At 40.3% G+C, this 72,089-nt stretch overlaps 1 protein-coding gene across 1 annotated transcript; it reads right to left on the bottom strand.

Annotated features, from left to right (window-relative positions):
- Positions 1 to 14,629: 14,629 nt before the first annotated feature.
- On the bottom strand, positions 14,630 to 33,379 carry LOC104077062 (sodium/potassium-transporting ATPase subunit beta-1-interacting protein 2; the record flags this gene model as incomplete). The annotated part of the gene is made up of 2 exons (XM_009578197.1): positions 14,630 to 14,715; positions 33,319 to 33,379. Coding segments are annotated over 2 exons (147 nt in total), but the record flags the coding sequence as incomplete, so codon positions are not given.
- Positions 33,380 to 72,089: the final 38,710 nt, after the last annotated feature.

Genomic DNA, 72,089 nt, shown 5'->3' with positions numbered 1-72,089 from the left:
TGGGTGGGGGTCTCACTTGGACAGAGCTTTGTTAGGAACTACATTTCAGGCTGTGAATTAATGAACAAGAAGCATTTTTGCACAGGAGAAACTCCAGACTGAGTGATTCTTTTGGCAAAAGTATTGGATTTCCAGAAGCACTGGATATTATTAGCCCATCTTTTGAGGTTGTGCTTTATCTTTCTGTTTACGTGCAAAAATTTCCCTGCTGCTGGATTAGTTTGCTCAATGGAAAACTTAGCAAGTCTGAAGAGCTCTGTGCAATTGAGCGAGAAGCTAGAAGGACGTGAAATACTTAGGCTGAGAATTGTAGGTTACAACTAATAGTTAACATTTATTTATAAAGGGAGAAAAGGTCATGTAGCAGATTCTCACTATCACATTGGCCAAATAGCTATGCAAATATCTTTTGATTCCTCCTTAATACTCATGTTTTGCAGAAAGTCTCCCAGGGTGCTAATCCCCTGGAGTGATATTCATTCACATGAAATGAAATACACTGAAGAGTGGGAATGATAGAAAGATTTTACTGGCACAAATGTGGCAATGAGTGAGCTATGTAGGTCAGCACAAATGAGTATAGATAAAATTTTTTTTTATATTACCAGACCATGCATTTCGCAAATGCTGAGCATGAAAGGGGAAAAAATCAGAAATTTTCTAGAGGCATTTAAAAATTATTTGGGGTAATTGCTGTGGGTTTTTGTTTTTCAAGCAAAACAAAGCAAATATTCAGGCATCTTAATTGCAAAGAGTGAGATTCTGAACTCTCACTGAAACAAACAGCAAAATTTCTACTGACCTTAATGGAGCTGGAATTTCATCCAGGTAGCCAACTGCAGGAGACTCGAAGAAGGGAAAAATAATAACCAATACATTTTAGAAACTGATGTTTTTCCTGAAAGCTTTTTTTTAATACATAAAGCTCTTATTTTCACTACCAAGGTTAATTCTGAGATTCCCACAGCACAAGAAGCAAGATTTTTGCATCCTCTTGAGATGCTAGGAATATTTCCAATGGGAAACAAATGTAGCTTAAATGAGAGGTGAATAACAGAATCAGAGAATGACTGACACTGGAAGGCGTCTCTGGTGATCATTTAGTCCAACCCCCGTGCTCAAGCAGGGCCACCCACAGCAGGTTGCCCAGGACCATGTCCAGTCAGGGTTTGATTGTGTCCAAGGATGGAGACCCCACAACCTCTCTGGGCAACCTGTGTTAGTGCTCGATCACCCTGACAGTAAGAAAGTGTTTCCTGATGTTCAGAGGGAACCTCCTGTGTTTCAATGTGTGCCCACTGCCCCCGGTCCTGTCACTGGGTACCACTGAGAAGTGTCTGGCTCCATCTGTCTGTTATAAACCAGACCTGGGGATAAATATTTGTACCTAAGACTACACACAGCCCATTTTATTTTAGGGTGTGTAATTTTCAAACTTGATAGGGAGAAGGAAATAGTTTTTAATTGCTGATGCAAAAATAAAAAAAATAAATCAAAGCTAAGAACAAGAATCCTAGCAACTATTTGCATTATTGGAAACAATTCCAAGAGAACGAAACTGGTGGACAGAGAAAAATGGGAAGATAGAGGCAAATGGTGCTGGCCGTATGTTATATGGCTCTCTCAAATCATTGCCTGTGTGTTACCACCACCTACAATGTGACCATGTGCTGCCTTTCTTGATCCAAGATCATCTTTGCAGACACAAGGAACAGCAGTCATTCATGCAGTCCAGGCAGTGTTACTCCTTTAAGTCAGCCAGGGGTACCTGGTATAGGGCTCAGCCCCTCGTTTATGCTGACATGGTTTCCTCTGTCATCTTGTCCTTGGTTTTGATAGTCTCCCCACCATTACCTTTGCACCACAAACTTTTTTATTGTAATCAGACTTGTACCATGATTTCACTCTGCTAACATCTTCATTAGCCTTTAAATTTTGTACTTTCATTTTTCTGCCTCCATCCCCCTGATGCCCTCCAGTTTATTAGATAGGGTGGAGTTTTCTAAATCCACTGGGGTAGGCCGTCACACGGTGCAGACTGCCATGGCTCTTGTCACTGGGACTGTGATCTTTTACGTTTCTGAGAAGTTGTTCCTAGCCACCTGAAAGTGGGGTCAGGTTTTGGCCAGTGCTGAAGATGCCTGAAAATCACACTCACGCTGCATATATGAATGCAGTGACCACATGAGAAATACTTTTTGATTTAGAAGTTCAGTGCCTGATAGTTTAAAAGCAATCACAAAACAGGAATTAAAATGATACATCAGGTTATAAATAAAAAATTTCCTCCAAATGAGACTCGGCACTTTCAAAGCATGGTTTCCTTTCTCTTTCAGTTCTTCATCCTTCACAGACCTCTGTCCTGCCCAGTATCTGCCATTTTGTAATCTGTGATTTGATCTAATTTGGCCATTCCCATATGTTTACTTTGAAGCACATACTATGACAATATCAACATAAAAAAGTTATTTAATCCTATGGAAAACATAGTGAAACTGCTGACATTTAAAAAATATTCATGCATTGTTTTCCTGGATTTGAACTACAAAATGTAAGGCCAAACCTTATGTTCAAAATGTTTTTCATAGTAAGTTTCTGTCTAAAGTTTAAGCAGGTACCCACATGTTATGTTAGACAAGACTGTACATCCCTGTCATGCTGAGCAGACAGGGAAAGCAAAGATTAAATGGAAAACACATCTTTATATTAATTCTAGATGGCTAGTATTTCTCAGGACCTAAGGGAAATAAACAAAAGTTCTTGGCTGCTGGAAGCTCTAAGTGTATTGCTTTAAATCAGTAAATGTGGACAATTTACATGCATAACATACCACATATCGGCATGAAAATATTTGTCAGAAATTGGTGAATGAAACAAGAAGAATAATGAAGAAAAATGATAGTACAGGTACCATCCAGAGAACAAAATAAACAATGTAAATGTTTGGTAAATAAATCCCTGCAGAACTCTTAGAAATGACTTGCTGATTAATTGAATCGATCCATCAACCTTTTGTGATGGCATCAATTTGCAGTCCCTTTGATGCTGTACTTCTTCCATAGTTACTGCTTTAGATGCCTTAAAAATGTAGGATATGACATAATACATCTATATGGAGCTATCATAAATTAATCAGATACTCTAGTGAGATATAATTGGTTCATTCTTTTCATCAACTCTCATATGTACATGCTTAAACTAACCATATTACCTTATAATTGTACTCCAAGTTCCCTTTTTTTCCCACCTTTCTCCTTTTCCTGAAGTTGTTTGGCATTCACTTTTTTGATTGATCAAAATTTAACAGCAGAGTGGGACTGTGAGATCATATTTTTCTTTTTCTTTTTCTTTTTTTAATTGAAATGGTCTCATTTAATTACTTTATTTAACATATAAGCTCTTTGCAAAAGGACTGTCTTATTTACTGTGTTCACAGATTGTACCATGCTTGTACATCCAGTATCAGAAATTGTAATTTTTGTGCACAGAATGTCCTTCTGAAAAATAAACACTCAGGGCTTTGAATCACTTGAGAGGAAGGGTAGGAAAAGCTAAGTAGAAAAGAGGAGAGACTGTTTGTGGTTTTGTATCCCCATCATGAAATATACTCTGATAACAGGTATGTATGCGTGGAGAGAAATGAGCCAACATTTAGCACAGATGCACATAGATGCATGAATATTGAGAATCCCATGTAAATTAATGCAATTGCACATACTTACATGTTCTCCTAGGAACAAAGAGTTCCTTTCCGAACACCTGCATGCACTGAAACCAACCATACAAATGTTTGCAAGGGAAAAAAAAAACATCTGAGACAAATTCAAAGAGACTGAAATGTGAATCTGATTTAGTCAATGTGTTCACAAACACGTTTTCTATGAATTTTCTTCTAGTTCACCTGTGCCTTTTGTAGCTCTGGATATTTATGACTCTTTGTACTCACTGAATTATAGCTTTAGCAAATGTAATTGCACATTTGAAAATGATATCTACTAGGGCTTGCTGTATCTCACGGGTTCTGTAACACTGCCAACTTTTACTGTTCTGTTAAGTGTCTCCCTGTGTCTGGGGCCTTTGGAGGACATACTTAACCTTTATGCTTCCTCTTCTTCCAGTTTTGCACATATCCACAGTGACACCGTCCTCTGTGTCTGTCATCACTGTCATTATGTGAACAGCTTGAAACAATGGATGTGACAAAGAGCAGGATGCAATTTGGGGAGGATATTTGGGGTTGTGTTCAGGCATAGGGGAAGAGTGAGAATGGGACAAGGACATGGTGACAGGGAGAAAGAAATGAAATACGTATGAAATGGCATTCTGTGTGGCAGAACAGAAGACTGTTGAAGAGCACAAGCTGAATATGAGCATGCTTCTTCATGTTTAGCTCCATATTTCCCAGCAAGGTAAAGCGAGAAAAGTGGTTAGGTAACAGATGGCAGCAAAGATCCTCTTCCGCTGGTGAATGCAGAAGTCTGGCTTTTGTACAGGAGATTTAATTTTGAATCAGAGATGACCACAAGAAATTTTTTTTTAATTCTCAGGTTCCTATCTATCCAAAATAATAATACCAAGGCATTTGGAAGTCCCAAGAGCTAAGTCTTCTACTCAACAGAGAGCAGGAAAGATGGTGTTTTGATAAGACCTACTGAAAAAACTCGAGTGATCTTTTGTATGTATGGAGAGAGATGTGCAACAAAAGCATGTATGATGCTGCTTAAAACTCCACATTTAGTACAATACCTTTCCTTCTATCCCACTCAACTATGCAAAGGTCACAACTCCAACTGGCTGCAATTTCCCCTCTTGATGAAGGTCTGAACAGAGGGACTTGTCAGGACATGAGACCAAACAGAGACAATTTTCCAGTCCATGACTGGGGTTGAAGCCTATTAGTGACTACTGACTCATTCGGTGTTGTGCACTTCTATACGTGAATGAATAACTGCAGTCTAAAGGGCAGTTTCTTTTATGTGTGGTAATTACATTTAATATTGCACGTAGCTTGAAGCAGACTAATTAGCATAACAGTTGTCTATGTCTTTCTCCAATGAGCAGTGGACACAGTGCTGTCTGCAGTATTTCTGTGCATTTTGTCTCAGCTATGTTGAAGAAACCCATCAGTAGAAAGAAAGTAAGCAATACATACACATAGGCTATTCATGGGGCTTTCCATCTTTGTGAGAAAAATCCTCATCCTCTGAGAAACTGCACTGAAAAAGAAAACAGAGGACTGGAAATAAAAATATTACAAGCTGGAAGGACTCACGGTGTATGGCGTTTTGCTTTGCCTACTAGCAGTGTGCTCAAATGGAGGGTGAGAGTGCAAGTGATCAAAACCTTCAGACACTGAGTTAATAGCCACTCCTATCCGGAGACATCCAGGGATCAATACATACTGCACTAGCCTTTGTCAAAATGCTGCACGGCAGCTGAGCATTGCAACTAGTACTTAAATTAAGCAAGTGGAGCACAAACCATTTCTCCTCAGCTGACTGAAAAGTATCGCTTGCACTACAATTATGGCATAAAAAATCCTAATGACAACAATTAGTGAACTCTCTTTCTAAGGAATAGTCTTAGGAGAGCATGACTGAGTATCTTGAAATGTATACCCTTTCTGCTACACCTTTATTAAATGACCTCAGGCAAGCTGTCAATGATTGTGAGCTCTATAAAGATGTTGCCTAAGACAGGATTTCATCATTTCAGTGTAGGGACAATGAACAGCATATAAAAGAAAATTAATGCAGTGGAAATATCCATGTTCCATAACTCCCTCTTAACAAGGATTACTTTTGCAATACTTAACACTGTTGGCAACTGTAAACCTATCATAGGCTTAAAATTCCTGATGAGTGGGCAACCCCCCCCCCGCCATTTTCTGAGTGAAGAGTCTACTGCAGTCAGCTTTGTAAATGAAACCTTTTAGTGTCAGTGATAATCAAAATACCTGCTACCTATGACAGAGTTAAAATGGTGTCATGACCTGGCAATTTCTATTCAGTGCTGTCACATCCATGCACTGCACAGATCGGGATTGTCATCATGTAAATGTAATAGGATTCTTTATCCTGCATTGTTGCTCATCTGGGAACAGTAATTCTAAGTTTTCTGTAAGTTGTGAATAGCAGCAGGGGGCTATGAATAGCTTGGAAACCTATATTTTTTCCATTTATTTTTTTTAAATGCAAATTACACTAGTAAGTCAAAAAAATCACTTTTGTTAAAAATACATTCAGAATTAACAAATGCCAAAAAGAAAAGAAAAAAAAGACACATTTGGATTGTATCTCTTGCCTTTTGAATATTTAAGTTTATAACAAAAGCCCAGCCTAGAAAAATAACATTTTTTACTGGATTTTGAGGAGGATACAGCTGTACAAATCAAAAATGTCATCCAGATATTCTCACATTACTGTGCTCTAAACTGCTTCCAGAAGAGATCCATCCACTAATCATTTAGTTTAGTAGTCAACAGCCTTAATTTCTTTTTAATGGTGGTGCTCTAACTGCAACTTAAGTAGGGTTATGAATACCAACTTCATATAGGTATGTATGTGTATATATATGTATACTGTGTGTATGTGAGTGTGTGTATATCTACTCTACATGTAATATATGAATACGCATTTATATTGTAATCCTTAATAATTAGATGTGCTTCCTATTTCCTAAGCACTTTACAAACATTAACAATTCAGACCTCACAAAAAGCCTGTGAGGCACATATTATTCCCGTTTTATAGATGGGAAGACTAAGACACAGAGAAATTAAGGCCAAAATTTTCTAAATTAAAATCAGGCCTAAAAGCTACGTGTAGACAGTTCATTAAACTTCTAAAATTGCTAACTACCAGTAGCTGCTGTTCCGTAGGAAATCACTGAAAGGTATGCAAAATTATCTTCTGAAAACTGGATTGCTGCTTAGGTGCCTAAACTGGTTTCTTTTCACATTAAAAAATGATTTTTATAGAAATATGATTTTGATTAACTGGTATACAGGGAAAGCTAAAATACCCTGTTATGACATTTTCATTTCATTTAAACCTCTACATTGTGTTTAATACTATACATCTGCTATATTTAATACTACAAAAAAATAGAAACTTTAAAAATTTTTCAAATTATGGGAAATTTCAGCCTGGCACTTGGAAGTTGCATGATTTTCCAGGGGGTGAAAAGCAGCTCTACCCAGAATGAACTCAGAATTTCAGGTACCCAAGTTTGAAAATTTAAATTTGAGATCCAAATCAGCAACGAATGCTTTATGGGATCAGGCCTAGGGGATGTGCCTAATTCAGGCAGGAAATCCCTAGCAGGATCTGGGGCTCGAGCCCTTGGCCCCCTGCATCAGATGCTTCCTGGGTTATGCAGCCCCTGCAAATATTATTCCTGTGTATTTTATATACATAGATATATACACACACACACACACACTTACACATATATATATGTATATATACAGAAATCTCACTGAATAAATGCACGTATAGTTCCTGAACATGTCCCGTATCTCGTTTTCACTGGTGAATGCCTGTTCCTCTGTCATTGTCCAGAGTTGTTGCTTGTGACACTGTACATCCATGCAGACACAGCAAAGGGCACTGGTTTGTACAGGGATGGATGAGTGGCGTGAGCGCACAGGCAGTGGGAGCCCGGGAGCCGTGCGGGAGCAAGGGTTTGGCCAGCAAGGAAAAGGGAGTTGCTCGGGGGCAGCTCGAGCCTTTCCAAGCGCCGACCTTCCCTCTTGCCCTCAAAAGCTACGTGGTCACCTCAGGTGTGGTAGGTGTGTGCGTTTGCCTGTGCAAAGTCTGAGCAAAGAAACAATGACAATCCAAGTTTCTGAAAAGCAAAATATTGGGGTTTTCCTAATGAAAGCCACCTAAGTGCTTGAAAATACAGATCAGATGTAGAACAAAACATATGTTCCTAGGAGTTCAGAGTATTTCATATACACATTGACCTACTAGCAAAATTCCCAAAGGCATCTTGTTGCCAACTACGTAACAGCACAGTTTTTTTTTTCAGCCACAATAATACAGGAAGATAAAATACACGTTCTAACACACAACAGATCCCCCAAATATACCACAAAAAGGTCTCCAATATTTCTTCAACTCAACTAGTCCCTCCCCACCCTCCCCAACTGAAATCAAAAAATAAAATATATGGATCCCTTATGGTGCAATTAGAAAAAAAAGCTCACTTACAGAGAATTTTCAGTTGAAATTAGATATAAAAGAGTAAACGTAGCTAGTACATATTCAGTTGGCCTTTGTTGATAGAAATCTGCAGATGTCTCTGTAGTTAGTAAAAGACATTTAGAGATAGCTATAAAAGCACCTACAGTGCGATAAATAAAAACAGCGGGATTAAGAAGCACTGTTTATGCCGCTTATTTTCAGTAGGTTTAATTATTAGTTTATGTTACCCCGTTCCCCACCCCAACCCCCAAAAGGTCTCATTTCTTTTTTTTTTTTTTTTTTAACCATTATAAACTGTTTGTTTCTTGACCACTGTGGAGCCTCAAAAGTAAAGCACTTCTCAGACAGCTGGCAGTTTTCTACTTGGTCGCTCTGGAACTGTGGAGCAACAAAGCCTTATTCCCTGACATGAAAACAAAACAAAACCAAACAAAAGAAAACCACTGACTTAGAAATCGTTCAGAATTAACAGCAGCATGTTGAGCCTAAAGGACTTTACTTCAGAAAGCTTGCACTGAGTTTCTCTGATGTGCAATGCAGTTGGGTTAAGGCAAGTATGAACTGTACAGCCTTCAGGGCAAACAACGTGCTGTCTATTGACTTCTGCTGCAAGGTCATCCTGGTATTTTTAGTGTTGTGTTGACTAAGGAGACTCGACGAGGCCAGGAGTGTGGAGGGGGCTCCGAAAGCACTGAATTGGCTGGGTTCATGTCTTGATCCAGACGGGCCGTGCTGGCGGTGCCTGGGGTAGGGAAGAGCTAGAAAATGGCACCGACACTTCTGCTCTGGCCCCTCTGGTGCCGGGAGGCAGGAGGTCCAAGATGGGGGTCCGGGGCATCTCCCTTAGTACCTGTTAGAAAGAGGGGCTGAAGGTGTCCGTTGTTTTTTTGTCTCACTGTTCAATCAGCTTTTTGTTGGTTTTTTTTTTTTTTTAGCACAAAACCTGGATTTTTTTTGCTCTTTGAAGAACCAGGGGGCCATCCTGAAACTTTCTTCGACAGGTCCTCCAGCCCACATTGAGTAGTCCCCATGTTTACTTTGACCTAGAATACAGACAGAAAAAGAAAGATAGGTATAATCCACCATATACCTGCTGCTCTGGTGGCCTTTTGCGAGCAAGTGTAATTCACCAACCAGTAACAGTTCAGCTGCACACGGGGTGAAGAGGATAGAAAGGCAAGGTGTTTGCTCAGGTGATCGGTTGGCTCTCTCTGGAACATTGTTAGAGAAGTCAGCACAGGTTTTCTAAATTGATTTAGGCAGGAGTGATATTTAATTATAGGCTTAACTATATATCCAGGTGTCAACTGGAAGATGACCTGACCTATAATAATCCATCAGAAATGTAGCTGTCTCTGTAAAAGCAAGAAGTGATGCAGTATGAGGACAGAAGGGCTGAATCGAAGGTGCCTGGGAAAGTCGCCCAAGGCTCACTCGCAAAGTGGAGTGCATGTGCAAGTGTCACAGCCCTGTACACTTGAAAAGTCCTGTCCCAAACCCGTGTTTTGTAAGTCCAGCTTTCAGTCTAAAACAGATAAGGTGTTGCTGGTTGCTAGACAAGGCTTAGCTGGTAGTTTATTTAAATGAAATTTTGCTGATAATGTCTGAATCCCACAAACATGAGGAGATAATAACACAGCAGATTTGTACTGCATGAACTTGCTGAGTGTCACGGTGGTTATACTCTAGGTGCTGTTTTTTGTGTCTTGCTTATGTTTCATTTATACTTCAAGTGAATGGTAAAGTAGGTATCTTCAGTCTCTAGACAAATACCTACAGTTTTAGGCTAGGAGACCATGGCCAGCATAATGCATATGTAAATACAACAGAAAGAAAAGATGGGATCAGGTAGTAAGGCACGTACATTAACCCCTCCTATACCCTTCTGTCCCTGAGTTATTGACTCAAATTCCCTCTAACATTTGGTGAAAGGTAGGATCCTATTAGCCAGAAACTACCATAAGTGCCTTCTAGTGAAAAGCAATGCCTACCAATAGTCCTGTGTAACAGAATACACACAAGTGGGCATATATATATACACACACATATATATAAAGGGATCTATATGCATGTAGGTGTGTGTGTTTCTATGCATATCTAGTATGTGCATTTTACATATATATATAAAATACACATATAATGCAAAGATTCTTAGACTTCAGAGAATACGAGGAAAGCAAGCTTCACTTCAGGGCTGAACTGCTTTTGAGCAATTTCTCCAGTGCATTAGGCATCAGCATCAGACACGCATGCTTTTTTTTGCTTGATTTCTTCTTTTCTTGAGCAAACAAGTTTTCTGTGAAAAATGTAAAGAAAAATCTCTCTCCCCTCCCTCCTTCTTCCTGTTTTTAGAGCAGTGATCATGCAGTGCAGTCTTGTTCCACAACCATAACTGTGTTTTTTCATGCGCATCAGAATCCGTGCCGTGTTTAGTCACCTTCCTCGATCATCTCCCAAGAGCAGAATTTTCTCTTGACAATTGATTTCCACCATCTTATTGTGGTGTTGTCCCATGGTCTGGAAACGATCACTGGCATCTCCAGCACAGAATGACAGTAAGCTGCTTTTTAGGACATCAGCTGTGGCCACACTGCAAGGAGGTACATGAGCACCGGTTCTGTCCTGTTCTGTTCAAAAAGCGTATTCGTTTTGAAGGGACTGTCTAGGCCTCTTGGCTTGTACAGCATAGAACACGGTGTTGGCACTTAAATAATAAAAAAGCCATTTATAACAGGTAGATAAATGTCATGATAATAATTCTCCCCCAAAACACCAGTACTTTGTTTAAAACATAATTTTGAATTGAATGTATTTTTCTCTTTGAAAAATAAGCTGATTTAAATTAAATGTGAAATTGGGAGAGATGATAAGGAGAGTTGTGATGGGAATTCAAAGGCTAAAATATAGAGAAAAGAAACAATGTGAGCCTGAATCTAATAATTCTAGACTATTTAGGGAAACAATAGTCAAAGATAGTCACCTCAACTCACTGTCTACAGATGATGCTTCCTTTTCATAAATCAAGACTTTTTTTCCTTAAGTATCCTGTTCATTTATGGTAGTTTTGCGTAACTGATGAAATTCCACACAAATGTACTGTGTGCATCTAAAATGAATTTGAATGTTCTTATAAGTAGAGCTTGTTTGATATCACAAATAAAAAGCAGTAATTCTTTAGTTAAAAAAGTCCTGACACAATAAAAATGTAAACATGAGGAGCCTGAATAAATCAGTATAATTATTTAATTGCACGTGTAAGTTTGTGTAGGTTCAGTATAACCTCCAAATTAACAAAATGAAGTGCTAACTTTAGCACGCAGGAGGAAACATTGCAAAACAGTGTGTCTTAACAGTTAGCAATTACTAAACCCAGCATTCCTTCAGGGTAATAATTAAACTGTGCATGTATAAAACAGTTAAAATTGATTTAAATCACTTGGATGTAAATCTGTCTGGCTTGAATTGAAATAAAAGTTTGTGTTGATGGAATTCTGTCATCGCAATCTACTAAATCAATTCACGTCAGCAAGCAGTATGTGGATGATGACTGAGAGCTACCACACAACTCTATAAGTCTTTAAGATTTGTACTATTTCTGTATATGAGTCGATCTGATAAATATGTGGGGTAATATATTCAGTAATAAATTATTACTGAAATACATGTTGAAATTTGCATTTTATTAGAATCTGTACTGCCATTAGAAGCTGATATTGTTTTGGTAAGCTCTTCAAAGATGAAGCCATATGTTCTCCTCCACTTTCACAGCATGCCTAGCACATCTATAGATACTACCATGCCATAGACAACAAAAAGAGGTGCTATGTGCCTTTGGAAATACTTAGTAACCAGATGATTTAAAGGCAACTATCTCCTACTTCTCTCATAAACCCAGAGCTCCACATGAGTTGCACCCAATGTGAGCCTGAATAGTAGAGGACGCAGAGGTGGCAACTAGCTATCTTTGTATTTTCTTGATCTTTTGCAGGAATTGTATTCTTAATATATCCTCCACTGATTATGGATTCAAAGGCATTTTGTAGCAGTTGTGGAAATAATTATATGAATACAGCTATATGGATATGTATGGGTATAGTTGGATCCTGGATGGATACGATTATATCTTGGACAGTGGTGAGAGTATGGCAATGGACTCCATAAAGCAGAAGGTCTACCCTACCCTACCCTACCCTACCCTACCCTACCCTATCCTCTGCCTTTCTATGTTAAATGATTCTTATCTTTTACTCATCCCCTAGAGATGCTGAGCGTTGTAAAGTGCAGGTGACATTAGGCAGAGAGTAATGTAAAGTCCTGTATTTTTTTTTCTCCTTGAATACTACAGAGGCTAACACTAATGTTCTTTGGTGAACAAGATCCCTAGGGAACCAAACCCTTCCTCCCAAGAAATAAAGCTTTAAAACATTGAGTATGGCCTGCTGTTATCATATCAGTGTGTTTTGATTTCCAGTACATAATATTGCTGTAAATAGTGCTACAAGCAGATCAAACCATGGCTTGATTAATTTGACATTTGAATTTGTCACTCCACTACCTAATGGTCTGCCTACATTCACAGAGCAACTGCAGTGTGAATACATATGCATGTGTTCCTGGTGTGCCTCAGCTGTAAATAACAGAAAGGTATTACTAAATGCTGTGAAAGCCTCTTAAGGACAGACTGCAGCAATTCTAGAGAACCTTGTCAGATACTATAGAGTCAGAGGGAAACACAAAGTGTCTTTGCTTGACTGTAGCTGAGACATGGCAATACTTTTGTGGGTTGATTGGACAAAATGTCAGCTTACATACTGGTTTCTGTCTCTCAGTTAAGACAGCGAAATCACCTATACAGCGTTCAGTGAGAACGCACCATTGATATAAGGCAGAACAGAGTTTACATGGATTAATCATAGCTACAAGTTTCAAGCTTCATCTCAGCTACAAGTTTAAAGGTATTGCTTTCTTTTTTTCCACGTGTCTAGCTTTCTCTCCAGTCAGTATGAAGATGCTCAGTAAATGCAATCTGCTGTTCTGGAAGAAACACTGAGAGCATAAAGAGAATGGGATAATATCTCAGCTAGAGGGCTCCATATGTTGATGACAAGGTATGGTATACTGAGAAAGAAATAGGATTAGAATTGTTCTAAGTACCTATGAGCCACACATAATACTAGGAAGGAAATAACATTTTCTAAATGCACAACACTGTGCCAAAAGTGCAGGTGAAAAATCTTTACTTGAGCACAGACAGATGGGAAGCTGAAGTTAAGATGGCATTGGAGATATGCACTATCCTAATTTGAGATTATTAAAAAGCTCCTAGCAAAGCTCCCAAAGGGCCCAATCCTAAGCACTACCGCAGAATTGATTGTACCACTGATAAAGGAGTAAATGCCGGTTCCATGCAAAAATCCACTAATCCATTAGCAGACTTGCTTCCACTAATCAGAAGAAATGAAATTACATTCAAGGGTGAATGGAAGTGTATGTTGGGATGGATGTTGTTTGCCTGTATTCGGTTCTTTTCCTCAAAAGAAATGTTCAGAAGAGAAACAAAGGAAAAAAGTAAATGTTGCCCCTTTGTGAGCTGTTCTGTGCTGTGCTAGGCCAATGATGGTAAAACAAAAAACATTTCAAAGGCTGCAGCAGTGAGGTAAGATTTATCTGGGCAGTCAGGACTGTTCTGAATTGCAGTTGGCATCAGTACAAGAAATATTTGGAGATGATTATTCCTAGACTGGTCTATGGTTGGGTGTTAGCTCTAGTGTGAATGTACTCCAGTTGTGTATATGTGCTGAGATTTGATTACCCATTTAATGCCCAAATATATCAGGTGCACTTCTAGGCAATGGATGGAGTTGTCACTCTCACTGGTTAGGTAGAATACTGTCTTCTGTTCAAACTGGTTTTAAAAGCCATATGTTGTTACATTTGGTTTGTTTTTTGGTTTGTTTTTTTTTTTTAATGTGGAGACTGGAAATGAGGCACGGAGGTGCCTCAGTGAACAGGTGTGCTGGTAAGACAAATGCTACATGCATCCACTAAATTAGCAAGTTGCTGAACTTCTGTTAAAATCTAATAAAAACCACTTTTTTGCAACCAAGTTTTGTGAGATTTGACTATTTTTTTACTAAACCGAATTCTCACTGCCTTTGAGTGGAAACTGCTTGAATGAAAATGGGGGAAAATCAGGTGAGAGCTGGGTGTTATTTAAACAACTGTGACACATTGTACCCTGCCATAAGAAATCATTATAATTCAACAGAAGAGTAATGTTGGTGCTTAAGCGTAGCATGAATTCAGTCTCTCAAAAAAGGCTTTCACCTATTCTGAATCTTTAAGTCACGTCATCTTTCAGTTTAATGATCCTTTAATATCAGCCTGCCACTCTGCAGAATATCTCAAAAGTTAAGTACTTACATATACATGGGCTGTAGCTGTAAATGAGATGTCTTCTGTGGACCTTGATAGCCGTAAGAGTCAAATCCACCTATGAAATCAACTGAAAGGGGGGGAAAATTGCTTTCATTAGCAACATCTTTTCAGAAGTGATAGGCACTACCATTCAAGAGCCACCCAGCACACAGATTACTTTTGATGGCCCCCCTAATAATCTGTTAAAATTAGACCAGCTAATTGTGGAGATGCAGAAAAAGGGTAAAAAAAATAGAGAAAGGCAAAGTCCCTTTTTAAATTTTAAAATCAAATTAATTTTAAAATCACAGGAAGACAATGAGGGATTTATAATAGTCATCCATCCATCAGAAATAGCCACACATCCCTATTTTTCAAGTAGACCACCTCACTGGAATATGAAACAACATGCTATTGAGATATTACAAATGCTGAAAACCATTTATTTATTGGCATGAAGGCATTGCTTCTGACTGTGATTACTGTCTGCCTTGCTGTCATACCGTGGTTCAGTGATGTAGAGGAGAGAGCACATTGATCCGACTCTCTCTGAGAGGCAGAAGTTTCTCTGACTCCCTGCTTTGACATTTGGGTTGAAATGCACAGAGGGTTGGAACAATTTATCTGAGATTCAGAGACGAGGCTTCACAGATCTGAGGAAACCAGCAGTTCTCTCAAGGCTCTGGGGGTGTGCAGGAAGGTTGTAGGGTGGGAGCTATTTATTAATTCACATGACTGCCAGTTCCCGATGGTCTTCTCATGTTTATTTTAAACAATTTCCAGGGCAATTCAATCTCATCTGAGCCTGAGACCCCTGTTTCTCTGCTATAACTCTTACTTTACACAGGTAAAAGCGCACCCTTTGCTTCCTTTGCACCAGGAGACCCAACTATTTGCTTTTGAGGGTTATTTGTGGGCAGTTCTCATCCCTGAAATACTGTCTCTTACATAGCAGATGTGAATTTGACTTTACTGTGATAGGAAAGGGCCAAAGAGTTCAGGTATGGAAATGCATTTTTCACAGGTCTGGGCACTGCTGCTGACAGACTGGCTCTGTGTACATTAAAAGCAAAAAAAAAAAAAAAAAAAAAAAAAAAAAAAAAAAAAAAAGAAAAGGTTGTTTGATAGAGGATAGCTTCTTGTGGATTTAAAATGCATTAACATTCACATAAAAATCACAAAATGTAAATTTATAACCCTTGGTTTGAGAACTTCACAGTGGTTGGAGTCCTTAAAACTTGCATTTATGAGGTTATTTTATACTAAAGTACCCCTCAATGTGTGCCACACTTATCAATGCAGTCACACGCATTCCAGACATGTTACAAAATCAAATCCTTGTACCCCTCTGTCCACCATTTACTTTGCAAGTAAAAAGCCACCGAAACACCAGACTGGACCAGTAGAGTATGTCTCCATTGCAACCACAGACATGTTGAACCTGTCATCCACCTTCTTCCCTGGCAAGAATGGCCCCTGCAGAAATAATTTAGCCGATTCTGTGCTTTATGGCAACGTTACGTATACTCCTATCCCAGAATGATGTTTTACTGAATTAATCCCTGACATCTCTAATGAAGGAGGTTCTATAATCTCTCTGTGTTGCCTTTCCCTGCACTTAACTTCCTAATGTCTAATTTAAATGTAATTTCCTGCAAATTAACTACTTTTCTACATTTTGGCCTTTTCTCCCTATGGATATGAAGACAAATGAGCCATTTTTTTTCTTTTATAACTACTTTTAAGCATTTTCAAAAAGTATTTTCATGCTATCCATCTTTTCCAGATTTAAGCATACTTAATTCTTTCAAATTTTTCTCATGGCCCATGTTTTCCAAGCCTCTAAATTTCCAAGCCTGAAGATCCTTCTTCAGGCTGCTTGTGTTTTTCTTACAGTGTGGTGCACAAATCAGGACTAACTGGAACAACTGCCATGTAGGTCTTCTGTACGTTACCTGGAATAACTTGGTGGGGTTTTTGTTGTTTTTTTTTCTCCCTTCTTTTTTCAACAGCATCATACAAACGCTTAATAACCAGATCTGTATTTTTATGTTTTGACACTAACTGTAGTCTAGCCAAGTAGACCATATTTTATCTGAAGACACTTGATTGATTCTTCCCCACAGGAGTTCTTTTGCACTTGTCTGTATTGAATTTCATCTTCTTGATTTCAAGCCACTTCTCAAGATCATTTTGACTTCCAATCCTATCTTCACAAATGCTCGTACCCCTCCCAGTCTGGTTTCATCTGAAATTTTTACAAATGTTCTCTCCTCTATCATCCTTGCTGTTAACAAAAATAATGAAGAGAATTATTTCCCTAGCCAAGGTCCCAGTGGGATCCCATCTGAAATGTCATCCCAGCTGGTTGATAACTAAATTTCAAATAGAGTTTTAAACAGTTCTGCACACAACCTATGATGACTGCATCTGGACTGTGCTTTCCTGGCCTGCTTACAAACCTTTCATAGGGTCAAAATCTTGTTAAAATCAAGGTAAATGCCATTTGTTGCTTCCTACTTACTCACTGTCTTTAACCATCAAAATAACTTTATTACAACATGATCATGTCTTTGGAAGCATACTAAGTTTACAGGCACAGAATGAAAAATTCAGTGTAGAAGTATTGTTGAGTGAAGTGCTAGGCTGGGAGGAAATAAAACCCCTCTTATTCAAGTACAAAGATTGCAGCCAAAAGAATGGACGTGTCTTTGCTGTAGCTATGGTTTGTTGTTCTTTTGCCCAGTTTTCCTTTTTTCCTCGCTCTTGACCTCTGACAACATTTTGTGGTTTAACCCCAGCCAGCAAATAAGCCCCACGCAGCCGCTCGCTCACCCCCCCCTCTGGTGGGATGGGGGAGAGACTCGGGAGGGCACAAGTAGGAAAACTCCCGGGTTGAGATAAGAACAGTTTAATAATTGAAATAAAAAAAAGTAGAACAGTAATAATAACAATAAGAACAGCAACAATAACAGAATATACAAAGCAGGCGATGCACAATGCAACTGCTCACCGACCGCGGACCGCGTGTCCGGCTTTGCATTTCTTGTGTGCTTCCCAAGACCCTCCAAGCAAGTGGTAAACCATTACTAGAAGGCTGCAAGCATAGATACTCTGTTTTGCGGTCATGGGGCAAAAGGTCTTAAGGGTGATTTTAGGGTTGTTTTCAGAAAGCTAGACCAACGTGTTAAGAAAAAGATTTCTTTGAGTAAAATAAGTTTGTGTGGGCATGAGAGAAAGATGTGTCACGAATATGTGCCTGCATTGTGTCTTTGCCCTGTTGCACAGAGTAAACACAGAGTGTTAACAAGCCAGATTGTCAAGCGACAAACAAGGCAAGCTTGCAGAGACATTTCTGCGTTCAACTGACAGTGGAAGTTCCCACGTGTGTAACCAAATGATGGTAGGGCAGAGGATATTACTGTGACCTTGCTGTTGACATACAATAGCCTCTTACACACAACAACAAACTTTGCAAGGTAGGTAAAGGTATGTAATAGAAAGCAAACTCCAATACAAAACAATTTCAGTAATTTCTTTGTGGCAAGTTTTCTTGATGGTGGCAGTTTCTCAGCACTGCAAAGCCTGTGGTGTCCCGACTGTGCTACAAGCTCCCTGGGGACTCTGAGCTAGTTTCTTAAAGCATGCAAAATGCTGCCCTTTCTGCAGGCATTTTATCCTGGCTGTGCCTGAAAGGTCACTAAAAGAGTCGTACGACTGATACATTCCTGGCAGCAGTAACATGAGATGAATAAAACAAGACTCATTAGCTGAATCGCTACAGAGGCTATCATCCTTAACCTCATCTATCAAACACATTTTTGACTATTCTATTTTACATTCATCTTACATGTCACTGTTATCAGAAGTGGCTCTTTTGTCATGTTTTGCTTTAGTAAAGGCACACATGAATATACAAACAAACACAGAATCCCATTCCTTTGAAATACTTCGTGCTGAGATGCTTATTTTTCTAGCTGGACTTGAATAGGATAATAACAGTACTATTTATTTGTAAAATGTGTTACAAGAAATTCAGCCAGAGTGTTTTCTTCCTTTGCTGGTGTTAAGGTGACATATGCTTGTCAGGCATATGACTGTGGTTACAACTGTAGGACAAACAGGACATATGGCTCAAAATAGGGACATATTTTCTAAGTACCCACAGGGATGTGAAGTTTCAGCCTTTGCTCACAGTCACAGTCCCCACTGTCTCCATTGTATATCAGCACAGGATGAGAGGCATAAATGGGTTTCTCATTTTTCATTTCTGGAAGGTTGTGGTGTATAGAGGGACCGCTAAACTGGGATGCACAAAGAAGACCCCATTAGCATGGATGTGCATATGGGAGAAGGCACTCTCTAGAAAACTAGCAGTGAGAAATGATGAAAATGATGAAATCAACAGATGGACAAAGAGAAAGGAAACAGTGTGGAATAAAAGCAATAACATTTTCCTGTAGAAAGCAAAAGGAAAGATATTGAACCAGAAGACTAGACACTATTCTCCTTATAGAAATTTTCCTCTGTAAAATGTAAGTACAGAAGCATAAAGATTCAGGTCCACAGCTAATATATATATTTATAGCTTCAGTGACTTCATTGAAGCAATGATAATTTACATTAGCTTAGGATCTGACCCAAAGGGTCATTTAGGGCATATGTGCATAGAAATGTGATTGACGCTATGGCTTTCCTTGCATTTTAGTAGGCATGCAAAAATCAATGCAGACTAGATATGAAAGGATATAGAGTTTAGGAATGGAGAGGGAGATGGGTGGCTTTATCTGCAAAGAAAAGGAAAAGGAAAGGTTGGGAAACGGCCATGTACTTGGCCAACCTGTGACCTGTAGTATGGATGACTTCTTGACTGCTTTCAAATCCTCTCCTTACTTTGTTCCTTTGCTACTACTGTTTGTTTTGCTGATTCTGTCTCCCCTGCCCTTGATGCATGAGGCCCTGCCTCTCACAGAGGTGAATGTACTGCCAGCACTCAACCCTGCCTTCACCATAGCATCCGCTTTATACCTGAGGCTCCTTCTTTAAAAGTGAAAAAGTCTTTGGTAGTAATCCTGTAATGAGGGTGACTTCTGTCACTGATTCTTCCTCTCCTCCTTCAATTTGTCCATCTCCCTGATGAAGCAGCTTGGCTCCTCCAGCTTTATTAGTTCCATCCCAGACACTCCCATCACCTCCTCATCTGCTTCCTTCCTCCCATCTCTGCTTGTTTCTCTTCACACCATCTTTCCCATTTCTTGTATGAGCAAACTGATAAAGTAGTCCTCCTTTCTTCAGTTTGCCGGCATTTTTCATTCCTCCTGTTACAGCTCATTTCCCTTTCTTTCTTGCTACAGACACAGGAATTTTCTCCTGTAAAACTTCTGCGTGTCTCAGTGACAGACTCTTCTCTTCATCTCTTTTTTTGCATTTCCCTCCCAATACAAGTAAATTCCTTTCATAAAAAAACCAACCCCACCCTTATCCCTGCTTGTCTCATTCCCTCTCTCTCTCTCTCCCCTGATGGTTTCAAACACTTTCTGGAGCTACTTTCCTCCATTTCTGTAGAAGGTTTTCTCCCATCTTGTGTTCTGTCCCTCGCACACAGCTGAAACTGCAGTTAGATCACCTCTTCCTATCCAAATTTGGGTACTGGTAACCCAGCGCACGCAGTCCTCTCTGTGGTCATCCAGCCACCTTTCGCACAGCCGCTGCTCTCTTCTTCCTGAAACCTTTGCCTCACTGGCCTCCGCTCTCTCCTCTGCAGGTGCTCACCTTCCTCCTCCCATCATTCACCTCCTTTCTTGATGGTTCTCCCTCCAGCCCACTGACGGAGTCCCATGAGCAGTAACCTCTGCCTTTTATTTTTCTCCACCTCTTGTAAACTGGGTAGTCGCACTTGCAAATGCAAATTCTGCTGTCATCGGGTCTCTGAAGTGTCACGGAGTACCTGGCTTGTGCTCACTCTGCTCCTTCTATACAAACTGAAATCCTGGCTTCTCTCTGTGATATTTACCCATGGATAATTAAACATCAATTCCAGTTCAGCATGGATAAAACCAGAACTCTTAGTTGCTCCACCCTAAACTTCTCTGCTACCTCTCATAGTGAACAATGGCACTTGTATCCTCCAGTCTGCCTGTCACTTTAGGATATAAGTTAGATGTCAACTTTGATTTGGGCTGTGCGCGATTTAATTTCCGAAGATTATTTTTACATATTGAATAGGAAGACTTTTCTATCTGTTGACACAGCTATAACATTTACCCAGGACTCTCAGTGTCAAACACCACAATTTTTCCTTTTTTTTTGAACTCACCAAATGTGGAGTTAAGGAGACAAAAGCTGCAGGACTCATCTCTTTGGCTAGGTTACTCCTCTCTGCATCCTGCTACTGATTTCATCTTCCATATTACATCAAGTAGAAGCTAAATCTTTTTACATTTAAAGCTTTTTGTGGAGACTCCACATTAATCTCTCCTCCTTCCATTTCTAAAAGCTAAATTCTGCCCCCATGCTGCCAGCTTGACCTCCATACTTGTAAAATTTTCTCTCCTTGTGAGAACTTCTTCAAAAACAGTTCTCTCATTGCCAAACAGCAATCTTTTTTCTCTGTTGGCAATAATTAGGTTGCCAATGCACTTATATTCCTGTTTACCACAGTGAGTAATACTTGCTTATAGTTTCTTTGTGCTCACTTTCTGCCTGTACCCACCAGTTGCCTGTTGTCTAATAGGTAGATTGCAAGCTCCAAGAATCAGGGCTGGAGTTCATGTTTGTACAGTGCTTGGCATCATGGTAGTCCCTAAATATATTCATGAATCAAAAGCACTAAAATAATATTAAAAATTTACAGTTACCCATGATATAGGCGGTACCATTTAAAAAGTGCTAATGACCAGGGAAGTGTATGTGCATGTGCACATGGATGCTTCTGGCACATGCATGTCATGACTGAACATATTTCCCATGTGGTATAGCATAGAGAGAGAACACGTGGTGCACATGTGTTACATCTGACGTGTGAGGTCTTAAACTGCTGTACACTGGCTCCAGAGGCCAAAGACTTGGCCCCCTGGACTCAGGCCTTGGAGGTGCAGTGATAAGCTTCACTGCCACAGCAAGGCACTCTACTGCACGAGTAGCTGGGCGAGAGGAGGGGTGGCAAACAAATTGCAGCTAATAACACCACTGGAGGCACTGTTGGTGCAGAAGTGAGTATGTGAGGCAGGAGAGAGCTGTGCACAAATACTGATAGCTAAAAACTAGCCAAACTCAGAAAAAATGGAGGGGACTAAAATTAGGCTTGGTTTTGATAACTTTGGAAATGACATATGGGAAAAAATATAAAAGAACATATGGTGACACCCTTTGCTCCTGCCGCCTCGCTGTTTGGTGAAGACACTTCCAAACACTTTAGTAGTGCTGCTGCCTTTTTATGCTGTGAGCGTGGCCTGGTGGCTGTTCCACAATATAGCACACAGGAGGAGGTTTGCTTGAATACAATCTCAATAAAGTTTGTTTACAATTGTAATCAAACATTATTGGTCTTTGCGCTGAGTGCCCGGTGGTTGAGATTCGCAAAACGGGATAGAGCCAAGCCCCGGCAAAGCAGGGAGAAGGAGGGCGTCTGCCAATACGTGAGGCTGTGCCTTTCCTGCCGGCACAGGAGGGTTCAGAAGCTGTGTAAGGACTTGGACGCTTGGTCCGGTTCTTGCAGTGCAATGAACTGCATTTCCTCCAAGCAGCCAATACTGCCTGTGAGTGCTCTTAGCTCACCAATTTGCAAGGTGAAACTAAAACCTCAGATTTTTAAACCGTAACCTCATGGCATTTCTGATCCCTACGATGTCTATAGGAGCAGCAAAGGGAAACCCCTACGCAAATTTCGGTGGAGTTTCTCAGCTCAGATTCTGCCACTATTTCCATGCTGTTTACTTTTATAATAGTCAAAATTATTCTGTAATTTTTTGCTTCACAGGAACTTTTCCTCCAGATTCTTCTCTTATCGTGTTTCTTGTTGGATAAGGGCTTGCAGCATCTTCTTCTGTCTGCGTTGCTGCTGATCCCCTGGCTAATTCTCTGATCAGCCCTTCTGAGATAAAATGCAGGACTGAGGAGGTATGCAGGTTTGTGAAATCTGATAAGCACCACCTAGTGTCACCACCTTTACAGAGGTACTGACAGGAATCTCAGCCTGATACTCCCTATATTTAAGACCAAGCAGGCATGCAGATATTGCATTCAAGGTGAGCCCACTTCGTGGTTGTACCCGGCAGAAAACACCAGGATGAATGATGCTGAGGGTCCAGAAATTAGAGAAGCTAAAATGCACCTCAGACTCCCAGGTGGAGAAGGGGTCTGGATGGTGGCAGAGCCTCAGGGCAGGCGGCGAGGAAGACTATGCTCTGGAGCAATGCCTCAGCAAGGCAGGCCTGGCCAGCAGCAGGAACCTTGTCAGGGAGGTGGGAACCAGGGTCATGGCTAAGCAGAAAGGAGCCAGGATGAAAGGAGCCAGGAGTAACCCAGCAAGGGCTGGGAGGCGTGAGCGAGGCTTCGGCAGCTGAAGGCAGAAACAGGGACCAGGGATAGGGCAGGCAAGAACAAGAGCCCAGAGGCCAGGAGGAAATGGCTGGAGCATAGCTGCAGCAATGAGAAATACTCAACTGAAATGGTCAGCGCTGCCTTTTATGTCCGATAAATGCAGCAAGCCACCTGTCAAGCTTATAGACCTGGAAATAGGGTTGCAGTCAGGTGGGCTGCCACTTGACCCCTGCAAGGCTTTGCAAGGCTTGTCCAAGCTTGCAGTGGGGCTCAGTAAATGCTCAGAAAAGAGTCTGTAAAAGACCTCCACTCAGCTATGAGAACATTAATAGTCTGAAGAATATATTGTTTTTCTAAACTGGACAGACCTGGACACTGCTGGATAATAGCCATTGCTTTCAAATTTTCATGCCTGAGTACTGAGCAAAAAAAGTATAGCCCTGAAATAGTTTCTGACTGACAAATCATTCTAAGAATTAAAGAAAATGTGGGGTAGACTGAATTATCATAGAATTTATCAAATGAATCATTAGGAAAAATTGTTCTTAGCCAGATCATTGCTAAGGGCAAGCAATAAAGAAAGGAAAAAAGAAAAAAAGAGGAAAAAGAAAATGCCTGGGGCAGTGGCCTCCAAGTGTGACCACCACACTAATAAATTAGAATAAGAGTCATTAGTAGGTGCAACAAAGTGGAGAATTAAGGCCCAAATCTATGAAAGTTAACAATCCAATGCTAATGAAGACCTATCTAGACATTCAAAAGGAAAAGCAATAAGGAAAACTTTAATGGAAGGCATGCTGATAAAAATAATTTAGTTCAAAGCTATGTCCCAGGCGTGTAGGAAACTGCGAGGAGCTCATGTTGACTGTCTCAGCGGGGAAGACACTAAAAGGCTGTGGGCAGGTGTCCTTTTCAGGGCCACTGGAAATATTTAATGAGTCTAGTCTACCCGTAGCAGCTCATCACCGCTCCTCTCCAAGATGTTGCTGTCCTTCAGTCCAGACTGAGTTTGGCTGGCCAGGACCTGCTCTGGTATACCCACTCATTTTGGCTGAACCCCCGAGGAGGCAGCCAGCCACCCTCAGAGTCTGAGAAACCAGGGTGGGGAAGGGGGCCGGCAGCCCCGCACGGCCGCCGGCGGGCTGCTCCTCCGCCTGCGCTCAGCGGGGTCCCAGCTGCCCTCCCTCCGGCAGGGCGAAGGAGGAGATGCTCCCCAGGGCACGGCGCAGGAGGGCCTGTCTCCAAAGCCTGCCCTCCACATTCAGCGCAAAGTGGCAATAAATGACTCACATCAAAATGAAGTCTTTCACCGGCATCAAAACAAAACACGACGGTCCGCCTGAAACCGTTTTCCATGCAATTTTCAGCTTGTGGAGAGTCTCAGATTTTGCTGATTTTTCCTGATTCTGAATACGAGTTTTGCTTATTTTTAAATGTCAAAACTTTTCCATGGCCAGGAAGACCACATCCTACTCAGCTGTGGCAACAACCTGAGCATCTCTTCAAATCATCTGTGGCTTTTGTTGTCAGAAGCATCACTAGTTACTACCTCATTTCTGCTACCGGTTTGACGCAACCATGCAGGACATTGTTTCATGATCTGGACTTCTTTGTGTTCCTCTCCTGAAACAATTAATTCATGACAAGACAAGTAATAGTTTCAAAATGTTTTGGTATGAAATGTATCTTTCTTCTTAAAAGAGATGTTAACTCTTCATTCCCTTTTCACGTGTGCGGATCTTTTCCAATACTTCTGCAACTTGTCTTTCTTGAAAAGATAAAACGTGGGTGGTGAAGAGTTAAAAAAAAAAAATGATGCAAGGTAAGTATATCCCCCTGGCTGTTACAATGCGTTGATTTTATTAAGCAGTATCCCATTGTGATGAGCTGCTGGAATGGAAATGTTACTTCTTTCAAGCTCTACATTATGTTATTTAGACATTTTTTAAACTTGAGGTTGACAATCCCCACAGGAGGCGGTGATGGATGCAAGGGGAGTGGCAGGGAAGACAGTGAGGGAGAAGAGAAATTATCATAGATGGAGCCAGCAACACCACCATTTTCCCCCGTGTGATTTTATTTATATATTTGCCTCATACCACAGCCCTGTCTCCTAGGGATTCCTTGAACATCAACTTCATTAGTTACGAAGGCAGCAATCCATAACCAATTTTCTTTTCATGTCAAGCTTGTTCATGTATAAACCCAGCCCTTTTGTTGGAAACATTTGCAATTAATCCCACAAACAAAGAAAATGCAAATCGTACAGTCTACCCTAAGCAACCCTTCTGACTCAAGGTGCTGACCACCATCTATTACACACTAAAATGAATTGAAATTCCCATTTTGAGTCTAACCTAATTTTCTAGTGATAATAGGCATGGATTCCCAGAAGCATTCTATGCATCTAGATAGTAACATCCTAATTTCCTTTCCTGGTAAATGTTTTAAATAAGATTTTAGCACCAAAGGAAATTAACCTTTAAATTAATTGTAATTGTAAAATGCCATCACTGATTCTGTCTTCAGACTAATTACTTGCTATTATTTAAACAAACCGCACCCCCTCTGAGCTTTAAGTTTGTTTCTCTCTCTGCAGTGCAGTGCCAAACGATCACAGACCAGGCTGTGTAACGTCTGCCGAGCCCTATGACCCTTGGACCGCTCAGGCCCATTTGCATCTCAAATGCAGCCGGTTTCGGTTGTCATATCTTGCCGTCATAGGCTTTCTCCCCTGCGCTTCAGCCTCACACTCTGCAGCTCAGACATTTTCAGTCTGTGCTTTCTAACCAGTGAGCACGCCTTGTGGGATGCGGAGTGCCTGTGCTCTGCACCGGTAAAAATGAGACGCTCAACACCAGCCTTCTGCTCTGTGAAATGTCCCCTCCAAGACAGGACAAGACTGGAAATAATGACACGGGAACGAGCTATTGATACGTGCAAAAGGTTGATGCTGCACAGGCATCTCAGGCAATTTCCTAAGTGTTCCTCGTGGCACCGCAGCTCTCCAAGACAGCTCTCTTTAGGATGACAAGCATGAGGCAGTACCATGGGATTTCAAAGGCTTCTCTCCCTCCACGCTTCCATCAGCATCCTGACAGCCGAAGGCATCCCATTGCCCTCCCTTCGGTTTACTTAGTTCGCGTAGCAGTCACCACACTAAATGAAACAAGTAAATGGAAAATGCTTCTAATTTAGCCACAGGCTGTAAATTGGAGAGTGCAGCTGAGCAAAAACAAGCTGTAGCTTCGGCTTTTGTAGCCTGTTCATTGAATTCTCATTCATGAATGACCTGTTCAACAGTTGGAGAACAATTGTGTTTTAAATACTGGCTTGTATTTGTTCCTATGCTTTTTTGCTCCTATGTTCCCTCTGCAGACTGCCTAGGCTGTCCTTAGCATTAACTAAACAAGTCAGACCAGTGATTCACCCTGTTGTGAGAGAGATGTCTACCACAGATAGGGCAAATTGCTCTTTGGAGTTACATCCCTGCCTCCACTGACTGTGGTGGAAATCTTGATAGTTAGTTTAAACTACAGGCCTGATTAATGTGGCTGTAGGTATGTGATATGAATACCATCCTTGACTTTTTGTGGCATCAGTGGGAGGCCCAAAAATGCAAATGTGTTTCTCCTCATGATACCGCTATTTCTTTATGACAGGTTCTTCTTCTACTATTTCGATGATGTAAAGGGTTTCAAGATGCAGAAACCCCCTCCCACCTACCGAAAACGATCACAAGTCCTGTAACATTCCCACATAAGCTGAGGGAGGTGGTTGATGACGGTCTATAAAACGTGTGGCAGCATGGAAAAGGTGAAGATGGAAAAGGTGAAGATGGAATGACCGTGGTTTTCCAGAGAAAGACGCAGGATACATTACACAAATGGTAGGTTCAAAACTAATAAAATGTAAAGCTGAGGTGCTGGTACTCCTTCTCTCAGGAGGCTGTGTTTGATAAAAATTTTCTTAGTTCAAACATAGGAGTACCCTTTCAGGAAGAAAAGATCATTGTGGGCAACAAAATAGAACGAGACCGCTTCTGGCTAAGGAAGTCCCTGAACTGCAAATTACGGTCAGGATTTTTTGAGAACCACAAACTTGCTGTGTTCTTATATGCCTATATGGCAAATAGATATGGAAGTAAGCATGAGATGTTCCTCATTGCTGGATATCGAATACTGGGCTGGATAGACCTGGTACCTCCTATCTTGTGTTGTGTTACACAAGTGTAGGAGGTAGCGCTGCGTTGGCAGGGCTGCAGCTCACACTGTGTCACCTTTCAGCTGGAGGGAAGAGACCCGCCAGGCTGCCCAGCACAACAGCCCCAGAGATCCATTCAGGCCCAGCCTTGACGCAGAAAGGTGGTTGCAGTCATCTTCAGCCGTCTCCCTCAGACTTAATTTCTCTTTCCTTCCTATCTTTCTCCTGTAGTCTCAGAATTTACATTCAGCAGAAAATGGGAAGGGAAATAAAGAAGCAGAATTAATAGCCGAACGTTTGCTACCAGTTTCTCTTTGTCTTTGTTTTAGAGATTTTTAAACAGGAATGGAAGCCGAGGTATTATTTCTCTGTAATGTATTGCTAAGCAGATTGTGAAAAGCATTTGGCACAGAAAAAAAGTGATACCTGAGCACATTCTGCACTTCAATAGTGCCTTTCATCCCAGAAGCTCAAAGTTATGAAGCAACACGCCTGTGAGTTTGTCCCTGTCATTATTTCCCATTTTAAATATGGGAAACTGAAGTATGGAGAGGTTAAATAACCTGCCCAGAGGTGGAAGGCAGCCTGTAACAGAGCTAAAAATAAGAGGCTTTTCTACCTATATGTTTGTCAAAATTTCACACCTCTCACAACTAAGGAATTTAATATTGTCTTTTAAAAGAAAATCTTTGTCATCACCTTCGTACTTCCCAGGTCAGGCCTAGGATCCCAGAGTGGATTGTTGTTTGGCACTGAGTTTGTTGGCACTTAATTGCTGTGCTGTATTGGTCACCAGTAGATATCCCCTATCTGGGGTATTGTCTTCCTGAACGTTTTCAGTAATTCAAATAGAATCTTGAATTCAAGCTTTTATGGGGGGTGTAAAATCATTTTAAAGGGTTATCTAGAGCTTTACGTCTGTGCCAGACATCCCCAAAAGCTGGGCTCAAGGGAATACACAGCAACAATCTATTTAACCCAGTTGCAATTTCTTTTGCTTTGCAGTTTACCTGGAAACAATGCCAAGAGAAAAGAAGATAGCGTATGTGCAAGCTGGATCCCTGCTAGCGTGAGATAGTGCAAAGGTGGTACCTCATGGTACTCAGGGAATGGTCAGACAGGCCATATTTATTCTCTGATTGCCTTGCCATTGTGTTACGGTAGGTAAATGCTGTTTCTGCTCCCTGTCCGCTCTGCAAGGGAGCCTTCCGGATTAGGATTTCACTGTGGGACTCAGACTGAATTGGTGATTTTCTCTAGGCTGGGGTTCCTTCCCAGCCAAAGCTGTCCCTCTAATAACAAACCAGTCCCCTTTCCCTCAACAGAACCTGCAAGGCAAGTGCAGAATTCCCACTTCAGTAACCCAGTTTCTTTTTTAATTGCTTACAGACAAAAAGCCCCAGGAGGATGCTGCTTTATTGCTTACATTCCAGGGTTTTCCACAAAATATCTGTATATTTAAAAACATTTTCAAAAATACATCGGATTTTCTTTTAGTAAGGCAATAACAGCTTATAGCAGGGAGCCAAACTGCTAGTGAGGAAATGCACATTAAACAAACATTTCAACGTTATTAAAAATAATGTGCAGCCTTTGAAAAATGCAAGCCTAATACGGTTTTGGAAAACAAATGAGGAGCTCCAATAAGTTTACAGCCTTTGAATGCCTCCAAGTAATGATCGTTGCTGACATTTTCATGCTTTATTTTTAATTGCTGCAGCTAATAATGCTAATGAGGTTAGAATGACAACGGCTTAGGCGTACCAGTGGCGATAGCGAAGAGGAGAGCGTTGAGCTGGCAGCAGCCCTGCTGGGCACCCATCCTGCCTCGTCTTTTCCAGATGGAGACCCGAGACGCTCCAAGCCTCAGAGTTCCTCCTCCCCATGCAGCCACAGGGAACATGATGCAGAAGGGACCTTTGGGAGTGACAAACCACCGACAAGAGAAGTAGCTGGGGAAAAGCCACCTTGTCTGACCCTTGGAGATGGGTGCTGCAATTTAGCTCCAGTGCATCCAGCGATACAGCACTGCTTGGGACCGTACCAGGAGGGAAAGCAGCTTCCTCTTTAATCCTTGATGCAGAATTAACCCAAAGCAGATTGTTCTCATGAAAGGTAGTGTGGACTTGTGCTTTGATTTAGGGAGCCTGCTGCTGGATTTATTTGGTGTGTGAGTAATTAAAACCTCTAGACTTGCTGATTCAGCCCTAGTTATGACCCTGATTTGATCGCTGTATTGTTCTGATCCTAATCCTTTAGCGAGGTTAGAGCAGGTTAATCTTAGTGAAATGTTTGCTTAATTCTACCCTTGCTCATTTGTTCTCTTAATAAAATCTGCATAAAGAATGGAGAAATAGTAATTCTTTCAGCTTGTTCCAATTACTCTGAGAGCAAAGCTAATTCAGCTGGGCAGCTTAAGAGCAACTTGATTGTGTTTCTACAGTTGAGGCTCTGTGCCAACAGAAGATGAGGCACCTTCTTTGCTCTGGAGCAGCGCTGATATGTTCCTCTGGCTAAAATCTGGAACATGCTCCTGCCTGGCTTGGATGTTGTATGACTTTTTCTCTAGTCTCATGCCTTGCTGCCTGCTCCTTCCAGGCTCAGTGTTTCTGCCTCTTTCGCTCCTCTTCTGGACTGCTGTTGCTCCCATGGCCCATTAATAAAGCAGAAGAAATGGAATTGAGTGTATGGGTGTTCACCATATCCACTGTGAAATGCAAAAGGCTTTTCCTGTTGGCTCTGTCTTATCAGAAAGGCTTTTTCTATTGTCTGTTTCATCAGACTTGGCGTTAAAGGCCCCTTTGGTGTGACCCAATAAGGTTATCCTGATGAACCTTTGTGATTGGCAGTGAGGCAACCCATTTTTACAGGCATGGGTGGTCCTGAAAACCAGATTTAGATCTAGATTTCTCCTGTGATGTCTGTGAATATGGAGGTGGATAAGAAGACAGCAGTGTCCCTCTGCTCTTCACGGACCACTTCAGAAGCTGGGAAAGCAAGGCAGTGGTGTGGGACAGTTACTTTGAGGTGACTGGCTTTACCAGAGGATCTTTCACAGCTGACACATCTTTAGCACACAGAGGGAACACCGGCTGCCAAACTGCATGCAAGCAGAAGCCCGGCCTCACCCCTTACCAGGTGCGGATGTTAGGCAGGGGTTGGTGGGCAGCAGAGTAAGGCTTTTTTCTGCTATGCTAGATGTCCAGCAAGTCTGGGGGAGGGAGTACACCGTGGGCAGGACAGGGGTCTTCATCCCTCTGTGCCACAGAGCTTGCTCCATAGCAGCGTGCAGGGGTAAGGAACTGAAAAAGTGGAAGAAGAGACTACAGGAAGAGAAAAACAGCTAGGGGATCTGAAGTGACCTCAGACCAAAGACTCACATATGCAGGAAGCTCTAGCAATGGCTCTGGGACATATTCCACTTTTCCTGAAAGATTTTCTCCTTCGCACTCCCTCGGTCTGCATGAGACGACCCCGTCTGTGAAAGTACTGAGGAAGTTACGCTTTAGGCATCTTCCTCTGCAATATAAATACTAAATAACATGGCATCCATAAGGCATACCTTGCTTCTCAGAGGAGCACGATAGATGGATGTGTTTCCAAAAGGGAGGGAAAAGGCGAGAAAACGTATCTAAATGGAAATAAAAGAATCTAAAATTAAACCTGAGCAGGGGGGTATCTGTAAGGACTGCAGCCCCTGGCTGTCACAGCGAGCGCTCGGCACACGTCCTGGTGGATGTCTGAGCAAAGAGAGAACGAGAATCATTCTTACTCTCTGCTACATGCAGCCTTTCAGTAGAAATTAAAGCTGCTTTAATTTTATGTTACCTTGAGGGGCCAAATCCGATCTGAACGTTACTGCAGGGGTGGGATGACTCACCCACAGAAGTTCCCTTTTTCTCTTTTTTTCCAGCCACGCTTCCAGACCTCACCAGAGGTGAAGCTGCGGCGCCTGAGCTTGTGCTGGCTTCGTTGCACTGGGTGGGGATTCGCCCTGGTACTTCAGAGAGATGCTCACAGATGGGTAAGATGGCTCTTTGGCCAGAAGAGGAGGCCTGGCTGAGGTGTACTAACAAAGTAATAAAAGCCTCAAAATAGGTAAGACGACGGCAAGAAAAGGTTCAAAGAAGCATGACAATCTGTAGCTTCTGAACAACAGGGAGCTCCCTCCGCAGTGAGCAGAAAACAATACCATATTGGCCGCGGCGCTTTGCTGCCAGGCATGCCGCTTTACAGACCACGGGATAAATCTCTCAAACATGCTCTGACTTCTGTGCTTGTTTGGTGAGCCAAGTCACAAGTCCCTTCCTTGCTTTTTACTTATATCATGCCCTAAAGCATTACAGAAGAGTGAAAAAAAGATGTAAGCCCTTAGAAGAGAGGGCAGAATAATATTAAATGGGATTTTGCTTTGGGGGGCAAGGAATCACTCTCCTCCAGCTCTGTGGGTAGCGAATGCACTTAATGGGAAAGTAGGAGAAAGTACGTATGACTGGGTCCTTCCCTAAAAAGACAAGACCTATTTGTGACATACCCCTGCTCCACATGCCTGTCCCAAACTCTTTTAACTCTCATGCCTTCCTCGCCTCCACAGAAACTGAAACGAGCATAGTCGGAGAGGCCTCCGAAGTGTGGTTTGATTTCGGCACTAAATCTCCCCTTGAGGGCTCACGGTGGCACTGTATTGCCAATAGATTATAGGGTTGCAGCTATCTTCTACACAGGAGAACACACAAAGGAACCCCCACCAGCCCTAGCAGTGCTCTCAATCAAATAAAACCCCTTTAGCTTCCTGTTGCAGAGCTCTCTCTAGGATTCATGTATATTTTATCAAAGTTACATGCAGTTCTGATACTTGTTTCGAAAGTGCTTTGGTATGAATCCCAAGATGTACTGAAATGCTGCAGTGGCCTTTCTTAAAAAAATCAAGGTTAGAGTAGAGAAAAAATGAAATGGCTTGACTCCATAGCATGTAATAAGAGCAAATTCTGCTCAACAGGCTTTTATTGATATAAATAAGCAGAAGAAACACAAACATACATCTATATGAAATCATTTCGCTCCTTGTAAATGTACCCTGGGAGCAGCAGGAACAAAGAGGCGCTCCACAGTTTCACCTCTCATAAATGAATGTCCTGCAATGATCTAAAGCTTTTTTTTTTGCCAGAAGTGCTTTTACAAGCCAACACAGAAGTCAACACAGAAGAGCTATACCCTCAGTGGTAACGAATTACTGTGAAGATAGTTAATAACAATCTGGAATAAGAAAGAAAACCAAACCAAACCAAACAAAAGCTTGCGTTTGCCAATTGGCTTTTTTTATTTTTTGTCTTAAGCTAAGCTGTGAGGAAAAAAAATTGCAATGATCTTTTCAGAAGAAATGAGTATGTATTTTTTAAGCTGCATTTCACGACTCCTTTGTCTTTTTTTTTTTTTCTTTTGGTCTACACATAGAATCATTAAGGTTGGAAAAGACCTCTAAGATCATCGAGTCCAACCGTTAACCCAACACCACCATGCCCACTAAACCATGTCCCTAAGTGCCTCATCTACACGTCTTTTAAATACTTCCAGGGATGGTGACTCCACCACTTCCCTGGGCAGCCTGTTCCAAGGCCTTAACCACTCTTTCAGTAAAGAAATTTTTCCTAATGTCCAGTCTAAACCTCCCTTGGCGCAACTTGAGGCCATTTCCTCTCGTCCTATCGCTTGTTACTTGGGAGGAGAGATCGACCCCCACCTCGCTACAACCTCCTTTCAGGTAGTTGTAGAGCACGATGAGGTCTCAAGCATTTGCAAATTTTAGGTCAAGAAGGATGGACAGAAAGCATGTTCTGGCTACAGTACAATAAGGCATTTAGGCTGAAGTCAGCAAGAGCCAGCATAGTGGAGGGGTGATTTAAAAAAAAAGAATTCATTTTGTATGTAATAAAGCTTTAGTACTTACAGCTGTCCTCTTCTTCAGTAATACATTTCACAACATAACAGGCATAGATGAAGCCCGCCAGCTGAAACAAAATGTAATAGTGTTAGATGTAAAGCAAATACAATAGAAAAACAAGAGTTGGTTTTAGAAAAGCAACAACAGAAAGAGAAACAGCAAAATTCACCAGACTCTGTCTGATAATGATAATTCTTTACAACTGTTTGGTAATTTTAATAAGTGCGCTTTCTTATTTTATGTGATTCTTTTGGAAACAGTCACGAAAATTTTTCATTTTTCTTGAAAAACACACCCTTCAATGAAACTTCCAAAAATTGATAAATTTTTTTCCATTACAGAATTGGTTTCTTTTTAACTATTGAAAACCAGAAAACCAAATGGGTGGTTGGATGGATGGATGTTTAGCCACTGAAAATGTAAATATTTCTGTCAAAATCAGATTTGTTATCCAACAAAACCCGACCCTCTAGCAGAACTCTGTTTTTTAGCAGAACCTTGCCAGCTAAACTGAGGACGAATTCAGTGCACTTGCAAACCGGCTGTATAGTGATATTTTATCACTTGAAATTAGGGCTGTGGATTAGTGGACTTGTTCGCATATCTGCAATAGCCCCCAAGCCTCAAGACATATCTAACACTTTGGATAGGTCTGGATGTGTTTACATCAGCGTCTCATGCTACAGCTGGCAAATTTGTATCTTGTTCCCTTCATCCCTCTCCTCAGCATGCCCAGAAGTGAATTGTAAACAGAAGCAACAGGATTTAAGAAAATGAAAAATCTGGAGTGGTTCTCAAGTATCATGGCAGATTGCTTATCTTACACTATCACCTGAAAAAAATAAAAAAAAAGGAATAAACGGCCAATATCGCACATGCCACAGGCCAAGTATCATGTGAGTCCTCTGCTAGTCCTTCCACCAAGTTCTGTCATCGCTGAGAAGATACACCAGAAGCAACAGAACAAATATGGGAGCAGCATGTGCCACGTGTTGCACGCTTTACATGTCTTCCCTTACATGTAGGTCTGGAGAGTTTTCTCTACTGATTGCCAACAAACCGTTTTTCATCCTTTAGGTCATCACTGAAGTTTGCATGGTAGGACGGCAAAAGAATTCAGGTTGTTTGATCTCTTTGTAGTGAAAAGTGAGCCGTGCTGTCGAAATGTGTAATTCTGTACAGGTTACCTCACAGAGATCTTTTCATGAGCTGCAAACCCAACTGTAGAATTTGGGAATTAGTTCTTTATATGGATAATAAAAATGCCTAAAGGCTCCAGCCAGGACTGAGCTCTCTGTGCGCATGGTGCAAAACCCATAATCTCCGACTGAGGGAGATGATGATCTTAATTTCAGACAAGGTAATCAGTGGGTCAGACAGTAAAAAGGGTGAAACCTGAGAGAAGACCATGTATTGTTATGAATGCTGGTTTGTGCAAATGGATTTTTTTTTCATTAATCCAAGGCACATCTACAGTCACTGCAATATTGTGGGTTCTAAGAGCCCTTAATTTTACCCGTATACACAAAATGCAAATAAATCCATTCTGTTTCCTAGTGCCTTCATTCCTGAGGCAGCGACTGTGCCTAATTTACTCCAGCTCTTACAGAGATATTCCTGATATTTCTCCCAGTTTTCTATGTAGAAAGCTCTCCATACCTATGAATGCTAACTTCTAACATCTGTATGGGTGAGAGACGGCTAAAGGAAAAAAAACACAAAAGGCCAGACCCAAGACTTTTCTGAAGAGATTGAGGCTTGATTTGGAGATCACACTGCAGCCAGCATAGATGTTGTCTGCTAACTGCTTAAGTTCCTGTTGGGAGCCCAGAAGCTGCATTACAACAGAACTAAATCATTAATTTTGTCATTTATTATAAATCTGCCTTACAGTGCTGCTGGGAAGATTTTACACCTGGGAAAGATGAAATATTCACCACTGGACACAAAGAACGCGCTGTACCAAGAACAGTGGCATTCAGCTAATATCAGCATTTCATCTCTTTTTTCCTTTAGTTTCTTGGCTTCAAGACAGAGGGCTAATTTGCTCCACTGACTTATGCCCTGCATAACGCCATTGACTCCAATGACATTATGTGAGGTTTAATTCAGCAACGAATTAGGCCCAGAAAGGTTGTTCATAAATGATTCCAGTCTTGGATGTGAACCTTGGCTTAATAGTTTCTCTGTTCTCTTTTTACAGACCATCAGATCCAAGATAGCTGCATAGTTGCATCTCTAGTAGGCGATGGCAACGGTAAAGCTTTTCTTGTAATACAGTTCAATACTTTACTATCTGCTAAAACACCACAAGTTCACATGTTATTAACTAAACTTCTCTCACAAAGCGCAGCAAACAAACTGTATCACAAACTGTGCTTACAACTGATCTTTTAATTGTATTCAGTTGCATCCCTTAAATGTCTAGGGAACTCCTTTGGTATATAAGTAAATCCTACAGCATTTCATCAGATGAGCTTGTTGATTAAAAGAGTGCCTTAAAGCTAGAAATTGTTCTGTTCTAAATATAAATGGAAGTTTGTTTCCCATGAGATAATCAGAGTTCATAAAATAAATCTCCCCTTCTCCCACATTTATCCAACCCTTTGCTTGGTACACATAATAATTTTGTTTTAATTTGAACACACTAGTTTTTTGTTTTTTCTCTTTTTTAGCCAAGCAATTTATCAGTTTTGATCCAGTGCTAGCGATCCAAGATTTGTCTTCTAATTGCATCAGCAGCAGAGGGCACACACGCAGAGCTGAGTGTGGCATTTTTCACTCTGAGGATGCCCAATGGCCCGAGCCCAAGGTGACTACAGAGACTGCTGGGCTGGAGACCAGGAACGTACTTCCTCCCTGGTGGACTCAGACTCCTGTAGGAAGGGTGCAGCTCATCTATACATGAAGCAGAGCTTTCCTGGGGACCAGTCAGCTAATTAATGTTAGTTACTGAATTCCCACACGGATGAAGGGCTCTCACAAAATTTGCCACCTTTGTTATAGTGCCAGATGCATTTCTTTGACCTTGTTTCTCTAAGAAAAACACACTGCAATGTACCTATATACAGCACAAAATAAATAAAATAAATTCCAAACAAAACACTCCACTGAACACACTTCTACCCCTGGAGAAGAAGATGAGAGGAAAAAAAAACCAAACCCAAATGACAGAGGTTAGGCACATCGCTTGATATCTTCCTGGGAAGCCCTCAAACACTGCAGTGCTGAGCGCAGTATGAGAGTTAACGCAGAGCAGAGTCTCCCTGATTCAGTATCTCAGAAAGATTTTTGTCTTATGTGAGAAAGAAGGGAATGAGTCCTCAGAGATAAAGAAGAGAAGAAGCCTGGCTGTCTCAGAAAATCAGTTAACGACTAGGAAATCTAGCTTGGAAACTCTTGTTTCTTTCCCTCCTGTTTTTTGGTTTTTTTTTTTTTAATTAACCGAGCTTTCTTATATAAACCATGTAGTGATAAAAAGAAATAGGTGCAATGAACAGAACATCAGATCTGGATCCCAGACCCATCCAGATTAGGTGTCTACATCTGTCCCATTCACATTTTAATGCTGTAGTATGAGCCTCCAGAGGAGAAGGAACCGTTATCAACACTCCTGCTCATTTGTACATATAGTGTTTAATGAATGCATGTTTTTATGAACCTAATTTTCTGCAGCTTGAAAAAATCTGCTTTTTACAACTTTCCCTGATATGTCCCTATGAGACTATAAATGAACACTACTCTTTCTAAAAGTGACACATTGCCCATCCCTGCACCAGCTCCTTGGGTGTTACTTTGATCGCATCTGATGACCATTTTTATATACAATGATCTCAAACATTTTTAAAAATTTGTTTAGTTTTTTTTCATCTATAAACACCTTGATGAAATCATCATTCCTTCTGCCAAGTTAAAAATGAAGACAAGCAAAAGACTAAAATAAATCAGCAATATAACAGCACTACTGAAGGTCTGACAATGAGATTAATTACGGAATTATATTAATGCATCTTATTGCCTTATTATAGCCATATAAGACAAACAAAAAAGCTGACAGAATATTCCCTACCCAAGTCAGCAGTGTCCTGTTACACTGCTAGAGACATAGATTCTGAGTTTTCTGTGAGTGTACTTCCAGACTTGCTCAAAATGTCAAGTGCTGTGATCAAGCTTAATCAGAATCTCTATTGATCAAAATCCTGTCTTGTTTTTTTTTTCTCACTTCTTTTATGGAGATGAATGTTTTCATACACTGCAAATAGCACCAGATTTGGAAAAAAAAGCTATTATATGGAAACCCATCATTCCCCCACCTTTCTCTTTTTTAAACCAATATCTATATAGATAATTATTAGGAGTTACCTTTATTAAGCCAGACACCTGAAACAAAAGAATGACAGCAAGGAAGAAACAAATACTAAAAGTGGGTAAGATCTGAGTGGGATAAGGTGATGAGGAGAAGACTCAAGATGAAGATGAATAAGTTAAGGGTTATTGAAATAGCATATGATCTTGGCTTCACTGAATGAGCATGTTTTATTCTATAACTGGTCTTTGTCAGGAGAAATGGACTTCAAACTTAAAAAACACAAAACCATTGTATTTTCCTATGGGAAGAAGTTAAGGTATCTTCTGAAACAGCTAATGTTGAGGCTTGTGTGTTTATTTTTCATTACTAATTTTTTTTCAGGATTCTACAAACACTGTGATTTTAAGATCTTAGCAAAAAAAATGAGCTAGTTAAGCAATAATAATACAGAATTACATGGAGGTTAATTTTGGCCCTGGGAACTTTATATGGCAAAGCTGTGATGTTACATGTCTACCCATGTGCAATTTAATCATATTTCTTAAGCTTACAGGGGCTGCACATATAAAGCCTTTGTAATGCTGTGCATTTAAGGAACAGTGTTTCTTTAAAATGGATTTTCGGAGGCTGGATACATATATGTACATTATGAGCAACTGAAGAACCGGAGAATTACTATCTAGAAAGCTTCCAGTGTATTGATTCTCAGAAAAATCATACTCATTATTTAGCAGAAAAGGTGAGACAGAGACCTTTCTCTCAATATCTGTAGAATTAAGTCAGTGCCATGGGGGTTCTAAAGCTTCCCCCTGCAAAAACCCTTTCAAGCATGATTTCACTGCCTGCAGCAGTGCAGCATCGGTGAGTGAACATCATTGCTGGAGTTTAATATAAAACTCAAGCTATGTTCCATGGAAACTACTCTGTTGAGGTACGCTTTTATTTGTGCTTACATTTACCATTATGAGAACTCTGTCATTCCTCCAAGTTTAACTATCTTTCATCCTAAAAGGACCACTGGAAAACTATTGATATCAGACCAGATTCCTGATGGGGCGTGTAGACTGTGTGGCCTTGCAGTCATTATTCTACAGAATTAACTATCTTTGTGCTGTCTGAAAAGAATAATTCATTAGTATAGCCACGTAGCTTTATTCTGTGCAATAAAATAATTATTAAAAATAAAATATTCTGTGCAATAAAATAATTGTTAAAAAAGCCAATGTTAGATTACCATGTCCTCAATAATATCTAGTGGACAACAAGGAAATTTAAAATCAGTCCAAAACAAAACCATAATTGCTTAGCCTATGTAGTTGTCAAATTATTTTTCTTTCTTTTCTTAAGCTGAAAGCTGTCTCAGATGTTTATGATTTTTTTTTTCAGCAGGCACAGTAAAAACATGAATCATAAATACAGATAAATCTAAACACATTGGAAAATAGAAGTGTGATAAAAACTGCATTTATTTCAACTAGTGCATCATAATCTTTTTTATATCAGCTGTCTAGAAAGTGCTTAGCATAAAGTTTTTCTTTATTTCTCAGTGGACTATTCAATTTTCTGGAGATTTCCTTTTTGTACAAGCATTTGAAGATCACCGTGAAGACCAGCTAGAATGCTTTCGTTTGAAATGCTGCAGAGCGCTTGAGAGCGGGTCTGTCTTGTTCAGGGCAGCCGATCCCTTAGCGTCTTCCCTGGCAAGCTTTTTCACCTGATGAATTGAAGAGACCATAGGGGCACTGAAAATCACAGCACTGTGGCTTGTCAGATAAGAGCTGTGCAAACCTTTAACAACAGTAGAAAGCAAGAGATACTTACCTGTTTTGAAGCTGTATTACAGACACTCAGCTTGACCCAAATTTCCTGAAAGTTTAGCGAGACTTCTGCAAATCTGGCCTAAAACTTTCTACAAATCTTCCCTCTTCCTAGGTATTTCAGTGTGATTTATGCTTTTGATAACCACACGGTGTTCGGTGCTTTTCCGTGATTTCATCTCACAGCTAAAGAGAAGGATGTCCTTTTTCCTGCTTCAGACATCAAAGACTTCCCAAAATACAGGGGCTACCAGCTTGTACGAGATGGAACTAGGGACGGCTTATTGCCGACCTCTGTGTTAACTGAAGTGTGGAGAGTCTTGTAGATTCGGGCTCGGTGTTGAACTTTACATTCTTTGCTCCCACAGGTGGAATGCCCCAGCTGGGACTCTGCCGGATTCCCTCAGGAAGCTGAAGCAGGCATGTCTCAAAGGGCAGAGGGGAGGCCACAGCAGGCCGACCTGTGGTAATCCCCAGATCACAGTTTAGAGCAATGATAGGGCTGGGAAGCCATATTGGGTGCAGCTCAAGCACGCGTGGCTCAGTGCAGGCTGAAGGCATTAGTGCCGCAAAAAATACCTGTTAAAAGTAGCGAACTTTCAATTTTCTTTTTTCTGCTTTTGTGGAATTGTCTCTACCTCTTCTCACTTGATTAGGCCTAAAGGATATATTTGGTTACATATTTTCATTAATTCCGTCCAAACTGAGGCTATGGGAAGTCCTGAAAATGGAAAAGTTTATTGCTCTGTTTCCTCTCACGGTGTAGCTCTGAAACCCAACTTGTCACTGTTAAAACAGAGCTCTGATTGTACAGGGGTCAACAGTGTGCAGTGACTGCTGTTCACATCAAAGGAATTTAGCCATTAGAGCTGTGTAGATTGGGAAAAATCATCCCATTTATTTTTAAAACAAGGCCAGCTGCCTCTATCCACTCGGCAACAGCAAAACAAAGTATGAAGTTGAAACAAAGAAACATAAAGTAAAAGGCTTTAAAATACACATCACCCTGGTCTTTCTGTTAATAATAGGAACAGATTATTAAAGCGAAAGTGTAAATGTGTCTGTATGTGGGCTTTGTTCTGAAGGTTTTATAGCAAGAAAACTTTTATGGAAAAAAACTTTGGACCTTTTTCCCCTCTTGTCTTCTGGGAATGCTTTGGAATGGTTTAATCATCTGGCTTTGGTATCTGACTGCCTTTGGCAGCAGTAGCTTTTCTTATCATTAAGTCTAACTGTGTGTCACCTTTTCCAGACAACCACAGGATTAGGATAAGAAAAATTGGTTCTTTATGCTGCAGATCTAACAAAGCCACAGACTGCTCACAGCCCACCAAATGAATGCCTAGCATTTTAAATTGAACTGCATTAGATGAAACAGTTGATTATCAATGCTACTCACTCTTTTGAGGGGCAGTAGGGAAAAAAATATGCATATTTGAAGTTTGTGCAGATTGTATGGGGGAAATATTTTGATGGTACAAGAGAACTCTCAATTCCTGATGAACAAACACATATGAGTGCTTCTGTTCAGTGAAAACCCATCCCTCCATGTTGAGGTGCCCATATGGCAAGTGAACCTTGATGATGTGAGTGTGAACACTGGGCCTTCGGATGTGGGAAACAGGGCATTCAGAGGAGAGTGAGTAGAGGATGAGAAAGGGAGTAATATGTTGTTGTGTCTGCCGGTTTCTCAGGATTGTGGCCAACCATGAAAACTGTGTAAAGTTGAGAAAGGAAGTGCAGGTAATTTGTTCTTCTCCATCATTACATGTTAGATTAAGTTAGAGCCATGCTGTCACATAAATGGCAAGAGCCAGAACATTTCATCAGAGGTGAGAGAGACTTTCCAGTATTTCCCTGTGATGGTATTTATTTTCCATGTGATGAACTTCTGTTTATTTGAAGGCTCTGATGGCAGTTGTAGGGTCAGGAAGCTTCATGGTACATGACGGCTTTGGCACTATGCTGGCTTCATGGTGGTGGTCATGGTGTAACAGCCTAATAATGCTCTGATCAAAGTGCTCCTACAATGGCTGGTGACAGCGGTGTTGACAAGGCAGTTTGATGTATGGTATGCAAAGTGCACAGCTCAGCTGAAGCATCTCTTCAGCAACCTGAACAGTCAAGTTCATTACTTTAACTTATAAAAAGAAAACCAAATAAGGCATTCATAGGAAAACTCTAGATGGTGTGATCTAGATGAATAGGGCCTGAAGTGATAAAACCTGAACATTGATCGATTATTAAAATACAGTAATAGTCATTCACAAGCCCAGTGGGAATTGTGGACTAACGGCAGAAGAATAGACAGACCTCTTTGACAGTGCCATCAGCTGCCAGGAAGGCGACTGAGTCAGGGGGAGGCTTAGCCTGTGCTCTCTGGCTGTCTCTGCCCATGCACAAGGTGGGAAAGTGGGATAACCTCACAGGATAACCTCTCTCTCTGGCAATGCTTGTAAGGAGGATGAGGAAGAACGAACTTAACCAAATAGCTCCCTCAAGCCTCATGCTCTGGAGTAAGGAAAGGGAGGTGTCTCAGGGAAAATACAAAGCAGTCTGCATGGGGTGCTCCGCATGGTTGCATCTACCTAGGATCCATACATCTAGCAAATGTGTTGCTTAGCACAAACATTTTGCTCTAGATGCACAATATAACAGCATCAAGTGTCAGGGGGGTTTCAAGGTCAATAAAACCTCTTCCTGTGGCATCTAATGTTTAAAGTAACTGAACCCAGCTCATGTTTCAATGCTATTTTTCCTCTCAGCATTAGCCTACTGCAGGCTTTTTCCACCATTGTAATCTATAATAAAAGATATGTTTCAGTGCTACCTTTTCCATTCAGCAAAATCAGCTAAGCAGGCTTCAAAAAGCAAATGCCAAAGTGCTTTGTGAAACCTTTCCTGTGAAAGGAGAACCACTGGAGAGTTTAAAGGAATATCACACCATGCAGCTTAGGCTTGTACGAAGAGACATTACCCTCTAGAGCCTCCCAGTGGAAGGACAGTTCGAATTCCATGGCCAAAGGCACCTTTCCCCTTAGAGCCCTTCTGCTGAAGGGCAGGGGATCGCTCCCTTGTTTACTCAGCATGAAAAATAGTGATCTCCTTGGTCTGAATGGAAATAGCTTGATGGCAAAGGCCCCAGTCACTGCCTGGGGTGGCAGAAGACGTATGAATAAATTCTGCAGTATGCGTAACCAAAAAAACTTGATCCTTTTAGCCGAAGATTCCAGTAACATCATATCACATGAGGCATTTGGGGGAATGACGAATTATAAAGAGAGAACATTCTCGGAAAGGCCGTGTCCTCAGAGTCTGTGCCTCATTGCAGAGAGTTAAGTGGATGAGTTATATCTGACAGTTTATGAACCTTGTTAATATAATGCAGTACCTGGGAGTGTGCCAGCCACGGTGATCAAGGAAGTCTAAATTAGACCTCTGCCATCGACAGACATCAGATGCTCATTTAAAACTAAATGTTTCATCTGAATCAGGCACGTCTCTCGTTATCCTCTAAAGCAGTGATCGTCAGCTTGAAGCTCTGAAGCTCTCTGTGGCTCTCAGTAGCCAGCACACATCTCTTCCCCAGGTCTCAGTAAGAGGCTACTTAACATGCTGATGCAGAAGCTGCTCTGGTAGGAAGAGCACAAGTGACAGCAGTACTTTGCCATGTTAGTCTTCATGAAAAATGTGAGGTTTGTGGGTTTTTTAACCCACATGTGGTGAAGGCTGCAGCTCTGTCACCTGTTCCAGGCACAGGTCACTCAGGACAACCCATCCAGTGGCAGACTGGAATGCTTTGGCCCCTGCAGGAGAGGTGAGGGGAAGCTTCTGCACCAGCAGAGAAGGACAATCTCCACCCAGCCTCCACACTGGCAATGGACTGCATGAAGTGAGAGAAAAGGCCATAGCCCTTTTCCTTCTGCTCTGGCAGCAGCGCACACAGTAGCCACCATGCTGGTACAGCAGCTGTGTTCCTTCTTTATCCCTGAAAATGCTCTACCTTTCTTCTTCCCTCCAGAAGCTTCCACTTCTGTGATGCAGAGCCACAGTGCTCCCTAACACGGGCTTCAAAACAGCACAATTTTTTTTTCTCTTTTTTTTTCTTACAAAATCTGTAAAATGGTGATAATAGTGCCTGTTTCACTAGGGCACTCTAAGGTTCCAGTCATCATTACGACTTTTGGTTTGAGATTTTGGATGGAAAGCATGAAAAGTGCTACAGCTATGTATTCTATTCTACATTGTTATTAATCCATTATATTAGAGTACTCTGCGAAGAATAACAGCAATGTGTTAATGCTTTATTTTCAATTTTGTTTATATTTAATTTTTGTATTCCAACTGTTTATAATGTCATTTTTTTTTTAATTCTCAGACTCAGCTCTGACAGAGAATTTTTGGTAGATAGAGATTTGGTGTTACTGACTTGAACAGATGCACCAAGTCTTTGAAAAATGAAAGACAATGTTATATCCTGCTGAGGGTCAGAGAAGAAATGATTCTTAGATGTTTGGTTCTCCTACATCACCAGTTCAGTGCCAAAATTGAGAAGTATGACCTTATTTCATCTGGTTCTATTGCCTTGGCAGAGTAAAGGGAAGCGAGGATAATTTAATTGGCAAGACATGAGAGAATGCAAGATGACACTGAGCAATGAGGTCCAACTCACACAATCACCTTTGAAGACAGCCGAACTGTGCAGCTGCATAACAACACTAAACATAAGGTAAAGCCAAAACACGTCATATTTGATGAGATATTTTTTCCCTGGTTGCCCTGTAAATGGGCAAAGTTCTACTGATATATTTAAAAGTTAATGAAAGAGGTATAAAAGTTTTAGGGAAAATATGCATAGTGATTGAGTTAGACCTCTCAGAAGAAGGAACAAAAAAATCTGTTGTCACAGGTCAGTTCTAATCATGTTTCCAATTGAAGAGTTTTCATCTGGAATGTTGTCTATGATTTAGCCCATTTTCAAATATCCAGATACATGATGTTAGTCAGCAGCAAAGTTGTACCTACTAGGAAGCATCAAGAGAATGTTCCAAAAGAGGATGAAAACCATTAATTGCAGTATAATGCACTGGAGAACTGCTTGGAGGAAAATGAAACAGTACCTGAAGGCATAAAGTGTGTTGTCAGAGGGGAAGGAAGAGTTTCCAGCACAGATGGAAACAGAGACCAGGTGCTCAGGTGCACACAGGCATGCCGACCTCCCTTTCATTTTTCTCTGGTGCCCTAATCGTAGACTATATAATCTAATGTGGATAAGACAATACTGGGAATTAGGAGGTATGTCCATACTGTCTAACACCTGTCTGTTACGTCTCCTTCAATCATGGACACCTTAAACCGTCTACTGACACACAAGAGACACTACAGTTTGGCCCCATCTCTAGATAAGTAGTTTGGTAGAGCATGAAGACGTTCTGCTGCATCAAAACTCATGGGTTAGGAGCTTAAGTTAGTTATTTGAAATCATTATGGATTATCAGGTCAATAGCTAGGGAATTACAACATTATTGAGCTAGGATATTTATTTCTGAAACCATCCTACTTTACAGAATAGACAAAACTAGGTGTTTTCACCAACCAGTTACTCTCAGCATCCTCATTTTCCCTTGTGCCATTGTGTATGTCACATCTGGAGCGCCATGGATTATGCCTTTTTGCATAATTTGGGAAGTTAACAAATAAATAGTAAAAAAACCCCAACCCAAACCTAACCTTAATCATCTGAAATATAACATATCCAACAAATATAATTCTTAAATACCTTGGCATTGCTGGGTAAATATAGGAAATACCTCTAATAGGAGGAGCGAATCTGACAAACGTTGATGATGCTGTGTGGAAAAACCTTGCTTTGAGCTAGTGAACAGCCCTTAGCAACTACTTTGGACTTCTGCCTTCCACGGTGACAAGGTGCCAGAGACGGTAAATGAAGCAAAAATATGTATGTCCTGCTGTTACGAATCACTGTGAAAAGTGAATACTCTTATAAGCCATGTATTTGCAGGAAACTAGCAATCCATTTTACCAAATTCTGCTCTGTGATTTAGACAGAAAGTTTAGCAAGGTCTTCCACACTTGTACTTACATAAGAGAAAAAAATTGGGCAGAGTGGACAAATATTTCGTATAGCCCCATTTTTAAATTGTTCAAGAGACTTAGGAGCTCATTGATGACCTTAAGGTGGAGAAGTGTGTGAATGAGTTTTGAAAGTGGGATTTGAGAGCTTTTGACAAAATTTTATCTTTTATAAACATCATATCAATTTACTGATCTATTTTATCCTATTTGATAGCAGTGAATGCAAAGTGATAGTTGTATTTTGTCCACACAGACAAACTCAACAAAATTTCAATTAAATCATAACATTTCTTGATAATCCTAGCTAATCGGCTGAATAGATCCTTCACTATGGAGGAAAACAATTGTCTTTTAATAACTCCATCCCTATTATGCTTTATTACTTTGCTAAATGCTGTGCATGTCACTGGGAAGGTTATTGTAATTCCGAAGATATACATTAATATATTGTTTGATCTAAGATTTAAAATAAACCACCTTATCTTTGTGAAGGTTCTTCTTGTTACAGATGAGCTACACTTTCATAAACTCATAGGTTTTTTTGGTTTTCCATGTTTAGTGCAGTAAAACACTAATACTATCTTTCGAATGCTCAAAAAGATACACAATTCTTGGAAAATGTATAATACAGTATTAGTGGGCAACAAATCATCAATCTGCAGTAACACAAGTCTGCAGCATGAACACGAAAACATACAGAGTATAACACATTAGGTATGCAAGTCCAGTGGAAGGCCAGAGACATTGCAGAATAAACGTAGAGTTATAGAAAATGGAGGAAAAGCAAACAGAGTCTGAAAAAAACCAGTATTTTATGCCAAGACAAATGAAACAGCATCCAAATATTCAGTGAATAGGGACTGGAGTGGCAACAGGCCTTCTTAGAGATAAAAGGTACAATTTGCAAGGTTTGACATATGAATGTGCTACCCAAATAAAATAGATCCTTTGCTTAGATGTCTACAAACCAGAGTTGACACGGGTCCAATAAGCAGGTCTCTGTTTTCCAAAGAACAGAAGCAGATCAGAAACATTAATAATATTGAAGAAATAGGTTAAAATTAAAGTTTTAAATGGTAACAGACTTCAAACCCAAAATTTGTTAGGGCAGAAACATCCTATTTTCAAAAGTTCTACAGGTTGTGTCTGAATGACCAGTTTGGCTAAGCTGTTGCAATCTGGTGGTCTTGGTCCCTTCACTTGAGTGACTGGGGACCTGGTTGGGACAAGCATGGCTCCTGCTTAGCACGTGTGTGCAGATTTTTTTTCTGTGGAAACCAGGGCATCAGGAAGGAGGAGATAAGTGTGTGCTTAGGTCTGAGCTCATTTTGGGCATATGAGAATGGAAATCTTTCTTTCACAGCTTTCACTGTCCTTTGTTCATGTTTTCAGATGCCTGCTGTTCCTCTGCAATGAAAGCAGCAAATTTGCAGAGGCAGGTGGCTGTTTATGTGCCCAGAAATCCTGGGTGCTCACAAGTTTCTCATGAAAAGTCCACAAAATTGCCACCAAAGGCATAATTCCATGACAAGGTGTTAGACTTTGTGCTTAATATATGCCTGATTAGCAGGTGCTTGCCTCTGAATTTCACTCTGATCTTCAGCATGCAGCAATCTAGCCATGAAGGAAGACTTTAAACAACTGGGCAGCAAACAGATGTGAACCCTTACCGGTATTCAGAGACATGTTAATTGCATGATTCTTGAAGATACCTATTTTATCTGGAGGATGGCATCTAGCACAAAAGCCTGCTTTGGGATCCTTTTGTTCCTCATTCTGATCATTCGGTCAAGCCATCTCATACAACTTCAGCACGGAATCTGGAAAATGAGTCCCCATCCGCCTGGTTTGAATCTGAGAGAGTCATCCTAACACTCTTTTGTGTTCTTTAGAAGACATCCTTCCAAATTCCTTTTAGCCTTCTTTTTAGATCATTAAATTTCTGTACCAAATATTGAGGCCCTGATGATGGCATTTTTTTTTCTTCATTCTTACGTTCATTTACTTGATCTTGAGGTCTTACTGAGCCCCCTAAGTAGTGCAGTTGTCTTCATTGTCCTTGCTGCTGCCTCAGTCAGGCACAGTCTTTCACCACTGAGGTTCTTCGCTGATAACAATATTTTTTTCAATCAGTTTAGGGTCATCATTTGCATCTTTCACATGCACCCTTTTGCATGCTTTCATTATCTCTGGCTTCTTCACATTGATCTTGTTTTTGACAGATGTTATCATGGGGACGTTCTATATTCTAATATCTATTGTCTTCCATAGGTCAGCTACTCTGTTTCCTGCTACCAAGCAGCAAAAATTGTGGTCATATAGTTTCTATTAACCATCTGTCTGTTGAATTCTTGTGCTATTTCCATCAACTCCATTTTTCCCCCAGTGAACCACTATATCACACGTGGAAAGATGTAATCCAGTCACAAGTATATTGTAATGTTGAATTAGCAGCAACATTTACAGCTAACCTTAACGTGACGTATTGTTTGAATGTAATGACTGTGGTATACATACTAACTTTGAAATACTTTCCAGTTACACCATCTTTGTCATGAATTATACACTTTTCCAAAACCAGCAAGGTAATACCAAGGCAAGCACTGTGCTTAGTGAGGGATTAATGGAATACTAATCTACTGATGTTTCTTTTAACAGCCAAATATTCTTGCTTGTTGCTTCATTCTTTGTGACACAGAGGAATGGCTGTAATAGGAATGTCAGACCTCAGTTTTGCCCTCAAGTTTCACTTCCTCAGCATTGTTCTAGCAGCTTCTGAAATTTTTACCTCCAGAATCATGAACATAATTGACAACAATTATAATTATCTTCCTTTTTTTTCCCCATGAATGTGAAAACAAATGCTGTCTAGCTTTCCTGTGTAGTCACTGGTGAAAGACAGGCACCTATAGAGCAAACAAATCTTCCCACCTATTTCAGGCATCTAAATTATCTAAATTAGGCTAGGATGAATCTCTCGAGAAGCATCTGGTTTTTTCCATGGCTGGGAAAGAAGCTCCATTGCTGTCTAGCTTCGGCTAGATACTAACTTTTAGATGACTGAAGCCTGGTGATTTGAGGTTAATCCTACTCTAGCAGAACAAAGTAGTAGGTTCAGAGTTTCTATATGCCTACAACAATTTTAAAAATCAGTTGAATTTAGAATATGCAAAGACTAGAGAACTGACACTCCTTCAGAGCAATCTTGTTATTCCAAATACAAGCAAATAAAGTTTTGAACGCAGAGAGGCAGGAAAGCTTGGCTCACAGATGGGGTGCCTGTGGTGTAGTGACTCCAGACCTGTGGTTCATAGTGCATAATTAGCTCAATGTGGATTCCCAGTTTAATGCGGCGGTTAAACAGATCGTGCGCTCTGCGGTTGTTTAAATAGGAACTCTGAGTCCAAACAAGGATGTTACATTTTGTCTGTACTTAACAGTGGTACCACTCATACCAGTTTTCAAAATATTTTTCTGTGTCCACGCCCCAGAAACGGTTTTGAAAAAATGGAGAAGGTTCAGAGAAGAACTGTGAGAATGATTAGTGGACTAGGGGGAGGAGATTAAGCAGGTTAGCTAGGCAAAGGAGATTAAATTTCATCACAAATCATAAAACCAGAGAGTAAAATGTTGCTAATGACAGGATGATGCGGTTTTTCAGATAAATGTATTCTAAGCATCTGGACCGAAAGCTAGAAATTTAGACAAATTAAAGATAAATTTTAATAAGAATTGTGGTGAGCTTTCCATCGTGGAACATTTTGAGATCAAGATTAAATGTACTTTTAACTATAGTTCAGGCAGGAATTAATTCAGGGAATCTCTATGCCCTGTGTTATGTAGGAGGTTAAACTAGGTAACTGCAGCATTGTCTTCTGGCTTCATGATTTTTTACTCTAATACGGTGCATGCAATATTGATATGCAACAATTTTAGTATATAGTAGTATTTGTGAAAGAAATTAATTCCACAAATGGGGAAAAATGAGCACTTTGCTTTAGTGGAAGAATAGCAGAGAAACTTGTAGTGATAGTAAAGTGTTTGCAATTAGTATCTAGCTCACTCAGGTACAGTGGAGTACAATTACCTTCAACTGTGTTATGATTTCTTTCACTATTTTCTTCTTGAGTAAATTAACGTCAATTTGCACATTCAGTAATAAGTAGCACAGTGCATATTACACCATTATTACTACACCTAATTCACTAGATATGTAATTTACCTTGCTATTCATATAAGTGCTGAATTAAATCCAAAGAATCCCAGGAAAGGAGTAACCAGCTTATTCCAGACCTTAGCTTAATATTTAATATGGAAAAATGGGGAAAGAAGGCACACCTCAAAAGCTTCAACCCTTATGTCAGGAGTTACATCTGAATCTCCTCAAAGGAAGAAAGTAATATCTTAAAATATACCTCTGAAACAAAATGCAGAGGATTTAAAGAAGGTAAAGAGCACTTGGGAGTAGGACAGAGAGAAGAGAGTGAGGGAACATGTCACCTTGACTCTTTCTTTCACTTCTTCCTTTTTTTTTAATTTTTCATTTTTTACAGAGCATAATATTTCTGACTATTCTATAGAGGGCTGTGGATTAGTACGAAATGCGCAGAGGGACAAAATTTCAAAATAAGCATTGTACCGCTGGCAGGAGGTTGCCTGAGGCAAACACAGCTCCTGTCCACCAATCACCATATAACCACAGTGACAGACATTTGCTCTTGTGAAATGATCAGGTGCAGAGACTGAAGGCTACGAGTACACCGGGGCAGCACGCCACTGGTGGAGCCCTCCCTCATCAGCAAGTAACCTTCACGAAACATGTTAAAAGAAGTGAAGTGTAGAGCCAGCAATGACAGGAAGTTGTACAGTGACATAAATCAAGTGTCTTATGGAATAGGGCCACACTAATGAGGCAGAGGCACCGCGCTGCATAAAGAACTGGAAATATTTTGTCTTCATAAAATAGAGTACGTTCTTGGGACCTGGGTAATTAACGGTGCAGGGAAAGACACTCTGGCTGTGGAAATGTTGCTAAATAGGAAAGGGCCAAGGGCCAATTGCTGACTTCAAGGCCAAATTATGTAGACTGGCTGTTGTCTGCACCGCTCTGGTGCATCTCCAGCTAGAGCACAGGGGCTGGGCGCAGGCTGCGTGGCACTTAACTGAGACTCCTATGAGTCCTACACGGAGGGACTTACAGCTCAGAGGCAATGCCATCTTCTCTGGGTTTTTTTCAGTTCAAAGTGTCTGAAACAACGATGAGGGCTGTGTCACAGCCCAACAGAATGAGGTTTTACCTTCTAGTATACTGTTGCTGTACTGAAAAATGGCTGCGTCATATCATACCCATCGAAGTTTTTCTCATAGTGAAGGTGGCAAGGACAGAGGAGACACAGCAGAAAACATTCTTGTTTGACATTGATGCCTGCATTGAGATGTTCCCTTGATTTTGTCTTGTCTTTAACTCTGCAACTCCTGGACACAAAACTGAGGATTGTGTCATGTCTCTTGGATGTAGCGGGAGGGCACGAGGGGGTGCTGGAGGGTTTGAAACATCTGGGGATAATACTCGGAAACTGTGTAACCTTGAAGGAGCTAAACATGGTGCTGTCTTATCCATCCTGCCTTTTGGGAGAGGTCTCTGAAAGGAGCTGTCTCCAGAAATGTGTGCATGTACTGTCATAGAAAATGCTTGTGGGAGTACTCAAAACAGAGGCAGGGCATAAGCTAAATAATAAGTAATGTAATTTATCCGGAGACCAGTGCTTGAGCTCTCTCTCTGGTCCTCTCTTATGACCACAGATATGCCTTTTGAGGACACTCACTTTTTAAGCCTTTCAACATCTGTGATCCAACAGGTTGCCAACATACTCGAAACACATATTGTTAGTGTGATTATTATTATTATTATTCTGTAAATCTCCATGCTTACAGTAGTATTTACTTCACACAAACAGCCTTGCTGAGATTAATGGTCTCCTGAATATTAATACAAACTAGTGCAAGCAATTACTGCACAACTGGAACGGGTCAGACAGGTGAAGAGCCTAGTTTCCCTTCACATTTTCCCATTGTCCACATTTAAGATCTTCCTTGCACCTGTCTGGGGATGTATCCCCTCTCTCGGTTGGAAGTTAGGTCTCCAGCATTTGCATTCACCTTCCTCTGTGAGCTGTTCATTCGTTTGTACGGTGCATAAAATAGATGGTGCTCATTATAAATCTTAGTGTTTCCTCCACTTCTTTTTTCCAGGGATGTTAAGATTTCCTTTCAGACATCCCTTCCCTTCCTCCCCCCTGCCACTTTTCAACAGAGGATGAAAAAATGGCAGAAGTACTTGCCAGATATTTGCTGTTTTAAAATATTTGTCTGCAAAGGATATGTGTGTCTGTGTGTGTGTGTGTGTGTGTGTGCATGTGCGTATGTGCACGTGTGTGAGAGAGAGAGGAGAGATTTTGGTGCAAAGAGCAGGCCGTACTTGTCGCTCCATTCTCCCTGCTTCTTACAGTTTGTGAGTTTCTACATACAGGGAATGTATTTTCCTCTTCAGACTAACTGTGGTGAAAAAGATGTTATGGGAAACACAGCCTGACAGCACCCAGTCGTCACTCTTTAAAGGCTCTGATATCATGGCAAACCAACACTGAGCATTAATGTCATCTAGGCTTTATGTCCAGCTTTAGTTTAGTAACTAGTTAAGTCAATATTAAAGCACGGGGTCAAGGAAAGTTCAGTGTAGACACTAGCATCAAAAAGAATGTTTCCTGCTGTGTCTGCTTAACCTTTCTCTCCTTACTACGAGAAAATTGTAAATGGATATGACATAAGCATTTTATGGCAGTGAAAGAGTGCACTAGCAGAAATCAGAACACACAAAATAACATAGCAACTTTGAACCATTTTTGAGATCTAGATTAAATACAGTAAAACCCACCCAGTAGAAGCTGGTCTCCATGTAGCACCACTTGTCTAGCTCTTTGTTGGACTTGATGAATCTGAACTGTCTTTCCCACATATACCTTCAAGCCAACAAAAATAAGCATTTCCAATGAATTTCTCCTTTTCCCTCCACATAAGCCAAGGAAGCTACAACAAGGTTATAGCAGAGCAGCAGGTAACTTATTACCTCCCTTTTCAAGTGGGGAATGGGAGATACAGTGAGATTAAGTGGTTTACCAGGAGGTCACTGTGTCCTTATACTCTGAGCAGAATTTAAGAACACAGGCTTTAATCCTGACTCGGAGACTGAATTTCTGTGTAATTTCAGGTACAAACAAAACTTCTCTATCAGCAAAATTGGAACTCATTAGTATCTGGCTCTCAGCCAATATTTAATTCATCAGACCTGAAGGAAAAGAAGGTCTTAGGGGAAACTTGGAATATTTTAGAAATACTTTGGCAGTTGAGCCTGTTATTTGGCTAAGAGTTTTCCACCACACACGTGAACACCTGAGTATGCAGCAGCTCTTTCTCATTCAGGTTTGAGCTTCACGCGCTCACCATTACCTGTGGTTTTACCAGTTTACACACAGTTCTGCTGATAGCATCACATGGCTAAGGCCTCTGTCATCACACCCCTTATGCACTCTGTATTCTGTAATAGGCATTATCAGAAAAAAAGAGAAACAATAAAAGTTGAGAAAAAAAAGAAAAAAGAGAAACAACTTGTGTGCTGCACAAGTCGCTTTTCTGGCCTGTTAACAACTGCCTTTTTACAGTCCCCATTCTTTCCACATTCTGATATTATTTCTTGATAAATCTTTTATCTCACAGGCATCTCTTCCTCACTGCTATTCTTACTTTTAAAGGCTTTATATTAGGCCTATGCACTAAAAGGAAAGCATTTTTAAAACACTTGACTTATTTTTGAAACATCCTCACAGCAGTCTGCGCACAGAAATTTTTCTTTCACCTTACCTCAAAGCATCACAAGTTTTTTTTCTGGCAGTCTTGCATGTTTTGGTTTCTCCCTTATTTTGCACTAAGCTGTTCTTTGATAAGGTTCAGCTGGGAAAATAATTTCTCTCAGGACCCAATCAGGTTTTTACATCAATTAGGCTAATTGACAGAAGGTTTAACACATTTCTTAATTATGACTGCAAATACATCCTTGGAAGAAACCCCAAAGCACAAGAGTGAAAAAAAAAAGAAAAAGAAACAAACCTCTTTTCTAGTAAAATAATTTTGGAAACATTTGAAAGGTAAAACACCAGGAAGGAGGTTTCCTAATGGACGGCTATCTCACCATGGCTGAAACTGCTCCCAGCCAGAAAGTCTATGCCACACCAAAAGGATCACCCTATGCCTGATCGTGAAAACGTGAATAATCATAGAGCAGGAGAGAGTATAGACATATATAAAGGACATATGTGAAGACAGAAAATACATAACTAGCCACCAAACTACCAAAAAACCCCCAAACAAAACAACGCTTCCAATTCTGGAAAGACCTACAGGTTGGTTTTTTTTTTTTTTCCTGATTTTGTAACAGGACACCTGAAATAATTTGCGCTTATTCACATCACCTGACAATATTTTGTAACTTAGCTGAACCTTATTAAGCTAAACCTCATAACTCAGTTAAGCGTCGAGCTTAACAGACGGTTTACATTATAATACAATATTGTATCTTAAGCTATAATTCTTTACCTTCTGTGTCAGGTTCTAGCCTTTTATATTAATAGAAATGATAGGGTGCTTCTGAAATGTAAAGAACTGCCCTTTCTTATCTTTCAGTTTCCCTGTTTGTCATTCTGCCTCTGTTTGCCCGTGCTCTGTGTGATGCTGCGGGAAGGCAACAGAAAAAGGCGGTTCAATACTCTTCAGAATAACCCACAGTCATAAAATATTTTCAGAAGAGGAGCCCCTGAGGGAGGTTTTTAACCTCAGTCTTTGCTGGTGTTTCTGAACATCTGGCCACCCTACTTGATAAACATGCTAGCAGTGTTGGGGTTTTTTGAATGTCTGTGCTGCACAAAAAACAAACAAACAGTTTAGTGAATAAGAGCCCTTAGGGACAAAGTGTTTAAAGCAGTACAGAGGAGTTATATACATAAATCCCTTGGACATATTTCCTGTGTAGTACATTTAAAACCAACACTCTATTACTTAACATTGCTCCACTGGAGTTGGAATGAGTGTTAAACTGCAGCAGCGCTTTAAAATAAATGGGCCATGTTGCAGTTTTTGTGTGTATGTGTGAATACCAGGGAAGAAGGCCATGATGTCTTTCAGTACGTATGGTACACACTGAATCCAATTGTCAAAATGCCATTCCCTTTTCTAGCTACACTACAGCACCTTTCTGTTTAGGATGGGACCCATGTCCCACGCCTGTACTCTTGAAAGTTTTTTCCTAGAACGTCCCTCGAGGGTCTCACAGCAAGCACTTCTTTCCTTTCAAGCCCCTCATTTTGAATACTGAGGAAGATGAAATTTTTCCCTTCAGAAATTAACCCCAGCATAGTGATGACTAATTTAGGCCAGAATATAACCTTACAGTTGTTCTCTGTATCTCTTTAGCTCAAGTGGGAATTTACTAGCTATGAGAAGGGAAAGGACAGAAAGATGTCACGGTGCCTTACTCCCTGTTAGCTGGTGGTGCTTTGGGAGTTGTCAGGACTGGAGCTGGTGGCTGTAGCATGCACCAAGAGCCTGGGACCCTAAGCTTTGCACCACAGGCACTAGTTCATGTAGGATTTTCTCTTGATTAATTTAGTACAATTGCAATTGTAGGGAGCTTCAGCACTTCTCTTAATATCCATGAGCGCTACCCCCTCCCTGTGATGCCGGTCAGGCTGCTCTGTGCAGATCCTGGTGAGTGACAATGTATTCCTTTGAAAGGTGAGAACTCCTCTTCCCTCCATCAGTTCCAGCCCAGATACTCGTGCCATTTTCCCTTAGCAGCTCTAAACATTTTTGCTCCTTACTCCACGTTGTCTTCAGCAGAAAGGCAATATTTTCTTCTAGATCAGGTGTGTCAACTGGTGAGGTTTGACAACACATAAGTATGGAGAGGTGGTAGTAGCAGGTCTGTCACTTTTGTCACTGCCAATTCTTTTCTTTACGTTTTCTTTAATGCAAGGCAGTACTGCAGGTCAAAGGGGAGCATGGGAAGGAAGAGGCAGTGCTGCAAATTGGATTATGCTTCATTCATCTTCATCTCTTGCCCTGATCTTCCCTAGCCCTTCAGTGCTACTTCTGTCTCTTCAACTCAAGTAAGACTGCGTTCAAGGAATGAGTACAGCCATGGTGTACAATCTGTCTTGCAGGTGGCCTCTCCCCACATCCACCCTATGGATACCCTCGGTTGTCTTTGTCCCCCTTGCTCTGCAATCCCCCACCCCAGCCCCACATTAATGATGAGTTAATGGGAGGCAGAAACCAGGAAGAGAAAGGCTTAGACTGATTATGCTCCATGTGTCTTCACCCATCCATTGTCCAGGTTCCAATGCTGACTGTCCTGAAGGTAACATGCTGTGTCCAAAAATGATGTGGAAGGGAAAGCCAACAGTAGGAGCCTGGAGAAAGCTCCTTGTGAAGCAATAGTAGGAACTTGGGGCCAGTCTAGAAAAAGGCTGGCAACCACCGTACTAAACCCTGCTCTGTCCCCTCTCATGGGGCGATGTAAGATTTTTGCTCTGATAATCACATAAATTCCCTTCCTCTCTTTCACATGGGTGTATATGTGTAGAATTGCTTCCCAGATCTCACCTCTCAGGCTTATAATCCATTTTTAAAGAACGTTTGGGATCGTAAGAAAAAAGGGTGGGAAATACATCTACTGCCTCTTCGAATCTCAAAGCAGAGTCAGCTCTACCTATATTGTTCCTGACAGATGTTTTGCTGGAGGAGTGGAAAAGTATCTTAGAAACGTCACCGGCAGCAATTCTTTAATTAGCCTAGTTGATCCATGCCAGTAACTCCCTACTTCTATGTTCAGCATAGAAGTACTATGCTGCTTCTGTATCTTCCTCATTGCAATTTAAACCCGAGATTTGCTCCCCTAGTAAAACTAGACATTGAAAAGTTTATTCCCGTTTTCCTTCCTAGTGTTCACTTCTGAAACATGAGTTTTCTAAACAGGTGTGAGAGGGAAGAGTCCTGGGTTCCGGCCCTTGGTCTGACCGCAGCTGCTGTGCCCAGTGCAATGTCTGGTCCCGGACTCCAGCTGGGTCTGGGCTCCCACCTTGTGATTCTAGCATGGCTGCCATCAGGCCCATTGCAGCCTTCTTGCCTCCACCTTTAATAAGTACTGGAACTGTGAAGTCAGAAGCAAACACACCACCTTTTTCTCTTTGCGGGGTCAGTTTTCAGCCCTTATATTTGTTCCTCAGCTGCATGGCTCTCAAGTGCCTGGGATGGGCACTGTAGGGTCAGCAGATGATCAGAAGAACCATGTTTCACAGCCAGACACCTGCAGTTAACTGTAAAATCAAAGCAACTGTAAAATCAGAGGCCAGGGGGGCACAGACTAAATACAGTTGCCTAATTGTTCAATGGCAGCAAGACTGATTCTCTGAGCAAAACCAAAATATTAGATGTTAAGGGAAGTCTACTGGTGAAAGCTCGGGCAAATGCAGACTCCGGGCGCTCATAGGGTGAGACATCAGCAGAGCAAAGGCAGCAAATAGTTAATCATGCTGTCTGACAATGGGCATCTGTCTGATGCTCTGAATCACCTCTGAGCCTTCTCTCTACACTGTATGTAAAGGGATTTTACATTTTGTTTGACATAGTCTGAATCTCACTAATCAAATGTGAATAGCCCTACTCTGCCAAAGCCCCCCTTTAGATGATTAGTCTCTTTGTAGATCTAGCTGCCAGAGCTGGTTGTATGAAAATAGCAGTAATAGTGAAAGCAGCAATAACAGAAATTCATGTTTCTTTTTTTTCTGTTTATTGTTGAGTGCAGAAATCATATTTGCACTTCAAAATGGTTCCATGGAATAAATTGCATAATAATTCATTGAGTCACTGATTGTTGTAGTTTATCAGGCTCACTGATGGCAACTACAAATCTACTCTATTAGGCAAAAAGAAAACCAATTGTTGTAGAGGTTTTTATAGACTTATTGAAATGCTCCATCTCTAATGTATACTGTTCCCCAGCACAGCAAAGTACGTACAGCACTACCTTTACAGCAATGCACTGTCGAGGATTTAAGCCTGGCACAGATAGAATATCAGTATTTGAATCTGTTTACTCATAAACAATATTCTGTAATATGTGGCTTAAGAATATGCAATTCTTCCTTTTTTTGCTTGCCACCAGTGCTAGAGAACTGGTGCCAATGTAAAATGTAGACAAGTCAGCCTGCAATCATCCTGACGTGCTTCAGCGGTTGTAAATTGCTTAAGGCTCAAATCAGTGTTCTCGTCCTCAACATTTCTTGAATGTGTTGAAAATATGGTTTAATTGGGAGAGACAGTTGTCCTTTTCTGGGAAGTAAGCAAAACACTTCTTTTAGCCTTGAATGGTACTGGACCCAGTTGAACTTTACTATCTTTTGAACACTTAATAGAAAATACTTCAACTTTATGCTTTTAAATGGATCACATTTAAACAGAGGCTGTTCTAAGATTAAAGGCACAACATGAGACTGACTGTCTTCTGAATGTTCTTCCATCCCCATGACTGTGTTCCCGTGTCACTTGTGCAAACCCAGGAGAGGTAAGTGATGCTTCAGCTTTATGCTAGGTTTGTTATTTCTGTGAAATGATTTCAGGTACTTCAGCACTAAAATGATCTTGTGACCTTCCATCAACAGATGGTGTAGTTGTTCTAGTAGCACTAGCAAAAAGTGCTAGCTATGTTGGGATGAGTGGTAGAGCTCAGCGGCATTTTCATTCTCATGTTTTATTTGCTGAAAAATACGGATTCAAACTGATTGAAACTATTGGCCAATTTGTGTGAAGCTTACTGAATTTGTTTCAGTTAATTACTTTCTAAAAAATTTCATGTTATTTTTGAAAGACAGTGTTTTGATTTTAGCAATAAATACAATTATGAATGAAACAAAAGATTTTCCTTTCCTTTCTCTTGGCTTTGAAGGGAACCTGAAAATCAAATATCTATGCAACTCTGAATGTTCTGCAGCAAACATAACCTTGACCTGTCCCCTGATAATTGTCTTTTTGTACACTGTGAGTATCCTAGGGCAAATCTTTGTTTTGCTGGAAGTTCTACAGCACCTTGCGTTTACTTCCAAAATGAATACGATAAATACTAATAAAGAATACCAGTGATTATAAATGTATTTGAAAATAAAGCAATATTTGTATACTTACACTGGATTTAGCAAAATTATTACTCAATATCTGATAAAACAGTCCATACAAAGTTGTTTTTCAGCACTGTGGTATTTTGAATTTGTATCTGATATTTCTTATTCTGGCACAGATAATCTGCCTGCAAACAGCAAATTATTCTTCCCTAATTTATTTTCATATATGAGAGAAATTAATATCCTACTGCTTTTTCAAAGAAAAAAAAAAAAAGAAAGAAAAGTTTTCTTCTGATTTCCACTTGTATATCTCTTTCTTACATCCTTTGCAAATAATCCTCAAATTTTTATTACATCAGTAGTTACACAGTGGCTATACCCTTTCACTGTTTTCAGCTATACCTGATAAACAGATAAAAATGATAATGTTAAACAACGGAGTATGAAGATACAAATTAAGTTCAGAGGGAAGAAACTGAAAGTGTGTAGAAAAATGTAGCAGGTATTGATATCATCCTACAGTATTGTTTAAGATGACGAATTACATTTAAAGAGTACTTAAGTACCCTTGTGAACACAAGATTTTATGAAGGCAAGCTATGTCTTTCTGTCCCCGGTATTTGGAATGTCTTCTGTTTTCCTCCATTATAAACCAGCTATCACTGGTTTAAGTGCTGATATGATTACATGATTTGCTTCCTTGTTCAACAGCTGTTCACAATCTGTTACTGCAGATTATTTCTTCTCTAAACTTCTATTGAGAGCGGGTCTAGAATGCTTTAGACCTTTTTGCTTGGAATGATAAAAATAATAATTTATCAACATGATTAATTTATCTCTGAGGCTGCGCTATTCTAACACACTGGAAAAAGAGGAGTGAAATCTGACAGTGATTTTTCTGTGTGTTGTATTAGCAGGCGATAAATGAAAAGTTGTGGTAGACACCACAACTGAAAGCCTATTAGAAAAAGTGAGAGAAGGAACATTTTTAGCTATGATAAACATACTGTATTTAAAAGAACTGGGATAAAATCAGTGATACCAAACTTGTATGCAATTATTTTTCAGTTTGCAGGTAACTTTCCTTATAAGTTAATGAAAATCAAATGCAAATTCCAAATGATAGAGGAACAATAAAGAATATCTCACAAAGCTATTGGACTTCTATGCTAAACAATTTATTCATGTCAGAAAAGACTTAGAGGAAAACACATGAAAAATCTAAACTACGATGCCATGAGGCCAGATGTTGGACCAGATAAATATTCCTTGTGCTTTTCAGTCATCACAAGAAGAGACTATATGCACACTTGGGATAAAACTCGAGTAGAAAAATACTCTTACCTTTATGCCACTTACTCTGTTTCCATTTGGTTTTTTGACTTATGCTAGAGGGCAGTTAACCTGGGAATAAGTGCAATTGATGTACATCCTGATTCTACTTGATAGTCTAGAAAAGTAAAAATACAGCTGTTCCAGGAGGATAACTTGTTCAAAGATCCAAAGAACTACTTCTTCAACCTGAGGCCAGCTACAGAAGTAGAGAGAAACACAACGTGTGGGGCGTGTGTGCTCCTGAAAACCTTTTCTTATACCAGAAAATAAGATTTCAGTTTTGCTCTTAGTAAACTAAGAGTAAATGAAAGGAAAAAAAAAATCTCTTTTTGAAGATGAGGAGGAATTACAAGACCTCCAACTGAAGGCTCTTAAAGAGTGTCCGGATGATTTCATAGCTCATTAAGTTGGAAAGTGAGAAATCCTCCGATGTGACATAGAAATTTCCCTTTCTTTATTTTTTTTTACATTGTGGGTAAAATAGGAACAACTAACAGTGCTTTACTAGCAAGTGGAAAGTAGACATAATCGTATTTGTCTTTAATATCACTGAAAGCGGGCATATTTACAGCGCTCATTAGCCACCATTTGTTTTCTTGAAAAGAGGGCAGGCATTGGCAGTAGGGGAATTTCCCATATTATTTATCTGTGCTCCAAAAGACAGTCGTCCCAAAATAGTATAATTTTCTGAGACTCAATTTCCCATGGTTAGAAAAACATGTTTAATCCAGTGAGGAAAAAGCACAAATGGCAGTTTCTCCACCCTGCTCTGCCAACGGCCCTGGTTTATCAGCACATCAAGAAAAGTCTCTATAGCTTCTTTGATGATTTAAATATCCAGGTCATGCGACTGGATAAGCAGATATCAACAACCTACACCAGGCGTCAGGTAATACCTCTCCACGCATGGGCTGGACTAAGTTGTCAAAGAATGAGTGACTTTGACTTGAAGCAAATGAATAGTAACTTACCACAAATTGCATAAGCTGATAATAAAATCAGCTTAGGAACTGTTTCCTCCCACCAGATGTGAGCCTGGCATCCTTTGGACTCATACTGATTTCATTATAATTTTTAGGACTCTTTTTCTTTTCTTTCCTAACTTACAGAAAAGCAACAACTCTCAAGGATGGGAATTGTTGTCTGGTCTTGCAAGTGCCTTTCAGAGTAGATGCAATGCAGGAAGAACCCCCTATACTGCTGAATGTGACAAGTCTTAATATCCCACTCAGCCCCGTGAAGAATTAGTGAACAGTGGCAATACAAGGCGGGGAGAATCAGACCAGGATTTTTTTTTAAAAGCTGAATAAAACCTGAAAAACAATGCCAGCTCACAGTTTACCACTGTGTGGTATATGTCTCATGAAATAGGAAACACAGAAATGAGATGCGTTAAAATATCTGTGGTAAATTGAAAATGGGCATCACACAGAAATCACACCAGTGTGAATTCAGATTTTAAAAGAATTCAGATTTTTTGGCTCATTTGGAACTTGTAATTTCATGTGTATCTCATCAGTACATAAAAGGAACTGTGAACAAGATCAAGTATGCAAGTAGATGCAATACTATTGGAGCATTGCATTTAGGATTTTTTATAGCACCCCCAACATCCCCTGATGCACTTCCATTCTTGTAATTCAAATTATTTACCTATCATTTAAGACTCTCCATAATTCGTACTGTCATGTGTTGTTGCCTATTATGTCACTATGACACCGCAGGGATTTGATCAGTGGCTGAGCTGCTTTAACTCAATTAAGTATACTTGACAAACTGTGTGATACTCTAAGTTTCACAGAATTATTTTTAACTGTGACAAGATGACACATCATTGTCTCTTGACTGCTAACCTAGATTGGATGATACTGGCTGATAGCGGAGGCTATCTTGGCTGATATGTGTACATAGCAGTAACTGAGAATGCATCATGCTATTAAGCTCCAACAATTGCTTTACTGCTGTTATAAATGTCAGCTCCAACCTACGATTAAAAATTTTTCACAGCAGGGTTCCTACTCACACTTCTTTGGATGTTAAGACTCATTTTTCTAGCAGCCTGGATATTCTGAAATATGTACAGAGCTGAAAGAGTCTGAGTTCCTTCTCAGTAGGTCTTACTGAGCCAGTTATTGGGACCATTTAGACAGGAGCTGAGGTCTATCTTGCAGTCCTGAAAAGTGGACATGTACATTGCTTCTATAGGAATTGCATTTAGCTGTTCCCTGTACAACTCAATGAACATAAATACTTGTTTTTCTGGGAGATTACTATGTAAGTATCTTGTAACTCAAGTTTCAGTTCTGGCTTTTCAGTGGATAAGACCAGTTTTCTGGCTCTTCACCTCACACCCATATTTGCAGTGACGCTTATGGTCTTTGGGTATGCAGGTGTTTACTTATTCAAAAAGCAAACCAGGTTGCATATTTTCTAATTAGAAGGACTTGTAAATGATGTGGCTGAAAGAGCTCCACAGTCCCTCAGTATGGAAGCAAATCTTGTAAACAACACCACTTGCTGAGGTAAGAGCAAAAATCTTCACCATAAACTAGAGATGTGCACCCATTAATTCTCAGGTGGTATCAATGAGGAAAACCAGAGTACGGTACTAAGAGGAACCTTGTAACTCAGATGATTTAGTGTAAGAAAATCTAAGGGGAGATTAGGTTTTGATACATCTTTGATAACTCTCCATGGGATATCGTATTTTGATAATTTGTATTTGGGATATCGTGTTTTGATAAAATTTACATTTTCAAATGTCTTTCCCATCACCAGACCTATATTTGTTAATGGTAGAGATGAATGGAAGATTAAACATCTTTGTTTAATTTTTGAGAATGTCTAATTTTCTTCACATGTATTGTCACATAAATACTGTATTTTAATCTTGTGGGTTTTTTTTCCCCTCAGCTTTCTTTATTCTTGCCTTTTCTATCTTTTCATTCTTCAGAGGAAAATAGGATAAAAGGAGATTTTTTTCCCCTAGCAAGCTGTGAAAAAGGCTGTGATAAGTGGTTACCTCTGCAAAAAAAAGTATCTTGGGAATAAGCATAACTCTTTCTATCATCTTTCCATATTTCCAGTGTTTTTAATTATAAAGCCTGTCTTTTCAACAGCAGGATGGTCTAGGAGAAAGGGTGCTGCACTTCAGCTACCATTCTTTCAGACTGTGATACAGTACAACTAAAACTAACACCGTGGCCTTAAGACCCTGAAGAACATTGGAAGGATCAGTATAACACCGGAGAAAGGGGTAGGTACTGGAAAGGTTTTGCATAACAATTTTAACTGCATTGTTAATCAGATTTTCCTCTAATAATTGGATAATCTAGACTACGACTATTAGTATCATTGTAACTGGACTAATAACAACTGTTGTGTTTTGGTAAGACTGTCAAAGCTTTAATTAGTCTCAATAAATTCTTAGCTGCATATATCAAGCATGGAATACTTTGAGTGTGACAACAGTGCGATTTAAAATGCACTGCAACTGGGCTAAAGAAACGGTTGTCCCACAGGCAGATAATTTCAGGCAGAGCACAGTGTTTCTAGCCTCTGAACTTGGCTGCTCAGGGCTAGCTTGGGTATTTCTGGATGGCTTCTGTTGTGTGAGGTAGATGTACTTTTTCTCTAAAGTTCCTCATTTCCTTCTTACATCTCCCTTAACACTGGACTGATGATCACTTTATTATTATAAAGGAGAGCACAAAGGGATGCAGCTACATTAATCTAACTTGAGCATCATTAGTTACGTTTTGTTCACCCTGTTGAAAAGTCTTGTGAGGATCAATACAGATAAGAAACACTCTGATGTTGAAGGAGGAATTGTTGTCATCTTCAAAATTCTCAATGGATGCGGCAACACAACAGGAGTCAACTCCTGCAACACATTCAAAAGTGCAACAGAGAGTAATGAGGAACTGATTTTAAAGCCAATGGGTGTAATTTTTGTTTTGTCATACCTGATGCATGTATTGGGACTGCTGGGCCAGAACAGAGAGGCTGTCAAACCCTATCAGCCCATCCCGGGAGGATGCTTCCTTTGGTGGTGGGATGGCCAGCTGTCCCTGTGCTCGGCTGCTGCTGCAGCCCTGAGAGCTGTTGATAGCTACGTTCGTGACCAAGCTCTCCAGCCTGTTCTCAGTTGTGGTGGCTGGGAACAGGCTGGCCCTAGACCACCTAGGGGTTTTATATACATCTGCGTACCTGGAATGACTGTACTCTCAACTGCATTTGATCAGTCATTTTTCCTTTCTGTGTCTGATGAACGCTTTTCTTCCTGAGCAGAAATTCTGAGAAGGGAACAAGTTTGAAAGTGCCTCTGCAGGATTTACCGATACCAGCTCAAATCCGATGTTGATATCTGCTCCAGACATAGTCAAAGACACCAGCTATTTCCAAGAGAATTTGCAGCAGTAATGGCTGGCGGTGGATGCTGGTGGAAGTTTGGTCGGAGCTGATCGTTATAAAGTTTGGCTTGTTTGGACACATTTGCTAGTTTGTAAGTGAGGGTGTGAGCAAATGAATGTGGGAACAACCTGAGATACGCGATGTGTCAGAGTCCTTGCAAGAACATAATTCTATACAATAAAAATAAATGAAGCTCTAATCCCTGGAGTGATCATGTAATCTTCTTAGCTGTGGGGCTTCCTCCACTTCCATCCTAACCCATGTAAAGCTATGTGTGTCATTAGTCAGATGGCTGAAAAACCCATTTCCAACCCAGTTTTAACACTTGTCTGTCTAAATTCCTGCCTTGACACGACACGAAGTGAGCGTATCTAGACTAAAACAAAAGGGATGCAGTCCGCATAGCTGACTCCAATGGTGTAAGCCCATGGCTCAGTAAGCAGTATCAGTGCAATGTGAAAGTCTGTCACAAAGAGGCTTATGCTATTTCAAAGCTAAAAATGAAAAGAAATTGAGTTCACATGCTGCAGTGAAGCAAATCAAACCCCATAACGTTTGTATTAATTGCCGAAAGCAGATAGTGCCTGGGAAGCAGAGTAGAGGGTGGAAATGCAATGAATCTTCAAACTTAAATTTGGAAACGAGCCCAGGTTTTGGGAAGTTAGAGTATGGTAGGACTTACTTTTAAAAGTATAATTCTATTAGGAAAAAAATCAGTCTGAGAAGTATATTCTATATCTTTGTTAATTTTTCTTTGGCCTTTAGCCAAATGTTAATTAAGCTCTGAGTACTATTTCACTTACTTTGATACCCACAGAGAATTAAATGGTCTTTTTTATACCAACCAACGTCTCAGACTTTTTTCTTCTTGCTATTTAAAGAAAAAATTAGTTCAATATTTCTGGGACCTTTATTGAAAATCCTAAATGAAGACAGAAAATAAGCTAGAAAAATATAACTAACTCAATTTACTAGTTTGCCTCTTTCTGTTGTGGGCTACACAGGAGCAATAGTGCCAGGAACACTAGTTTTTCTGTAAGACTTTAAAATAACTACTAAATAATAAAAGGGAATTTAAACGTAATTTCCCCACCACTTTCATTACTTAATGGAAATAAAGGGCAACAAAGAATCACAGTACTTTTCATTATATCTAAGATACTTATTGTGTATTCTATTTAGCAGAAAAATATACAGAAACATTTACATTAATAGTACAGTGATTTGAAACTATTCTAGGCTTCTACCAATTAAAAGAAATGTCGAAATGTGGTGAAACATCACCGTGCAATGATGCTATTTCCTTTTTCTGCTGAAGAAGCAGCAGCACAATTCCTGAGTCCACGACAATGCTGAGTTAGGTGAGGTAGCCGACAAACGTAACTGCATGCACGGAGGAGGGAGTCTCTACCAGCAATTGTTTAGCAATACAATTACTGTTGTTGCATCCCAGTATCAAATGTATATCAAAGCCCTGAAAGAAGTTCACGTTCTGAGAGGTGGTAGTCTTACAGCTCTGAAGCTGATGAAAGGTTGAACATTTTCTCACACAAATGGGGTGAAGATTTGACTGCACATGTGTTAGGCAGCTGTTGTGTTGTTGTTTTGTTCTGTTAAATTGGCAATAGGAGGAAAGGGAAGAGGAAGCGGCATGAAAAGATTTGGGTGATGCTAACAGCAAAGGAAAAAGCAAAGAAAGAAAAGCAAGAGCAGTGGAAAGAAACGTCTCTTATTTCATTGCCAGCACTTGGCCTCTCCGTTTCCAGTTTCTTTGTCCTGCTGCCTAGGGCTCCCTGCCCGTTGTCTGCAGTGAAGCCATGCTGCCTACATGTCATTAGCTGGGGTGGCTTTATGGGCCGCCCAGAGAAACTGTTAAGAAAGGAGTTCAGAGAGTTAATAGTAAATAAGTTGTGAAGCCACAATGTGTCATTTGCAAGACTTTCTGGTGCTGCTACAAGTTATGTATTTTATGGTCTACTAACAATGTTTCTTCTGTTGAGAGGAAGGGCAAAGGGTTATGTTGATTGCATTGAATCATTTGCTCAACGTTTTTGCCCACAAGCCAAAAAAGGAAGGGATAATATTAAAATGAAAGCATGTATCTGCACTGAGAATCAATACAGCCACACAAGCAAAGATTTCTAAGAGAGATATAGAATATATTAACAAAATCAGTTTTCTGCTGCTATTTTAAGCCATTTTCATGAGCAGATTTCAGATTTCTTATTTTTAAATATAACGGCATTAACATCTATGCTTTTGCTGGTAAAGTTATACAGCTGGGGGCAGGAAAATGAACTGGTTCTAAAGACATTCATAATGTCATTGCATGACTTTTCAAATCCTTATTTTCCATTTATATTTCCATGAAGAGCCAACATCTTCTTTTCTCCTATTCCAGACACATGCGCATCCTCAGAATCATGTTACATATATATACACGCTACCTGTTTGCCAGACTTTTCAAATCATGTCTACACAAATCCATGCAAATCTGATAGAAGCAACACTTCAAACATATCAGGGCTTAAAACAAGCCAACTTTCTGATACATTGACTCATTCTGATAGAAGACGCATGTCCATCCAGCTTAATTTACTTGAGTTACTTTCTGGTAGCTTAATCTGCATAGCTTTTTTAGGCCTAGAGAGAGAGAGAATGGGGAAAAAAAAGATTGTCTGGGTGACAGCACACATAAACAGAGATGCTAACTTTGTCAAATGCTAGGCCAGGTAAGGTGTCCCTGATGAGTCCACAACACTGGTAAGAAAGTGAAGCAGTTGCTCTGGCGTTTTCACAGAGCTACTGTTGGGATTTTCCTTTCCTGCCTCTTCCTGTGAAGGCATTTGACACATGGCTCTAGTGCTGCTCAATTACACATCTCTCTTCCACCTCACTTAGCATTTTTCATTTATTTGTCATTTCCCATTTTTAATTAGAATTATACTTTATTCATCTTTCTGCATAGCCTTACGTTATTAATTTTTATCAGGGAACGGAAAAAGTCTAGTCTATTATTTGTGAGGAGAGAAAGTTTAATCAGTACAGGACCTGGTTGAGAATGAGATATAAGAGTTTCCCATTTTAAATGGGCTGATTGGTCACCGACATAGCTTTTCCCAAGTGCTGAAAATGTGTTTAAAACTATGCCATTTGATTAGCTTGTAAAGTCTGAAAGTAGCTAGCAAATTCAATTATGGATTCAAATTATGTTACTAAATTGGTCTAATTTTTAAAAGTGATGAATGAAGTGTATTAAAAGAAAGGGATAATAAAGGTCTAAAGAGGAATTGGCAAGGACTCTATTAATTAAAATTCGATAAATATATGCACATCTTTGTTATGTGGACGGATGTGCAGCTACAAATACATTGGTGTGCATCAAAAATCCAACTTTATATAATGTTTACATCACACCAGATTTATTTTCCTACATATTTGAAATTCATTGAAATACGTGTTTATGATGGCAAAGGATATTAGAAACCTGTTCCTAATATTGCAACAAGCAATGACTGTATTAACCATGTTAGGATGCAGTGCCTTTCCTGGAAGACAGAAAACTGCTTAAAAACTTATTGAATGCCTGTGCAAGATATAATGATGTCTGGCCATAATAACGGCTTCTTTTGGTTGGGTCAAAGACCAAGGTGAGGAAGGGATCCCCTAGAATCGCTCTGCAAGGTGTAGTGATAAAGTCACTTTCTAAGAATCCCCTAGCTGTAGACGAGAGCATGGGGCACAGAGTTGCAAGTTCTGTAGCCATAGACCAGCTCTTAGAGGCACCCATAGCATCAGCAGTGATTCAACGGGTGTCACATCAGACCCTGCCACAGCCCAGGGGCAGGAAGACAGGAGGTGACTTAAAGCTGTGGAGTCACCGCATGGATTCATGGCTCTTAATCCTCTGCTATAACTTTCACCATTTGGGTTCAGGCTGTATTTACATTCCTGCCTCCTGTGTAGATGAGGTTTTATTGCCATCTCCCTTTTTTCCAAGGGTGGGAAGCACCTGCTCCAAGTCAATTGTTTGAAATGAGCACTGGTTCTGATGTGGATTTTCACACTCTTCTTGTGTACGAGACCTCAACCTCTGTTCACAGGTCCTTTCCTGCACTGAGAAAGAGCCCATACACAGTCTTGCACACAAACCATGGCCCAAACCTATATCTGCATTTTCAGTACATCTCTGTTTTAAATAGAATGAGCACCTAAGAGCTGAACAGCCCTCTGGAGTATCTATATTTCTATCTTTCTCCAACAACTACAAACTTAGCACCTTTGTTCAGTAGACTAGATCAGGACCTACATATTGACCTTTTTCATCCAGCCTTCTTTTTTCTGCAGAAGCTTATTCTCATCAATTGCTAAAAAGCTGGCACGCTTTCCTGCAGCTGGTGAAGAAGAGTACCTGCTTGCATGCCTGTGAAGCACAGAGCTGACTCCTTGGGGACGGCCCTTTTCTGACAGATGTAGTGTGCAGCTTCTGCAAACACTCAATTACATTTTCAAGACGAGAGATTAGAATTTCGAAGGTTGTCACAAGCAGACCTCTAACTGTTTAAATTTCAAGTATTTTCAGAAAATAATTTCTTTTTAGTTTTAAAGTATTTGTAAGAAATAAGAAAATGTGGGATGCTTCGAGTCCCTTGTGGGTGAAACTTAAATGACGGCGCAGGGTGAGATATGATGTTATCTGTGAGGTGGGTCTTTTACATGATAGAGGCTGGAAATTAAGGGAGGGGCACACACTTACAAAGCAAAACAAATAGTCTTTGTCAAAAACAAGTAGAGACAGCTTGTATTGCACAGGTCAAACATTACTCTAGCCAAATATTTCACAATCCCTAGTGCAACCTTTGACTGATAAGACTGTCACATAACAAACAGGACAGTTGGTAGCCTGTGAAAGGATGCTGCCTCCTGTCAAAAGAGTCCTTGATTCACCCAGTTTAAAAGCAGGAGCTTTTCCCCACAGTTGTTCAGGCATCCCTGCTTCCTGCTTCAGAGACTCCATCTCCTGGAAATAGCCTGCCAGGTCCCATCTGTTTTTTTGTGAAGCTGCCAGCCCCCTGAGAGAGGGTCCTCCATTCCCATCTCCTGTCTGATGCTGGAAAACCAAAGGGGAATAACCCCTGCAATCTGCCAGAAATTGGTTTTCTGAAAGCAAGGACTCTGCTTCAGGGAGCTGCAATCTACCATACTTAGAGGAAAATTATTTTTCTAAGTACGGTGCTTTCTTCTGCTGGCTGCTTCAGTCCTCCACCTTTGCCTGTGCTCCTTCTCCTCACAATGCGGCTTGTGGGAGTTTAAGCTTAAATGACTCATTAACACGCAAAATTCAGAACACAAAATTTCTTATTACAGCAGGTATTGCGAAGGGAAGGAAACGATGGCAAAGTAACTTTCAGAGACTCCTTGCTTTTGCAATAGTAGTAAAACTTTGCCTGAGCACTAAGCAGGCTTTGGCTAGTGTAATTAACAACTGTTATATTTGTCATTACCTCAAAAACAATTAGCAGGTGTCCTAGTTGATATGACAGATTCATTAATCATTGGAAGCTTTCCTTCAAATTGATTTATCGGTCAAATAATTGTGCCCTCACTATTGCTTTACAGAGGGCAATAATTTACACTGTGTATTATACACATGGACATCCTGTCCCCCAAAGGACTTAGTGTCTAAATAACACAAGACAAACATACACAGTAAATACACCATAGGGTAAAAACTGAGAAGAAGAAGGATTTGCCATGAGAACAAGCGAACAGAGAGTTTCAAAGAGGATTTTGGAACAGAGAAAAGTTGCTAATTGGGGAGGAGTTGTTAGAAAACAAAGTATAAGTCGCACGACTAGGAAAAAGGTCAGGGTGATGGTAGTCAGTGTCATTTACATAAATTCAAAAGTTTGAAAAGCTTTAAGGTAAAACAGAAGGCTTCAGGGTGATTCAGCAAACATCAAAAAAGAGGGTGCAAGAAAAACAGCACCATTTGGCAGGAAGAGCAAGGAAGACAAGAGAAAGGCTATAGAAATAAAGTTGTAAGTATAAACCAGTTTTAGAAGTGCAAAACTGGGCTCTTGGGAAATGATAAAAAGAGAAAGAGGTCATACAATTTAATGAGCTAGAGCATCCACAGTGAGCAGAGGAAGAAAGAAAAGTGACTTAGTGTGCTGCATGGAAAAGTTTCAGAGGTGAGAAGGAGTGGACTTTCAAGAAATTAAATGACACAGGATAAATGGGTTTTCTTGAGGTTTTTCTCGTTTTGGTTCCCTTCCCTTTCCCTCCCCTCCCCCCCCCCCCCCCCGAAAATTAAGCAATTTTGTACTTTCTTAAAGGATGGCCCATCCTCAAACAAAAACTCTCTTTCATGTGTCATCATTCAAACCAGAGCACAATATCACCCAGTTAATTCATTATGGGAACTGAGTTACCTTATGGCTTCTTTGAAACATTGTTCATTGGCTGTCTCAGAGATAGGGTTTTGGTGTTGATGAACCACTGAGTTATTCTGATGTCTATATAATGTCTATATAACTATGTCTTTGCTGAATTTCTATAACTTAGTATCCAGACAGCACAGGCTGGGTCTAAAGCTGAATACAGCCAAATGAGTGACACAAGCCATAAATCTTGACAATTTCTTTACATGTCATATTTATGTTCTACAGCACATCATCTGAAGATCTTTTCTATATAGACTGCAGTGAGTTCTGCTTCACTCATTTCCAAGAAATACTGTGACTGTAAGGCAGTCAGCCAAGTTAAGGTTTATGAAATCATTATATACATACACATGCACACATACCTGTGTATGTATGTTGTATATATGTATATTCTTGCTTCCTTCTAAATTTGCTCTTCTCTGCCTTGTGTCTCTACCCTGCTACCACAGAGGATCATTTTGTAGGGATATTGAATATTAGATCATAAGAAGGAATAGATGTCAGCATCAAGAATCTTAGCTGACCTCAAACCACTTCCAAGCAGAGCTAAAGGTTCTGTCATGTCCTCTTTCTTTCTAAGGAGTAGAGATGCAAGTGAAACTTACCACTAAATTTTAGAGCAAAAGTACCGAAGGACTGGTCTAAAATTATGTCAGCTTCTGTCGGAAATTCCTAATGCTTAACATCTATTTGTACATTAAATCTTGAGTACTCTTGCACTATTGAAACTCTCTAATGTCTCCATGGAAACTTGATAGTTCCCAGAGGTGGAGGAAAGATATTACTATTGCTGGCAATATTTTTACTCAAGTTCTCTGGGCAGGAGAGGTATTTTTTTGCCTATCCTGAATGTCAATGTCTTTTGAAAGTCTCTGTTACATCAAAACGATGCAAAATTTTGTCAAAAAGAATACTCCCAAGATGGGCAATGTTTCTAAAAAGCAAAACAAACTCTGAAACATTAGGATAATTAGTACACAGTTATTCAAAGGTATCAACAAGCAGACACTATTTGTATGGAAAAGCAATTACTACAGGAAAAATGTGAGTCTGTAAATGTAGCACATATTGCTTTCCTATGCTTTTTATGTAATCGGTATCATTATGCTACCTAATGGCACCAATTATTTAAAAA

Source organism: Fulmarus glacialis, unplaced genomic scaffold (genome assembly GCF_000690835.1).
Source record: "Fulmarus glacialis isolate BGI_N327 unplaced genomic scaffold, ASM69083v1 scaffold8370, whole genome shotgun sequence".
Classification (NCBI taxonomy): domain Eukaryota; kingdom Metazoa; phylum Chordata; class Aves; order Procellariiformes; family Procellariidae; genus Fulmarus; species Fulmarus glacialis.
Note: the sequence above shows the minus strand (reverse complement) of the source record. Positions and strands in the feature narration are given on the sequence as shown.